The sequence below is a fragment of the Ictidomys tridecemlineatus genome, chromosome 8 (assembly GCF_052094955.1).
Source record: "Ictidomys tridecemlineatus isolate mIctTri1 chromosome 8, mIctTri1.hap1, whole genome shotgun sequence".
In the NCBI taxonomy this organism is placed as follows: Eukaryota; Metazoa; Chordata; class Mammalia; order Rodentia; family Sciuridae; genus Ictidomys; species Ictidomys tridecemlineatus.
This window is the reverse complement of record NC_135484.1, coordinates 86398331-86470419: the sequence shown is the minus strand read 5'-3', so window position 1 is coordinate 86470419 and position 72089 is coordinate 86398331. Positions and strand designations below refer to the sequence as shown.

The 72089-nt window shown below is 36.8% G+C and overlaps 1 protein-coding gene across 7 annotated transcripts; it reads left to right on the top strand.

Moving 5' to 3' along the window:
• Positions 1-34464: 34464 nt before the first annotated feature.
• Positions 34465-52614, top strand: Ogfrl1 (opioid growth factor receptor like 1). 7 transcript variants are annotated; one of them, XR_013425053.1, is made up of 8 exons: positions 34465-34809; positions 38842-38928; positions 39082-39160; positions 41604-41682; positions 41781-41847; positions 41961-42106; positions 46631-47418; positions 47809-52614. XR_013425053.1 is itself a non-coding variant. In XM_078019779.1 (8 exons), exons 1-8 carry the CDS (start codon positions 34576-34578, stop codon positions 47845-47847), a joined length of 1383 nt encoding a protein of 460 aa, XP_077875905.1. In that variant the 5' UTR covers positions 34465-34575; the 3' UTR covers positions 47848-52614. The 7 variants fall into 7 exon arrangements, 5 of the variants coding, with proteins under 5 accessions (XP_077875905.1, XP_077875904.1, XP_077875906.1 ...); XR_013425052.1 differs by having other exon boundaries at positions 39079-39160; XM_078019779.1 differs by having other exon boundaries at positions 46631-47282.
• The last annotated feature ends 19475 nt before the right edge of the window (positions 52615-72089 follow it).

Below are 72089 nucleotides of genomic sequence, written 5' to 3'. Positions count from 1 at the left end.
AAATGTAACATGACATTTTTCTATAACAGTCTTTAAAATTGTATCCTTTTCCCATATGTTAGGCATTTTCATAACAATGTGCCTTGGTATGGGCCTATTGTAGTTTTGTATAATTTGAGTACTGTTAGCTTCCTGTATTTAATTTTTATACTTCATTTTTAAGGTTTGGGAAATTTTCTGATATTATTTCATTGAAAAGTTTGTGTATTCCTTTGGTTTGTGTCTCCACACCTTCATCTATCATGAAAAATCTTATATTTGCTCTTTTCATGTTATCCCATATTTCTTGAAAGTTCTGTTCATGGTCTCTTAACATATTTTTCCCATGGCCAACTTTATTTTTAAGATTATATATTTTGTCTTGGTTGCCCTAAAGTCCATCTTCCAAGTGGTCTAGTCCATTAGTGATGCTTTTCGTTGAATTTTAAACTTGGTTTATTGATTCTTTGATTTTTTTCAGAATATCTGTTTATTAAATTAATCTTTAATAAATAATAAGCTTACTAAACTTCCTGTATTTTCTCTGTGATTTCACTCCTTACATCTTCCTTTACCTCACAGATCAGTTTAGTTATAAAGTTTTGAAATGCCTTCTCTGACATTTCTTCTACTGTCGTGTCAATGGATTCTGTTATTAAAGTATTTTGGTTCATTTGGTAGAGTCTGTTTCCTTCTTTTTTCATGTTGTTTGTGTGTCTACCCATCTAACAGTATGCATCTGAAGCAGTAGAGTTTCTGCCCTGTGGACTTGTAGTGTCCCTGAAAATTACCAATACCTCACTGGTTAGGGGGACATAAATAATAAAAACTAAGGCAAACAATTTACAGCATTTAGCCAAATAGTTCAATAAATAGTTCAACCAAATAGTTCCTGCTGTGATAAATTCTCACAATAACCAGAAATGATATGATCAGTTATTGTCCACAATATAAACAGTAAGTTTGCAAATGTTTTACAATTTCTAAGGTGAAAGGGAGAAAACAGAAGAGATGTAGGATGATGATTATGAGGGAGGAGGAGAGAAAATAGAAGTGAAAAATTAAATGAAGATTGAAAGAGAGAAAATAAATTTTGGATATTAGCAAAAGAGAAAGAGAATCAAAGGAAACAGATAAGTGTGAGACAAATATATTAAAAATATTAAAAAAATAAAAGAATACCAAACAAAACCAAAATAACTAATCAAGCATCCTAGCCCTCTAAAGATTGAGCCATTAAAAATACCTGCCTGCAAAAAAATGCTAGAAATGAGAAAAAAAGAGACAAATATGTACACGAATAAGTATTCATGAACCATTCAGCTCACAATTAAACAAAGAAAAGAAAAAGTTTTTGATGAAAAGTTAAAGAATTATTTCCTTTGGAGTTCAAAAAATTCAAATCTTCCCTTCTCAGCAGTGTTAGATGGGATGGGCGGGAGTGTCTGCTCCGCCCTCAGGGTGGGGTTGCTGAAGTGTGAGGGGAGATCCCGAAGGCAGAGCTCCTGGAGGCAGGGTTTAGGCCTAGGAAGGTTCCAGGTTCTTCCTTGAATGGTGAATTTTCTGAAGATTTAAAATCAGCACACCTTCAGGGCCCAGCAGTTGCCAGTCCATGCTGGGAGACTGCACCCAGGAATCTCCTCTGGGTTCTACTTGTGCAGAACAGGAGTCAATCTTTGTCCTCTCTGTCACCTGCAGACCCTGTGTTTGCTAGTCTCTTGGATTCAGTCTCCAAAGTCGGTCACTCCCCACTCCTGCCCTTTTGAATTCTCATCTGGTGCATCTCTCCCAGCTGATCCTGGGGGCCACTAGCCTCAAGGGGAAGGGCAGAGTGGGGTGGGGTTTTCCATGACCTGTATTCCCCTGGGTAAATCCCTCTCAGTGTCTGATTTTCTCCTGGTCACTTGGGCATGCTCTGTGTCATGCAGTGTGGGTTTGCCAGGCCTGTATTCTGGGCCCAGCAAGGTTTTGACAGGAATCAGCTCCCATGGCTGCTGGCCCCTGTGGTATGGTTAAAAAATGGCTCCTTCCTATATCCTCTGCTAGCTACCAGGAAAGATGTGGTCACTTTCTCACACAAGGATAGATGCAGCAAACCTTTCAGGTTAGCTCAGCAGTGTCTTTGATCTCTGATTTCTCCAAACCCAGATGTGCCACAGGCCTCCTAAAAATGTGGGTTCCTTTAATTCCCTTGTTCCTCCACTTTGCTCATGGGGGACCGCTGCAGTTGATGGTGGTGGCAGTGATGGTCGCACAAGGCATTTCTACCTTATTTTATTATATCTAAACTCCTGAGTCCTCAATCTGCTCTGAATATTGTGTATTAATTCCTAGTAAATTCCCCCGCCACCCCCCCCATCGCTTTTTTTTTAACCTCTTGCAGAAAAGCTGCCTGTCTCCTTTCTTGGTTTCCTGCCATAGAGCAGCCAGGAAAGTGACCTTCCCTATTCTGGTATCTTGACTCCCTTCTCAATTATAAACTTCCTTAACCAAAACCACTTGTAAAGTATAGTGAAGTTACCTCAAGGGAGGAGGATAAAGTTTACAACATTTCCTCTAATACTAAAAAGAACGTTAAAGACATTAAAAAAAAAAAACAAACCACAGTGATTCTAGAATTACCATGAATTTTAATGAGTCAACTGCACATGTAACTTTAAAATTTTCTAGGACATTATTTCAAAGTGATTAAAACATTTCATTCAATTAAGCAATTAATTCTTCTCTCTTATCAAGGGAAGGACTTCTGAAAAGATTTTATTTGTATTTTATAATTTCTTTTAATTATACTCACCACTCTAGTATACCATCACCACCCCCCCACTTAATGCCATATTAACTGAAAATCTATTAAAAAGAAAAATAAAAGAAAAAGGAAACGGTGTGTATAAAAGCCATCCATATTTGGGAATCCACAGTTTGACTCAGTTTCTACTCATTAGTCCCTAAAGTGAAAGTTTGTTGTGAATGTGCCCCATTCTGGCAATGTGCATGAAGTCCTCAGTCAAAACCTTTCTCATTAGAGAAAACTAGGAGGGAAATAATTCTCCTTATACAATAGCAGAGGAAACCCTTCTGACTTAAACCTTTTAAAATATGGCTGGACAACCAAGGATCAGGAGGAATGTCAAAAATACAGCCGCATTAGAGAGAATTTTAAAAACTTACTCGAAAAAGTAGACATAATGATCTGAGCTATAGACTGCTTAAATATAATGAGTTCAATCATTTTAACAGCGGAATAAAGTAAGTACTGTTTTATTCCACTTTACAGATTTAGGAATTAAGTCACAGTCTTCCTTGTCCCCACACCTTTGCTCAAAACCAGGCCCAGAACTGTGGATCAGGGAACAACATCTCCAGGGAATGAGACCTTTTCCCAAGACTCATTGCCAGCATATGCCCAGGTCTGCTTTGTCCAAGCAGCCTAGATTCTCTTCGAGGAAAGATGGCACCCTCATGTTGAGCACAGCACAGAAGGGCTGTTTTAGAACTTCAGGTGGCATTCGATCTTTCCAACCTCAAAACTAGAAGTGTGACAGCTGGTAATATTATGAAAGCAAAGTTCATGTATACATTAGAAATGATTAAGAATCAAGTTATCAAACCGTCATGTCTACAACTAAGAAGAAAACCCCTTCAAAATACATAATGATATAAAAAGATGTTAGCATATACTCCTGATTTTTTAAAGAACTCTAAGAAATGATGGAAGCCACTGAAAATTCAATATACACTTTAGAGGAAGAATAGAGGGTGATATGTGAAAAGCTTAATAAAGGTTCTCCTTTCCTCCCCCTCAAGAAAGACTGATAATGAGTCAAGAGTTGTATCTAGAAAAATTGACACATGGGTTTTGGAACACCTGGAAACAAGAGTTCAGAGAAATGCCAAGCCAAGCTCCTGTATACAGAGGACTACCAAGAAAATGGCAGTTTGAAAACTTCCTTCAGCAAACAGGATGGTGTCCAGAACTGGATAATTATGATCACCAGAACTTTGTAAAACTGAGAAGCAAACATAAAGAAGGCCAGTTCATATGGTAGAAGTTTTGGAACACTATCCTAGAAAAGCACAGGATAAAGTACAACAGTATGAGAATCAGAATCAAAACTTCTGACTCTAGAAGAAAGAGAAAAAATTAAAAACAACAAAAAGAAGAAAATTTTCAAGTTACAGACACATGTAACTATGCTCCATCATAATAAGCAGAAATATGACCAAAAGAAAAAATTAAAGAAAGAAAGACAAATGAGCAGTTTAGGCTTTGAAAAAAAAAACAGAAAAGGACATATAGTATTTTCTCCTTATCCAATGTTTCACTTTCCAGGGCTTCAGTTATGTGCAGTCAATTGTAGCCCAAAATTATTAAATGAAAAATCCCAGAAATAAGCAATTGAATAATGGAAATCTCAAGCCTACTCCATGCGACCCTGGATGTGAATCACCACTATTCATCATATCCACACTGTATGTTCTACCTTCTCATTAGTCCTCGATAACCATCTCAGTTATTAGGTCAACAGTATTGGTATCAGGGTGCTTGTGTTGATGCAACCTTTATTTTACTTAATAATATTTCAAAAGTGAAAAAGTAGTAGATGATAATTTGGCTTTGACCAAAAAAAAAAAAAAAAAAAGCTACAAAATGCTCCTTTGAGTGAAAAGGTGAATGTTCTTGACTGAATATGTAAAGAAAAAAGACCTAACTTACTTTAAAAACTTATTAAAATGAGATATTTTGAATAAGAGAAACTACCTTTATATAACTTTTATTGTAGCATATATTTATAACTATTTTATTTTATTATTAGTTGTTAAAATCTTACTATACTTGATTTATAAATTAAACTCTATCATATGTATTAGGAGGAAACATAGTATCTATGGAGTTCACTACTGTAAGCCAATGAAATATGTTTACATTTAAAAGTAAAGGAAGAGAAAGAAAAAGCATCAGAAAGAGCATGAATGTCAATTCAAAATGAAATTACCATCAGAAAATTATACCCAGAATAAAAAAGAACTGAATTTTTGAGGCCTGAAAAGGAGATAAAAACCGGAAAAGTAAATGAAAAACTGCTGTGGATGAAATTTCCAGGTTTCAACAAAGAAGTTTACATATACTGGAATTGAAAATTTGAGATAGATAGGCAAAGAAAGATGAAAGGCAGAATAATAAATGAGACTGGCAAAAAATCAAAAGACCAAAGACTACATTAGCAGACATGCCTCTAGGCTCTACCGAAGGTTGGTAGATGTGGGGATAGAAAGGATATTAGAATGATACTGGAAATCGAGCCAGGAAGTTCTGGGCCACTTCTGCACAACCCACCCAGGGCTGTTCTAACCTGAAGACAAAAACATAAACAGTAAGAAATAATAAACTTGGTATTTAGTTAATGAGAATGCAAGCATTTTCAATTATTCTGGGAGTCATAGTGACTAACCATGTTCTTTAAATATCACTAATATAGTCACATTGATTTTAATTGTATTGTTATTTGAACTGACATTTCCATGCTTGTTTTAGTATTTCCTGTTTGTACTAAGAGAGTTTTTAATGTATATGTTATTTCTTACTGATATAAAACCTATTTAAATTTAAAGGTTTGTTCTACATACCTTTAAAGATTTTTATAACTTAACATGAATGCATAACCAAGGATAAGGAGGAATGTGAATGATATAGATGAATTAAAGAGAATTTTAAAAACTGACTTGAAAAAGTAGATATAATGATCTGAGTCATAAACTGTTTACATATAATGAGTTCAATCATTATAACAGCCTAATAAACAATAATTTTGTCACATTATAAAAAACTGAGGCAGACTGATATTTTTAATAGCAGTTCAATGCACAATAGCTAAACTATGGAACCAACTTAGGTGTCCTCCAATAGATGAATGGATAAAGAGAATGTGATATATATATATATATATATATATATATATATATTCATTCAATGGAATATTACTCAGCTTTAAAGAAGAATGAAATTATGGCATTTGCCAGTAAATGGATGGAGTTGGAGAATATCATGCTAAGCAAAATAAGCCAATCCCCCAAACCAAGGATGAATGTTTTCTCTAATATTCAGATGCTAATTCACAATAAGAGGGGTGGGGCACTAGAAAAGAATTAAGTTAACTTAGATTAAGTAGAGGGAAGTAAAGGGAGGGATGGGGAGGGGATGTGGGGATAGGAAAGATAGTAGAATGATACAGCCATTATGTAACTGCATGACCAATGTGATTGTACAACATGTACACTCAGAAAAATGAGAAATTACATCCCATCTATGTGTGATATATCAAATTGAATAAATGCAGTCTACTGTCATGTATAACTAATTAAAACAAATTTAATTTTTTTTAACAATTGCAACTCATAGACCTTAGAGGTAAGTTAAAGTAACAAAAAACGTGGAGATTTTTCGGTTATAAATTTGGTAAATTTAAGAAATTAATATTATTATTACATTTTTTGTGTAATAACTAAATTGTATATGTGTGAAGCAAAAAAAGGAAGAGAGGGAAAAGAAAGGAAGGAAAGAGGGAAGGAGGGGTAAAGCAAAAAGCAAGCCTAAATTAAAATCAAAACAAGAAGGCGGGTGGAGAGGGAGAGAGAGATGAAGAAACAAGAAAAGAAGCTGTTAAAGTGGAAAAATATATTTTTATTCTACCTATGGCTGGAAATCCTGTAACCAAAAGACAGATTAGCAAGAGAAAGCATGCAATTTTATTTCCTATACATTTCATGAAAAAAGGAAGAACCAAACAAGCAGTTACGCAGAAGCCTTTCTATAGCAGGTTTGATGAAAAGCAGATGGTTGTGGAGAAACATGGTAGACAAACAGTACGAGGTGAGGGAGATGAACGGGGAACTTGGCCAGGCCTGTTTGCTTCAGTTCTTGTCTGTGTCGCTTCATCTTCAGAAGGAAGGATGCTTTTTTCCTCCAAGTACAGGGATAGCGTTTCTCACCACGTGAGGGTCTTATGACCTCCTCCAGGGACAGGTCAGAAAAAAATCCTTCCTTTATGGTCTGCTTCAAGGTAAAAAGGCAAGGGAAGATCAGAGGAAACTTCTCACTGTCCCCAACCCCCCCACACCACCACGTCCCCTTCCCTCCTCTCCACTCCCCTTCCTTCCTTTTTTTCCCTCAGGGTTGGGGATTAAACTCAGGGCCCCTCACATTCCAGGCAAGTGCTCAACCACTGAGTCACATCCCTAGCCCTTGATTCTATGGTTTTCTTAATTAGTACACTAAGATGTTATAGTTTTGTGTACTGTGTCCTAAACTCCATCAAACTAGGTCTCAGACAAGTTCCCCAAGGTCACAAAGCCACAGCAGAGCTGAGACTCAAATCTGGGATGCCTGGCTCCAGACACACCCTCTTAACTGTACCAACCACCTCCTGATAGAAGAAAACTTTGAAAATCTAATACTCCATGGGTGTCTGATAAAGTCTTATGGTCTAAATGAACAACAGGATGTTTAGGAGAGTAATAAACATAGACTAAGAAAGAGCTCTTAGAGAGCTCTGAAAATGTGAAGAACAATAGAAGAACCAGAAGACAATTTCCCAAAGCTGTCACGGAATTTGGTTTATCCACCTACACGGGTCTGCGGTGATGGCTGAACCTACGGGCGACAGGCACTGTTCCTATGGCTATGGAGTCAGGTTGCTGCTTCTGCTGCTGCTTCTTCAAAGAGGCCTGTGCTGGCAGCTGCCTCTGGTCCCTCGTGCCACTCAACCTGACAGCATCTTGCGCTCTGCCCCATAGCATCTTTTGCCTCTGACCCTGGGGATTCTTTATTGCTGCTGAGGACCTTCTTGCATCAATCAATATGCAGCCAACAGATGTACAGAAGTTACCCATGGAGTACTCTTTAACCTAAAGTATCTCCAAAAGGAAATGGGACTGGGCATTACAATACTCTTTTCCCTTCAGAAGAACTCTGGAGAGACACAGTTTTAAACTTCTTATCAATGCCCTGCGGGGCCTAGCTAATCATCTTTCCACGAAGATGTGACCTTCTCGGTAACTCTTTTTCTTCTTCTTTGCTTCCCTCTCCCTTTCTCTCACTCCCGTTTCTCTTTCATTATACAAACCTCCCTCCAATAGGCTTTTACCTCAGGTGATGTTTGCTGGAAACCAAGTCTTAGACAATTGCCTTCAGGTTGGAAGGGCTCACTGTGTATCCAGGAACCGAAAGGAAAAGGCCCAACCCTAGACAAAACAGCATTAAGTTTCAACCACTGAACAAAGAAAAGAGATTCAGTGAAGAAAAATAATATAGCATTTACAAAGGAGATATAGTCAGTCTGACATCAGTATCCCTGAGGCTAGATAGAAGCCAAGGGAACAAGACCTTCAAAGTTTATAATCAGCCAAACTCAGAACCAAGAGTGAAAGTAAAACAAAACAAAAATTCAGATGTATATAGAATCAGACCATTTACCTCACGCACATCATTTGAAAAGAAGTTTGCCCAGAGAGTGTATTCCAGGAAAACAAGGGCATATCCATGAAAAACAAAATTGCAGACAAAACCAGGAGACAGTGGTGTCAACCTGGAAGAAAAGCTCTAAGATAACAGGCATGCAGAAGCTAAAGACAAAGCTGAAGAGATTGGCCAGGAGATGGAGGTGTGGGGGTAAAAAGGGACTTCATGGAGGACTATGATGAAGAATCTGAAAATGACAAGAAAATGGTAAAAGCAAATGACAGGACTAAAGAAAGGAAACATTTTAGGTAAAACCTTATTAGAAATTTTGGGCAAAAGTATATAAGTATTTCATTTTTTAAAAATTATGAAATTACAATGTTGCATAACTTTAAGTAATCAGGGAGTATAAGAAAAGGTAAAAAAGGAAATCCATTTGATCTTGATGCTCAGAATCATCCAGCAGTGGAAAGGGGCCATGAATTTGAGGAGAAAGTGTTATTTCATCTCATTGTTTGTCCCATAGTGAGCAATATTTTCAATGTAATGGTAATATAATACTGTTTTATTTAATAAGAGTAATAGCAATGCTATTTTTTGTTTCAATCTTTAGTGTGACTTCTTTATGAAACAAAATATTTGGTTGTGGTAGGAAGGTAGAAATAATAATGAAGTACAAGTAGTTGACAACGTGTAGGAGGTATAAAGACAAGAAGATAGTCTTAGCATAAGAAACAGGAAATTTAGTTGAAAGTTGATGAAAAAATAGCGATTTAATTTTTATTATTTAAAGCTACAAAGATAACATAAAGTGATACAAATTGTAGATACTAGAGGGGAAATAGGGAATATGTGTCCCTCACCTTTCATGTTGTGAGGTCAGTGGACATTGCCTACGTCCACTATTGGAATTTGGTTAGGGTTAGGGTTAGGCTTAGATTCAGGCTTGGGGAGGAGTACAAGCACTTGAAGCTTATACTGAAGGAGATTAAGCACACTACTTAGAGTTATGGAAATAAACAATATGAATGAAGATAGCAGTGCTTACAAGAGGGTGCTTCTGGTGTGTGGGGCTCTGGGTAGAGAATACTTATGCAAGAAAGCACAGATCTTTTTTTTTCTTTTAAATAAACCTTCTGAGGTCTGATTTGTTTACTATGCATGCCTCACTTTTATAAACATTAATATAAAATCATCTTAAGTGTTATCAGCATGCAAATTAAAGAAAAAAGGATTGACTGAGCTACCTAGAAATAGAATGTAGTGATGCCTAGGAATAGGTTCAGAAGGAATATTAAAAGGTCCGTGTGGCAGAAAGGGCTCATAGAGGTACAAAAAGGGAAGCAGGAGAGCAAAACTGCAAGGTGTGATAAGGAACCTGGGGAAGAGGATGTGCTCAAGTGTATCAAACCCTGCTGCAAGAAGGAGAAAGCTGCCGAGGACCAGAAGCTATGAAAGCTTGCACTCCAGAGGCCAGTGGCCAGATCTACAGAAATCAACCCTTCCCCCTTCACAGTGGCAGAAGGCTGGGGCAGTGCCTGTTATTACAGTAAAGTGGACACATGGCATGATTTGTAGAAATTCCTGTCCAAAAGCTTCTAATTCCTCTGTGAAGGAAGAGGCCACTGTTGGAAAAAAAAAAAAAACAAACAAGTAGACTAGAACTAGTTTTATTGTGTGATTGTTTTTCACTACTAAGCAGGGAGGCAAGACAGGCAGAGAGCTGGATTCAGCCAAGATTGGAGTTTTGCCAGGTAGGTGCAAAAGTTAAGTAGGTATTTTCTAGAAACACAAGGGAAAGAAGGCAGAGGAAAGGCAGTTAGTAAAAGGTGAATTTGTCAAAAGCCAATTCTATAAATAATGAAAAGAATTTCAATTATGTAATGAGCAATCTTTTTTATTTTACTGCAAAATAGCACACAAAAGGGTTGTATGGTACAGTTCAGATAACTAACACAGCGCAAGTTGTATTTATTTTCAGGATTTATTAACTTAACTCAGGCTAGAGGAGAGCCCCAAATACCCCATACAAAAGCTGAAGCAATTGAGATTCCATAATGTAGGGATTCTCTCCCATCCAAACTCAGTCTGAGTAGAGAAGAGAGAAGCATCCTAGAGAAATAGGGTAGGCATAAAAGATGAGCCCACTTAGTGAAGAAGCTTCAGGTTTAGCTGCCAATTAGAATGGAAAACTTGGTTGCAAAGTGCTGTGGAACTACCCCATTGTGGTGGGAATGATACTTAAGAGCATGGATTATTCTGGGAAAAGCTTGAAATTCCTGGAAGCAGCCAACTGGACACTGTGCACACCTAGCCTCAGCTCTGCTCAGTTTTTCTGGGATGGGCATCTGGCAACTCAGCTCCCTTCCACAAAGATAGGTAGGACTAGGGCCAAGGTACTGGATCAAGAATAGGACCTTCCCAAGTAATGGTAAACTGTGGTCTGAGGTCACTATTTTTTTTTTTGCATTAACTCCAAAAGCTACTTTTGATTGAGGTCCTCCAAGAAGACCTAACAGTCGGAGTCTGTGGAATGAAAACAAAGAGCTGCCCATATGTTGGGGGATACAAGGAGTTTGGGCTGTATAATGGTGACCACTACTGCCATACACAGCATAAATAGACCTAACCAAAGTACGCTTAGCATTGGAAACTAATTCTGGCCTCTTTTCTTTGCTGCTGCTGCCAACAAGCTCAGGAACAGTACTTAAGGATGTAATGACTCATGCTTTGTGTGCTAGAGGTGGAGCGGAGATGAGAAGGGGAGAGGATCTGTGTGACTCTGGGCTGACAGAACCCCCAGAGGAGACTGTATCACAGCTTCAACTGTGTACTTGGTAGCTACTAGGATAATGGCTAGTAGGATAATGGCTTGGTTACGGACTGTGTCTTTGCTCCTTTGAACTGACAACCACAGAGATAGTTCTTCCTTTGTTTGCCCTTTATTAATTTGTTCACTTTAACATGTGTTTAGGATTTTTATGTGCCATGCACTGTGCTAGATACAAAAGATGCAATATTTAATAAAGACAAGGCCCTTATTCACGAAAGCCAGGGTTCTACTTACTTTTATCCGAATCCCACAGATAAAAGTAATCTGTATCTCCCTTGAGATTTTCCTCTTCTCTTTGAACCACTGTAATTTATCTAAATGTCATCTCTTTCTCTTATATTTTTGTCCAGAATTTTCAAAATGATCATGGTGAGTAGATTTGATATACAGACATTTTTTTTGTTTTTCCTTCAGAGAGAACCTTAAAAAAAAAAACAAACTAGAATTAATTATTACGTATAGAAAAACAAAAAAGTCCTCACATAAAAATGTAGATGTCTGACTTCTTTTAAAATATCAAAATATCTGCAACAGGGTGCACGTTCTCTTATCCATTTACACTCAGTAGAAGCTACCTGTTTCAGACCAAGCATGACCTTTCTAGTATACCTGTGTCAGTTAGCTTTTCATTGTTATCATAAATACTCAAGATGAATCAACTTGAAAAGAGGATAGCTTTGTTTGGACTCCCAGGTTTGGAGGTTTCAGTCCTTGGTCTGTTGGCCCATTGCTTTTGGACTTGTGGCAAGGGGGTACATTATGGTGAGGAAAGCATGATGAAGCAAGCTGATAGTCTGATGGCAGCCGGTAGCACATGAGATAGGAAGCAGCAAGGGTCTCAATATCTCCCAAGGGCATATCCCCAGAGACCAAAAAAATTCTCAGTAAGCTCCAACTTTAAATAATTTCACCACTTCCCAATAGTGCCACAGGTTAGGAGCCAAACTTTCAACACACAGGCCTTTGAAGACTGCATCCAAACCATGGAACACCTCAGTTCTCACCCAATGGCGTTGTCCATTTAGGATGATTTTATTGCCCCTGGAAGCCTTCAGACTGATTAGGAGAATAGGATTGCCAAGTAAATGTGAATCAGTAAGCACATGGACTACTCTTAAGTTGTGGTTGAGAATAAACATGAAGGGAGGAACACAAGAGAGAAAGTATAAGGAAGACTTTCCAAGATTTAGTGAAGAATCGGATACGGCCTGACAAGAATAGCAGTTATGACCCTGTGTGGTCAGAGGAGTGATGGTGTTTGTAGGAGGCATGGTTTGTAGCCAGTCAGTGCCTTTTACCAGGTGGAGCATACTTCCCCTAGATGCTTTGAGAGTTGCTGATAGTGGCTCATAGTGGCTCCCTTCTTCTGAAAATTACCATCCACTGAAAGAATGGGAGCAAAACCATGGGGGAGATGGTACAGAGGGAGACAGGCATCCACCCTCAGTGGTTAATTGACATGAAGTACCAAAGGCAATCCTTCTTGTCTCAGGATGGGGCCAACTCAGTGGCACAGTTTATGTTCCAGAGCTGCCGGTGGAAACAGGCTAAAGCCGAACTCCAGTGGGGACCACAGCCTTATTTAGTTTCTTCCCCTGCCCTTGCTTGCTGACCTTGTTCCTTTTATCCTGAGAGCTCTCTCAATAAATCATGCACAATGGTGTCTCAATAAATCACATGCTTCTTTGGGTATCTAGCTTTAGATAGTTTTATAACAGAATTAGGTAGTTTAAAACTTGAGCAATGGTTAGTGGAAGGGAGACAAGATCTGGGAGCTCCTCCGAGTAGGCTTCCTTTCATGATTATTATTTTATCTCTAGCTCAGCAGCACAGAGCCTGGTATACACAAAGTGTGCAGAAAATTGTATTTTCTTTGACAAATGAATTTGATTTGGAGACTATTGACTGTGAGGAAATAGCAAGACATGCAGTATGGAACATGGGTACTAGAAAACGGCTGAGAATTATGTCTTTCACAAGGAAGGGAACAATTCAAGGAAGAGGCAGTAATTAGTGTCAAGTGCAAATAAAATCTTGAGTCTTTTAATGTAAAGCAGCCAACATATGTCTTCACCTCAATTAGGTACAAAACTCTAATTACTTTCAATCAATGACTTATAATCTTTTTAGTAATGTTTAGGCAAAATTCCAATTAGTGAGTTTTGCTCACTGCTAGTAAGTGTGGTGAAAAAGAAGAACATTAGGTTGGAGAAGTGTTTATAGACTTCTATAATTCTCTTGCCAAATGATTAAATGATCTTCCTGTGGATCTCTTAGAATAAGGAAGTGTGCAAAATAAATTAATTAATTGATTTTTATTGTACCTACACAGAAGAGATTTATGTTTATCTCTCTTCATTAAATTGATTATATTTTCTAAAAAAATAGAAAGTGAATAAGCACACATAAGCATTCGAGTCTTCCAAAGGTTACTTATCTTTTCAAATACAGATCTTCATTATCCCAAGGAAAGTGGTTTTGAATGCTTTAAACCTTGGTTGTCTAATTTCATCCCATAAACTGTAATTATAGCTCTTTATAACATTGCTAAATAATTCCTCCTCCTACTGGATGTTTATACCTTTCAAATATTTATGGGCTGTCATCATTCCTTAGTCATCTCTTCACAAAGTTGCACATATTTTGCTCCTGTAATATTTTTCGTAAATCAGTTTCCTTAATACTAAGCTGCTTTTCTTAGTTCTCTATTCAATTTGTCTCCATCTTCTGATATAGTGCTAATCAAAGTAAATGAGATATTTCAGGCACAATTTATCCTAAGGTTGTTTGAAAGAGCTTAAAATTTCCTCTTACTGGTTAGAATCCCTCATTTATATGTAGCTCAGAATAGTGCTGAATTTATTGGTGTTTTTGGCATCTTACTTTGAAAATTCATAACTAATTTCCCATGTAATGGCATTCAAGAATCTCTATGCCATTACTGTTTCTTCAGCATCATGGAATATGTGGGAATTAAATGAGTTCCGAATATGTTTCTGTAATTTGTTTCTTTTAATGCAATATTTAAACTACATTTTCATATTTACATCCACCTATAAACTATTATTTCTCAGCATCCTTTCAATATTTGGAAACTTAAAAGTTACTATTTTTACTCTAGGGCGTTCAAAGAGATATTACTTCCTGCAAATTCATTTTTAGTCTTTCAACATAATTTCTAAGAAATTTTCAGTTGGTCAGGCTACATCATTATTATGACAAGTGGTTAAGATGATTCCTTTTTTATTATGTATTGAGCATCCCACTGATACCTTTATTATGTATAAACCCCAAGTGTCACAGATATTGCATACAAAGGTATGAAATGTTCAATGTTTTCTTCCTCAAATAAGATTGCTCAACAAGTATACCCTGTATTTATATACAACGTTTTAAAATATTTTCACATCCCTTCTTAATTAAAAAGCCTCATTGGGCTCACTGGTGACATAAAGGATAATAATGTAGGTTCTGACCTCTGAAGGTCCCACTCGATCTGACCCCACTCAACCACTCTAGGCTTGGCTATTTTCACTCAGCTCCACAATGTCTATGCTTCATTGCATGATTTTTTTTTTTTTTTGTTCTGTGAAGCTGTTTGAAGGATCCCCACAAAATTAATTGTTTCCTCCTTGCAGTTCTTACTGTTTAATTTGTACCTTTATAACAGCACTTGTTTCACTCCAAGATTTACTGTTATTTGTACATCACTGTCTCCCACTCATCATTACATGAGTTTGTTTTCCATCTGCCTAGTGCCTCACAAGAGTGATATTTAATTACTAACTGTTGAGCAGTGGCAAGTAAGGATTTTACATAGGATTTAGGGTGAGAGTCCAGTCAGAAACTAGGAGACTAATCCTGACACTGGATACATTGGCGGATCAAGCATGTGGCCTTACTTGGATTGTTTATTTGGGGTGGCTTTGAGTGAATTGAGAGAGATCATGAGGGGCAATCAAAAGAGGAAGAATCAAAAACAGGCCTAAAATGATAAAATGATGCACAAAGGTCACCCCATCAGTGATTCAAAATTAGAATCCTGGGCTCTTGTTTTCATTCATGCTACTGTTCCCATGATTCATTATTCCATTTTGCTCTGGGTGTTTCTCTTAGTATTCACTTCCTCATTCATATCAACATTGGACAGAGAGGATGACTGTTTTCACTTTGATGCAATCTGTTTGAAAGAAAGAAACACCTTTTCCCACCCTGATCCCATATCAATCAGTGTTCACTCAGGAAAACAGAAAACTACTCCAGGTATTTTAAACATAGGGGATTTCACACAAGGAATTGATTTCAAAAGCACTGGAAAGACTGAAGGATAAAAAAGGTGTACCGACCTTTAACCAGCAACTACCAGAAGTTCTTACCAGTGTTCACAGCAGATCCTACTAGAGGCAGAAGCTACACCAGTGCCCATCTTGCTGACAGAGTCTCTGCAGCAGTGAGAGCCTTGGAGGGTGCAGCTGGCTGGCTTCATTGCTGCTTTTATGCTTCTGGTGACTGGGGATGGTGTTGGAGCCAGAGAAAATCACTGAAGCCTGAGGCTGCCTACTGCTGTCAGAAGCATTTAGAATTTTTTTTTTAAAAAATGAATTTTTCCTTTTCTTTCATCTTTCCAATATCCTGCTATTGCCTCTTTGTGGGAGACTCCTTATTCAGAAGTCATTTGGTTGAGATATTTGGGAAATTTAATTTTTAGTGTTTCAGCCCCAGAGCCTGAAAGGATAGAAAAGAAGCTAAGAAAAAAAAATGGGCAAATGAATATCATATATTCTATACACCAAATCTTTGGTATAGTTCCAATTCTCTACTTTCTCCTGTATCCTAGGGGGAAAAATTATAGTAGGCAATGTTTAAATAAAATACTGAGTATAAATAAAAACACTTTAACATTTACAACTTGGAAAAAGTAGTTTAGCACATTTAAACTTTCTAGGTATTTAGATCAGCATTTTCTACCATGTAGCATGCATCCTGAAGAAATGACCCAAGGACAAGCGAGTTTGGGAAACTGACTTTATACCCTCCTCTTGGAATTTCACATTTCAGATTAGCATGTTAAAGGCTCTAAGAAATCCTTTAGTCTCAAATCACATTTGACATTGCTTGACTTAGCAGTCAGAGATAACACAGTGAACAAAATAGGCAGGGTTCCTGATACCTAGAGTTTGTCAGGGAGTGGCAGAGAATAAAATAAGCAGGGGAGTAAGAGGGGTGTGTGTGTGTGTGTGTGTGTGTGTGTGTGTGTGTGTGTGTGATTTGTGTATATGTTATGAATGAAATAGAGTTTAATGATAGAAAATACCCCAAAGAAAGAAGAACCTAATGAGATAGCTTTATGTCTGTCATGACAGACTTTTAGAAGAAATGTTATTTAAGCTGAGATCTTAAAAAAGCAGATGGACTTAGTTATTCACACAGTAGCCCATGAGTAAGTCCCCATTAGCAAACTGTTCCTGGGCCCAAATTAGATCCATGGAGAGTAAATATTTGTAATTTACAGTACATGTCTGTTAAATTTAAAAATAAAACATTAAAATTTTTTTCTAGTTGTTGATTTTTTACTATATTTCAAAAAAAGTATAATTCATGATACAGTTGCAAGAAGAAAAAGAGATTTAGTCCTTCAACCACAGACAGTTTGAAAAGCTCTGCTACAGTAGGAATAAACCACAGTGGCAAAAGCTCTTTAAAAGGAAAGAGGCAGCCAAGTTTGAAGAACAGACATGAAGCTTATGCCTGGGAATACAAGTTGTGTGCAGAGATTTGAGGACAAAAATACAAAGTGACTGAATTTTATTCTAAATAATGAAAAGCCATTGAAGAATTTGAAAAAGATACATTTATATGATTTAGATTTTTAAAATAATTATTCTTGCCAGTTAATGAAGAATGGGTTAAAGTAAATTAAAGAGTTAGTTCAGAACTTTTCAGAAGTTTGTTGGAGAAAGGATGATGGCTTGGACCCTGGCAGCGATGGGCAGGGGTGAGTTAACTGGGGGAGAAGTGGAAGACAGGTGTCATGTGTATCCTCGATGGATTGGAGAAAAATTGTGAGAGAGAAATAGGAAAAGGGATCAAGAAGATATCTGAGTCTTTCTGAGAGTTCAGAGGTGGACAGTGCATTGAATTAAGATTTCATAGGCATAGGGACTACTTGCTAAAGTCATAGCAAAAGGGAAAAAGTTGAAGACTCAATACTGAACCCTGAATACATTTGAACCTTGCAACACCTTGATAAGTCTAGCTTGAACATAACTGATTACCTTGAGGGTATGTTAATTTGACACATTCAGATTTGTGTCTAGATATCTCTAACATTAAATTCCATTCAGTAAATTTACTCAGTGCCTGTATTATGTAAGAGAGCTCAAAGAATGTTGTATAAGATAAAAGCCAAATAAGATATTTAAGAATTTGCTATCTGGAAGTGTCTGTAAGACATATAGAAAAGTACAAGACAAATTGGACAGATGCTATAAGAGAATTATAAAGCAAAATGGAAAATCTTCCAAAATCAATCTTGAAGTCTTCACAGAAGAGAAGGCATTGAGCTGGTCTTGTAGGAGGAGCATGGATTTGAATAACAAGAGTCATGTTTGTGTGTTGGCACCATGCATACACACATATTCATTTCCATATCTATATCATATAAAGCTCTAGAGGGAAAGGAAGACAACATGCAAGATCAGAAGAATAATTTCGAGAGAGAGAGAGAGAGAGAGAGAGAGAGAGAGAGAGAGACAGAGAGAGAGACAGAGACCATAAGAAAGAACCAACCACATTGAAATACAAGAAATGAAAACCAGTCACAGAGGTGAAGAATGCTTTCAATAGGCTTCTCAGAAGCTGTAACAAAAAAAAAAAAAAGTGAATTTGAACATCAGCCAGTAGCAATTACCCAAACTGAAAAACAGAGGGAAAAATTTCCAATCTCCCTAGGTATTTTCCCAAGAAAATTAAAAAAAAAATGTTCACACAAAAATCTGTGCCTGAAGACATATCATATGTCTAAAATAAAGCATAGATGTCTTTCAACCAGTGAACAGGAAAATAAAACATGATACATTTAACACTCAAATACTTTTTGTTATTAGAAAGGAATGGACTATTGATACTTGCAACCACATTGATGACTTCAAATATATTTGCCAAGTGAAAGTAGCCAGATCCAAAAGGCTACATATGTAAGTGTTATTACACTTATACAATTTTCTAGAAAAGGCTAACATTGAGACAGAAAACAAATGGGTGTTTGCCAAGGATTGGAGATGAAGGCAGTGGTTCTCTGCAAAGGAACAGCAGGAGGGCCCTTGGTGCTCCAAGACATGACTGTGGTGTCAAGATACAGGACTTTAACCATTTGTCAAAACACAAAAAATCATATGCAACAATGAATGAATTTTAGTCTCTGTAAACTAAATAAAGATATACTAGGATATGAAGTTACCAAGATGGAATATAGAATCTTTTGTTACTATCCTAGCCTATAAATAATTCCCCCATCCTATAACAGAACAGAACTAACCTAAGCAAAGTGAGTATTTGAAGTGAGTATTTTGATTGATATTTCTAAAGCTAAAGGCAAAAAATATTGTACAAATATACTATATTCTAGTTAGTGTGTTTCTCACCAAAGAATGAGTTGATAATTATGAATCTTCTTGTGTAAAATAAGACTGAATGAAGAAGCAAATCTTGTTCTGTTGATGACTTGGACAACCTGTCATATAACTTGTAATTGAGATGAGGTAAATAGATTGTACGCCTGGGAATGTATATTCCTGACTGTTAGAATTCTAGTTTGAGTTTGAATTAGGAGTTAGCTATGTTCCATTCTTTTCCTCAGCTGCAGTGTTGACCCTCAGTGCTCTCAGGCATCAAATTCCCACAGTGACATTGTGTTTCAGTTTGCTCAATGTCTACTCTACCCTAAACTTTAGGTTTTTCTTTTGCACTGTACCTCAAAAGGACTGTTGCTACACTCTTGGTCCTCTTTCCTGCAATATTCCATTGCTACTTTTTACTTATGATGAGGAGAAGTTCTGTGTTGTTGTTAAGCCTGAGTGTTAGGCAGGCACTGGGGCTGGTTATTGCGTTCTTCTCAGTCCTTCTGTCCTTCCCCCAGCTGCCCTTGTGGGTGCATCAGGTATTCTAGCTCTAACCCAAGGTTAGAGTGACCAAACATCCTAGTTTGTCAGGGACTTTCTCAGTTATAGCACTGAAAGTCCCATGTTATTCCTGGATACACTAAAACTAGGAGTCTAGGAGTACAAGGATTGTTTTCTATTCCTCAGGGGGAATGGGTTTCTCCATTGTCCTAGGGTGGTGTGTTTGTTGACTTCCCCATTCACAGACAAAGACTCTTGTTCCATAGGAGAGATGAAGGGAAAAGGTCCTCATGGGAGTTTCTTGACCTTTCAGCAGAAACCACTACTCTGCACCTCAGGCCTGCATGACTGGGGGGATGCTTTCTCAATAAGGTTCTCAGTGGAGTTTGTGGATAAGAGGCTGCAAGAGGGAGCAGACTCTTCTGTTTCTAAAGTTCCCAGGGGCTACACATTCTCCTACCAGCCCATGCTTAGCCTCTACTAGTTCCTTAATTATTTGATTAAGTTCTTTCTCTAGTGCTGTATTCACCCAGGTCAGCAAGTGGTCTTATCTTTCTTCTCCCTGCAGGAGCCTTTCACATTTTAGATTTGGGGCCAGTTGGTCATCCTGAAACCTCAGCCCTCCGATGGGTTCAAGAAAAGAAACTTGCAGTTAGTCTGGAAGTGTTTTTTGCATAAATGACAATGAAGGGACATTCTTTCAAGCTCTCTACATGTCTGAGCCAAACATTTGATTTTTAACATTTGTAGTAATAAAAAAAAAAGTCAGTTGTGTGTACACAGTGTAGGCACATGTGCATGCATGCGTGCGTGCGTGCGCGCGCGCGCACACACACACACACACACACACACACACACACACACACACACAATGAATATGTTCAGCTCATAGCCATCGTTGGTGAGTATACTCCTCATTGGCCTGTATTAGTTGGTTTTCCAAATTAGAATAGGCAATGGTAGTTTCCATGGACTCTCCTGAAGAAGTATCATTTCCATGGTTGGTTAGTTTGTTTTACATGCAATCCAGGAATATTGTGTGAAGTTTCTTTAGCTTCTAGAATGTCACCCATCATATTGACATTTCATCTCTCTGCACACTGGGCTTTCTCTTTTCTTCAAAGATTGGGTTTGTGTTGTTTACTTAGATTTGTTTTCATTGCAGATTAATTCAATAAATACATAGTGGGCATCTGAAGACAATTTATTGAATTAATAAATTTATGTATTTATTGAATTAATAGAGATATACAGTGTGTCTGGAGTTTTTATGGAAAGTCCTGAGAGCTTAAAAGTTTGGGGCTCAAAGATATCTTGTAAGTTGATGTCTTATTATTTTCAACTCTGTATAGGCTTTGTATTGGGAAGACTTGGATAAGAGACCTGTAGAAATTCTTCTATTCGCCTTCTCATCTGGCTCCTTTCCACAGTAGCATTTCCTCATATATGTTCGGATTCTCTTTATAATCTCAGCCTCATTAAATCATTAACATCACATTTTAAACTAACTGTGATAGTCATTATACTTACAATTGATTTATTAATTCACATCTATTTTAAAACTACCATGGTAATTAGTTTGTTTTATTACCAAGTATTAGACAATGATTATTTCTGTCTCATAATTATTATCTTTGACTCATAAATATTACACATGCCATTTTATGCCTTTTTGTATATACTTAAAAACTGTTTATTGAACTGTAGGAAGCTGCTATAATCTCTTACATGCAAGTTTATTTTGGGAACTTAAATTTTATTTCTATAGGTTAAAAGGGATTGTTAGGTCATATAGTACTTATATGCTTAACTTTATAATATCCTATCAAACTGTTCAAGAATGTCTTTAAAATTTTAGATTTTCACTAGCAATATATGACAGTTCTAGTTGCTCTGTATCTTTGTCAGAACTTGGTACTGTTTTTTATTTTATTTTATTTTTTTCTATTTTATAGGTGTGGAGTGATATCTTATTATAATTTTTATTTACACAAATGGTTGATGATAGAAAGAATCTCTTTTCATATGCCTATCTGACTTGTTATTCGACCATCTGTATATTGATTTTATTCTGATGAATTCCCTATTCAAATATTTTGCCCATTTAAAAACTGCATTGTTTGGTTTCATGTTATTGAATTTTGTGAGTTCGAATTTAACCTATAGAAATAAAGAGTTCTTTGGATATACTGCATACAAGTCCTTTTCTGTATATATGATTATGTAGCATTTTCTCTTAATCTATAACCTGGATTTTCATTTTCTCAATGGTATCCTTTGCAGAGCAAAAGTTTTAAATTTTGATTAAAAAACAACTTTTGACTTCAAAAATGTTATGGATCATGCTTTTGATTTTATGTGTAAAACCTCTTTGCCTAACCTAAGATGTCTGTGAGAAGACAAGTCCACTGAGAGCAGACACTGATCAGTTTGAACAAGAAATAAAGGCAGACCAGCAAAGCCAACCTCCTATCTTAACAAGTTGAGAAATATTATAGGCATTGATCAGGAAATGAGGGAATATTTTACATTAACTTTTATGGATGATTGGTCTGGCAATCATATACTATATGGATTGGAAGAAGGGGAGAGGACAGAATCATAATGAATAGCTGGGAGATTATAGAAGTAAGACTATAGAAGACTATGAAAAGGGCTATTGAATTTTGTAGTGCTAAGGGCATAAACTAGTATTGTGACAATATGCCATGAAACACAAAGGAACATGTGGATGCACAAACATTTTAAAGAAAATAATTTCCTGAATATTTAAAATTGATCACTATGAGAAATAAGTAAGAAGAATTAATCCAGAGCAATGCCGAGATTTTTAAGAGAATGATTAAGGGAATGGCAGGGAAGTTGAGAAAGGCCCTGATTCCAGAAGAAGGAAGAATATGAGTTTATATTAGGACCTCTTGAATAGGGTTATGAGTCATTCACCTTAGTATCTTAGCTCCTAAGTATAGCACCTGATATTCAAAACATATTCTTCAAATAAATCACAGTGAGATTTTGAGATAGCAGGAAATAATTAAAGAGGAATTATATAGCAATCAGTCAAAGATGTGAAAGTATAGTATGGTCATACACTTAGGAAACATAAGAAAATGTGCTTGATAAATGGTTTATCATATGTTGCAATATGGATAGTGACATTATGTGATAAAGTCAATGGATTGGCCCTAGTCAACAATCCATTGTCATAGCAATGTTGCTATGAATGAAGTGCAGTGCAGCCTTTCCAACAATCCCTGCACACTGATGTGCATTTCCTCAGAGGATGTATGTCCCTGATTCTCACCTATTAGGCCCCTATCTTTAATTTGGTAAGAAAAAGCAATCAATAAAGTTCAACCTGTGTAAAAATAAAATAAAGATCAGTTTCTAGGGCTGGGGTTGTAGCTCAGTGGTATAGTGTTTATCCAGCATGCATGAGGCACTGGGTTTGATTCTCAGCACCACATATAAATGAGTAAATAAAAAATAAAGGTCCATCAACAACTAAAAATATATTTGTAAAAAATCAATTTCTAGACTTCTTGTCAATAATACAATGCCCGTGAGAGGACAAAGCTGAAGCTACAGAAGGGTGTCCATCACCACAAAGATCTGATGTTTTGAGGTTGATATTATTGAGGTTGAAATTGATAATAACTGATGAATCCCCAAAGGGAGTCAGTACACAGAGAGAAAAGAACAGGTGGACAAGGAAACTCTAAGAAGACAAAGAAAAGAATCAGAGATGATATGAGAATTAGGATAGTGTGGACTCCTGAAAGTGGTGAGTAAAGGGTTTGAAAGTGAATTAGGTCACCCAAGTGGCAAATACAGCAAGAAGAATGGCATGTCATGGAGATTATGAAGCATATTCAATAACTTCTGGAAGTTTCAGAAGAGCAGTAGGGAAGCGGAATACAGACAGCACTGGAGAGAATGAATAAGTGAAAACACACAGATCACTTGTCCTTTGTATAAGTTTGGTGGTAAACAGGAGGTAAATATAGTGTATCAATTAGTGTATTAATCTGTGTGTGTGTGTGTGTGTGTGTGTGTGTGTGTGAGAGAGAGAGAGAGAGAGAGAGAGAGAGGAAGAGGTAGAACCAGTGAAGAAGCAGACATGGACAATGCTGGGAAAAAAAGAGAGAGAAGTGCTGAACCAAAGCCCCTCAGGACTTGGCTGGAAGACAACTGCAGAATTTTGGGCAGCATGAAGAGATTCTACTTCCTACCTCACTCTTCACCCTTATTCTCATTCTCTGGACTTGTAAACCAAAGAGCATAACTGTTAGAACATTTATATTTTTTCCAAAAGACTGCTAAAAAGGTCTGAGATATAAAATGTTTTAATAAGTAGTATTGATATTTCTGAATCAATTTCCTCTATTAAATTTCCAGTTTTGCTTCATCTTCCTTAAAACATTTTATCATCAATTAATATTTATTGAGAAACTACCTCCCACCTGTGCTTAGCATTATAAACAGTGTGGACTGACTGGGCTCTACCATAAATATTTAGAAATGATATTTTTACTTGTTCAAAGTAGAACCTAGAAAATGGTTTCTTGGGAGTTATCCTAATTAGATGTCCAAAACTCTCAAGTGAAAGTCCAGAAATCCATTACATTCTGAATGTAAATATAGAAGATGAAAGGAAGGAAAAGGATTTCCATTCAAATGGATTACTAGATGCAGTACTATATGAATTGAAGGGCTGGTCACAATGTTTCATGCAATTGCTTCTGCAAGGAAAATAGCAGGATGATTTAATATTCATTTTTAAATAAAAATACACTTATTTCTTAACAAATGCAGTTCACATACGTGGGATCAGACCAAGTTATGTCTGTAACTTCTCAATGATTCCTTAATGATCATACTTGAAGCACAAACCCAATTAAAAGTTCATGTCAATGACCTGTGAGAAACTGTTAAATTTTGTTTTTTGAAACACAAACCAAAAATCACTATTTACATTTTCATAACATCAAAGACAGCTAAAGATAACATGTTATTAAAATCAACAAGTAACTATCATATGTCATTGAAGTCTATGAACCACTAAGAGCTACCAGGGATAAGTAATTGGAAAAGTTATCTGTGCATTAGCACTCTGTTCAGTAATAAAATTTGGTGGCTGTAATAGATACCTGTTCACATGAACATATCCCTAGGTTAGGCATGTTTGTTCATTCATCTGGAAAGCACTTAAGGAGTGCCTACCACATCTCACCTATTATAAAAGACTCTGAGGAAGAAAGACATCAATGCCATTGCAATTTGCTAATCTTTATTACAGTTAATACTTGGGTAGTAATAGGATATCTTCAAGAACTGGGAATAAATTTTAACTCAGCATCCAAAGGATTCAGATTGAAATAAGAAGTTACCACAAAGAGAAATTGCAGCTTCAAGGCTTCCCAGGCAGCCTGGGCTCATACAAGAAGAAAATTGATAATCAGTATGCTATCATTAAAAACTGAAGTACTTAGATCTGGTTGCTATTTAGTTATGACCCACAAATCCCTGGTGTTCCTCCTCTCTCTAAACCAACTGAACATCCCACAATCTAGCAGCAGCAGAGCAGGGAGCCTCCAACAATCTACCTTTCTACTGGCATTCTACTAGGCTGAAGCACAAGATGTATGGTTTCTTATAGATTTGGATTATCCTGCCTGAATAATCCATTCAAGCAGTTCAATCATTGATAGAGCCTCAGAAAAGGTAGAGTCTAATGGGCATGATGTGGTGGAGGGTACAGTGCTATGATCCTCATTATTAAACAAAACAAAACAAACAAACAAACAAACAAACAAACCACGGAAGCTGTGGACTGTGGGGCCTTAAGCTCTTTAAACATATGCATCCCATAGCATTCCCTTATTCTGATTTCATGCTCACCAAAATGGGTGGGCAGACACTGAAGCACACCAGTCTTGTCAGTTACAGTTCTCATTGTGAATTAAGAAGTGGCATTGTGGTTTATGGGCCAGTCTCTTGAGGCATTCCCCAAGAGCTAGTTAGTATGTATGAATGAGCATTGTCAAGTCAGATCAACTCAGTAGCACTGGCAGTTAAAGGTTCTGAGTTTGTGTGACCCAGGGGAATCCCTCTACTTTGCCGAATTCACTATGGCAAATGCTACCTAGTAATAGATGGTAGGAGCCAGCCAGTCTGTCCAGTGACCCCCCTCAGCTTACACAGGCAGATCCTCGGCAATTCTGCAGTTTCCTACATTCATATGTCATGTCACCGTCTTTAAACTGGTATAACACTCGTGAGAGTTGTTACAATCTTTTCTAATTTCATTTTATTGTTAAAAATCAACTTCCTATAGGCAGGACCAGTCTAGGAGGTGGCAAGTAAGATGCCCATTGTGCAAATTCCACGAGGCATTCACTTGAGGAGATTTCAAGTTCCCTGAGCCTATTTCTAGTCAGCTTTCCTGTCTTGCCTGGATCTCCAGCTCCAGTGGAGAAGAGGAAATAAGCTGCAGGTGGTGAAACCAATAGAGCAGATGGAAATTGAGAAGGAGAACAAAGCTCTTGACCTTTTTTCTCCTTCCCTCTGCCACTAACATTTTTGAAAACATACATATGTTCTATACCAGCAAATCCTCTTTCCTCTTTCTTTTATTTTCTATTTTTACCATTCCATAAAAACAGGTCTCACCAAAATCACAATATACCAAATTTGATGGCCTCATTTTAACTTTCCTCCAATATGTTATCTTCTCAACTTATGATCTTCAGGGCAGGATTGTGTCGTGTTCATTGTATTTTTACAGCATCTACCACAAACCATGGTGACTGATGCTTAGAAAATACTAAATACATATTTATTGCAAGAAAGAATAACTCCTCTTATTGATGAAGGAAAGAGACTCATTGCCCTTTGTCATAGTATTTTGTTCATATACTCTTTTATTGTCATTTGTATTAACTCACGTATGTTCCCAAGGATTGAGAGCAACAACTATGTCTTTGTATCCCAGTCTATCAGAGGGCCTGGCATATTTAATAGGTACTCAGTAAATTTGTGGAATACATGTTAATGACTAGAATTGACTCAATGATGATGCTCCAGGTACTCAAATAATTTGCAATAAATCACCAAAAAAAATGTAGTGACTTAAAACAATAATCACTTATTTTCTCTCACACATCTATTGGTCAGGAATTGAGAAAGGGGTAAGCCAAATAGTGCTCACTATTGAAGTGTTGAAAAAAAATGTCTTTTATGTTCGTGCAATAAGAGGTGAGCTGGAGTGACAGGGATCTGATAGTTTGACGAGGATTGGAGGATTCCCAGGAGACTGGCAAGTTCTGCTGTCTGTTAGCTGAGGGCCTCTCTTCTTCCCCTTGTGGGAGGGAACTGCTTGAACATTCACTTCCATGGGACTACTTGAATGTCCTTACAACATGGCACTTGCTTCCCTTAGAGCAAGTGATTCAAGAGACCAAGGTGGAAGCGACAATGCCTTTTAGGACCTAGCCTCAGAAATCATGTGCCATACATTACCATATTTTGCTGGTCATACAATCTTTTCATTCACTGTGGGAGGAGGTTGAATTTCAGGAAATGAGAATCATTTGGGCTATCTTGGAAAACCAATTGTAAGAGAAATTAGCCATGGGAAAAAAAGTATAAAATTGAGACAATGCTACTCTGTATGCACCCTTCTATAGATAAATACAAACTATAATGGCTGGAAGAAGCAGTTGTTGCCTAACAGGATGGTCTCTTTCTTTGAGGTATATCACGTATACCTATACCTCTGCTCTCTCCTGATGGAATTGCTAAGTCTATAAGAATTACTTTTTAGGTCTCTAAAACAGAACACCCATCTTATAGATGGCCAGGCCAGTGTCTGAGGTTGGTTTAGGCCTAAGCAATCTGGATTCTTCTTTGGGCAGGAACATGACTTGGTTTCTCCTGTGAACTAAGGCTGAAATTAAGTCCTAGGGTAAAGTGTCAAATGTCTTTAGATCCTGGGCCGTGTCCCAAGGCTCAATGACACCAGGATTGCTGAGTCTGATGTGTTCTCATAGCAACGTTGCCTGGAGGAAACCCACTCCTTCAGGAGCTTGCAACAAGATGAAAAGAAAGGCAGAAACTCTGAGGTAGCCTGAGGAAACCCAGGAAAACCCCACCTTCTCAAACAGAAACCAACATTTCATGTAATTATTTGATTAAAGAAATTATGAGACATATGTCTCTTTTTATTTATGAAAAATAAACAATAACTTTGGAAGTGAGGTGAAAATTTTCCTTTTCCTTTTTTGTTTTGTTTTTGAGATCCTTCTTGTCTCATACTGCATATATGACTTTTTAAAGTCAAATTATGGTCTAAATGCTGCTGATTTGCTAAAGAAGGACTACCAACATTTTTTTGTTAATAATTTCAACTTTATGGCTCTATTTTTAGTCTACATTATGAATCTATTTGTTTAGTTATGCAAATGATGATTTATCACTTAGTTCTTATCAAATTAACTTCACCTTGCCCCCACTGATATTTTATTATGCACTAATTCAACACATAAATTCTATGACACTTTTTTTTGGTACCTTTGCTTTATTAATAACTTCAGTGTGATTGGTACTAAGAACTTCAAGCTGTGAAAATATTCAATAGGCTCTGAGTCTAGACTTGGTCTTTGAATTATAAACTAATTCTTAGGGATAATTTAATGTTTTAAAAATATTAAACTTTCCCTCTTAGCAACCCACCATACTGTATGGATCCTAGAAGAGATAATTTTTCACACTTAAAGATCTCTGAAATAAGATGCATCTTAGAATTAGTGTCTCTTGGATGCTGTGAGGGTGCTATTGTACATCATTGCTTTGGTGCAATACTCCAAGGGCCAGAGGGCTCCTAATACATGCATCCAGGGTAATCACCTACGCTTCTTATGTTTACTACTGAATTATTTTTTAAAAAAAAGCCTACAGAAACAATGAAATCAGGTAAAATTCATTAAAAGAGAGTGAAGAGTAGATTTTGAAGACACAAACAAGGATGAAAATCCTAAAGTTCTACCTCAGTTGCTCTGGCCTGTTTGGTCCCCAGCAGGCTACTCTTTGACCATTCTGGCTTCAGGGGTGAATTTTGTTTTTGCCGCAAGCTTTTGGTCCATACTGTACCCTTTGCTAGAAATCCCTTTCTCACTGATTTCTATTGTGCTAACTTCTTCTCTCCTGTTTGAATGTAATCTTCTTAGAGAAACCTCCCCAACTCTCTAGAGTAAAGCCAGAGCCCTGAGGTCTTGCTTTGCCTCTATTGATTGATTATTTTTGAATTTCCTAAACTGTTGTCTTCCCTACATACATTCTGAACCCTTTCGGTCAGGGTGTCTGCTTTGGGCACAGTGGCTACCTATGGTGAATGCTGGTGAAACAAATTAAGTGGAGTGGGGAGACTGAAACAAACCAATTAAAACAAAAACAAAAACCCAGAAGTAAACACTCATCATAGTATGTCACTTTGATAAATTAGATGTGGAATGTTTAGAATACCCCAGGGGTTCATCACAATCTTGGCAGCACTTTGGGTGCAAATGAGGCAATTGAATCCATTTGTTACCAAAATGTGATAGCAAAATATTTGATATTTTATATCAATAATTAAAAATACAGAAATATTTTTACCATTTGCAAGTTCTGTTTAGATGAAACTAAGATGTATGTGTATTTATTTCTGCATCTCATTCAAAGCAACCTTAAGAACTTTGGTTCCAGTATACAAAAGTTGAATTCCTGGTCATATTTTGGGGAATAAAGATAAAAGAAGTTTAAGAAAAAGGTAACAGATTCTAGAGATACTTTTGCAATTAAGCCTTGCAAAGATAGAAAGAATATTCAGAAAAAAAATTAGGACTACCAAATCACAACATCTGAAGAGAAAGAACATAGACTTTTGTAAAAGGGATTATGGTGCTGGTGATAGGGAATGTGGCAGGAGAGATTTTGAAAAAGTGGGAGGTAGGGAATCAACATCTCATAGTCATACAAGAAGAAAGGTTTAGAACATTTGCAGGGAGGAAGAAGCAGAAAACCCCAAAATATTTTGTCTTCATAAATTAAAACACATTAAGATACTCCTGTCTTACCTACGCATACCTATACCTCTGTTAAGATACTCCTGTCTTAGGAAATTTTCAGCAAGGCTGGCCTAGTCAGAGACTCCATGTAATGTTGTGCAGGCTGGGATATGTTCTGCATAAAGCTGTCAATTTAAATTGCTGTGAGGGGTCCAGCTCAACAAACCCTAGAATAAGGTGCGTGTTATTCTCAAGGGCGCAAAGACCCCAAAGTTGTTAGCAAAGACCCTGACTATGGTTATCGAAATAGACTGTATAATGGTTTGGTTATGAAGCATCCCCCAAAACTCATGTGTTAATGCTTCCTGTGCTAAAGCTCCTGTGTTAATGTTAATTCTTTTTGGTGTGACATGACTATATTATTAAAGTTGTAACTGAATTAGTGGATTAATCCATTTAGTGGATTAATAATAGTTTGAACAGATTCCTAGGTGATAACTGTAGACAGGCGGGATATATTTAGAGGAAGTGGGTTACTAGGGATGTGCCTTGGGGATTGTGTATTTTGCCCCATCTGCTTGTGAGCTCTCTCTTTGCTTCCCCCACTGCCATGAGCTGGGCAGCTTTCCTCTACTATGCTTTCCACCACAATGTTCTGCCTCATCTCTGACCCAGAGCAATGGAATCCACTAACCATGGTGTGACCCTCTGAAACAGTGAGTCCAAATAAACTTTTCCTCTTCTAAATTGTTCTGATATACTATTTTGGTCACACTGATGAAAACCTAACCAACACAGACTATTATAATACATTATTGTTTATTTAAGATGTTTCTTTGGAATGCTACCTTTATTATTTTTAATTTTTTATATTATTTTTCCCCAGAGGTTTTAGGTTCCAGGGAGTTAACTCCTGAAGTTGGATAAAATGGCCCTTGATCTGCCCTTTCCTTTTTTTTTTTTTTTTGAAAAACTCTCAAAGGAAATTAGATAACAACAAACCTTCTTTGTTAATGTCCCCCAAACACAATTCACTATAAAAAGGACAATGCAAGATATGCCAGATGCATTTGGGTTTCATCCAAAAAAAGTTTGGATGAAGTACAAGTCGAAGCACCAGTTCTTCCTTAAGCTGGCCTCTCCTTAAAAGCTTTCAAAACAAAGTTGACAACAGAGTTACAATGGAGCAGGGCTATAGTACCTGCATCATTTAAGAGAGAATTTCAATATAAGCAAGAAACTAAATAGTTGTCCTTTTGATAATAGTTTTTTTTCTCAATCCATATATATTTATATTATTGATTGAATCCAATGTTCTTCAAAGACACCTTGGATATATACTGATTAAAAGCAATATATATTGATACATGGATATGTCCCTGGTAACAAGACTAGGCGGTGAGTTTTTTATTTGACAAAAATACTTGCTATTTTGCCCAGCCTGAGCTTAAACTCCTGGGTACAAGTGATTCTCTTATCTCAGCCTTCCAAGTCCCTGGGACTACAGATGTAGGCCACTACTCCTAACAAAGTGATAAATTTTTTAATATGTTGCAAAGACACGTGTCTCTATTGTCAATTCAGGAATAATCTATACTCTTGAAAATACCAATAATGAAAAAGATTGGTTGTTCAGGAAAAGTAATTTCTGTGTGTAGAACCTAAGGATAAGAGACCTACAGAATTAACTTTATTAAATGTATAGTGTGGCTAAAATACAGGCAAGGTATTGCTCTAGCCTTTCTTTAAAAAATATAACATCAATTTGTAATTTCATTTTCAGTTATGTTCTTTAGAAAATATATTGCAGAAATTCACACAGGATCTATAGCCTCCCGCCCCGCCCCCCCCCCAAAAAAAACCTGATATATTTGCCAAAAGGTGTTAGAAATGGTAAGGATTTAGTTGCAGCATTTACTTATGTATTTATGTGCACAAATACATATAAGCTTACACAGATACTTCTTACTGTTCCATTATCTGAAACTGTATAATAAACTACCAGAAAATTCAGTGACCTAACAACAGCCACTTTGTAACATTTTACTGTTCTGTGGGTCAGGACTTTGAGAAGGGCTCTGCTGGCTGGTTCCTGTGTTCTATGTAGGGTCAATGGAGGTCACAGCCAAGGTATTCAGCTGATGGATAGATTGGCCTGGAGAATTCAATAAAAAATGACTAGACTCCATGAGGGGATGCTGCAAAGTAGGGCTCAGCTGGGACAGGTGACTAGAGGACACATGCACCCAGTAGCCTTTTTATTGTGGTAGTCTCAAGGTAGTTGAACTTACATGTCAGCTCAGGGATATCACAGTGAATATTAAAAAACAAAACAAACAACAACAACCACAACAACAAAAACCACTGGAAAATGTAGGTTCCTTATGGTTTAACTTTGAAAATCTCAGAATTTCACATTTTCCAGATTCTAATTTTCAAGCAAGTCCCTGAGGTCAGCCCCAATTCAAGAGTTAGAGATAAGACTATGTTATGGTTTGAATGTGAGGTGGTCCCCAAAAGCTCAAGTGGGAGACGATGTGAGAAAGTTCAGAGGAGAAATGATCTGGTCACGAGATCCTTAATCCCATCAGTGAACTAGTCCCTTGATGGGTTTAACTGGGTGGGAATTGCAGGTGGGTAGGGTTTGGCTGGAGGAGGTGGGCCATTGGGAGTGTGGCTTTGGGTTATATATTTTGGATCTAATGAATAGAGTCCTTTTCTTTGCCACTGATCATTATGTGAGCTGCTTCACTCTGCCAGTCTTCCCCATGATGTTCTGCCTCATCTCAAGCTCCAAGGAATGGAGCTTGCTGTCTATGGACTGGGACCTCTGAAACTAAACTTCTCCTTTACAATTGTTCTGGTCAGGTCTTTTAGTAGTAGTGGTGGAAAAAGCTGATTCAAACACGATCTTAACGAGAGAACAAAGAAAGTATGGTTGTCTTCAATCCACGTACACCTACGACCAACCGAGACAGCACCAGTAACTCCCTAAACTCTCTTTGTTACAGGCCCTGGAATGCTTTAGGCTGGGTGGATAGCATTTACTTTTACAGGGTGTTCTGGTCCTCTGCAGATGGAAGATGAATCAAATTCCCAACTTTTAGTGTTGGATTCATATGTTTTGCAGCTGTCACACATTTTCTTCACTAAGCTATTGTCAACCTAAATAACAATCAGAGAGAAATTGTCCAAAGAATAATGATATTTATTTGGGAATAGCAGAGCATTGCAATGGGAGTCTGATGCCATAGTGAGCTATGGGTATATTTAAGAAAGTTGAGCAAGGGGAAGTTATTAAAGGCAAAAAGGGAGGAAATTTACATAAGATAGAGTTAATTGGTCTTGGCAATGGGAGGAAGGAGTTGCTATTAGTTCATAGGGCGAAGTACTGTTTCTGGGAAAGTATTCTGCCAGGTTTATCTTGTTTGTATTGTTGCAGTCTTACAGAACTTTAAACTTTGTTACAAAAATCTGTTATAGTGAGAGAGACGTGTAAAGCACTTAGTTTCTGTAGAACTCTCCTGTGAGCCTTAGAAAGCCCTTGAGAAAGTATTTATCTCAATCAAGCAAGGACTCTGCACCTTCATTGCTTCCTGGCTCTAATTTTGTCTGGGTCTGATGAAAGCAATTTCAGTATACATCATCAACTTTCATACCATATGACCAAAAAGCCTTTTCATGTGTCATGTGTCTACTTATTAGTTTTAGAGCTTTTCCCAGTAAATAAGACTATAAAAGGTCAGAACTGGAAGTCACTTGGGAGATAGAAATCTGGTCCCATTTCATAGATGAAGGACTGTCATTGTGATGCTTAAAGAGAGCAATCCTGACTTAACTGGGTGATGGATGACCTATTCCTGATCTTCTTCCCTTAGAAATAGCCCATCTCCCTTGATTTGGCATCCTGTTCTCCATGAAGCATTTAAAAAGAAACCATCCATTCCAAGTACAACTGTCCAATCGTATTTATGTACAATTTCTGGTCCAATTCAACAATGTTTACTGACTGCCTACCAAGATTGACTGTAGTCCAAGGCACTGGGCTATAGTTGAACCAGTACTTTAGAGACACACACAGAAGGCTCTGACTCCTAGAGGCTTTCCTTTCCCTACTAATTAGAAAATCAGGGTACAAATTCTATTATAGTCATTTTTCTCTGGATGACTTATTTGATGATGTTGTTTATCTTTAATATTTCTTAATGTGGTTCCCACTCCTCCTTTCTTTTATAGAACAGAGCACTGAGCTAAAGATTCTTCCCTTTTAATCAGCCTATTTGTTCTAAGGAGGCATTTTATCTACACAAAGCATGGATTTGGAGGAGGTGTTGGGGTAACACTATCAGAGATCAATGTGCTGGTCCATTATTGCTCTTTTTGTTTCAAAAGACGTTTGCTTTTTAGATGAGGTGACATCCTTATTTAGATCACAGGGATTCTAGGTGACTGCTCTAAGGGCAGTCATAGTTGCTTGGTCTTCCTGTTTATGTGGTGCCCAGTCACCATTAGCTTTTTGTCTTCTTCTGCTGCAGCTCACTTATCTTCCTCTTGGCCCAGAGGGAGAGGAGGTGGGGGGTATGGACAGGACCCACCAGCTGACAGTGACACCCCCTTGACATAACTTCCAGCCCTTGACTCTCAGAACCCAGAGGGATCACTCTCCTGCTCAGCTAGGAGGTGGTTCCCTCCATGGTGGTTCCTGGCCCCAGGTGGGGAAAGGGAGCCCCAGACCCCTAAGCGCTCCAGGCAACGCCAAAGGCCAAACGGTGACAGGCCTTCCAGAGCGGGGAGTGGAAGTGAGGCGCTTCACCCAGGATCAGGAAAGACGGCCGGGCCTGGGAGTGGCAGTGCGCTCCCCCGGCTCTGGGCCGACACTGGCTCCCGCCGGTGGGGAGGAGAAGGAACCAGATGGGCGGGTTCGAGCGTGTGCGGCGGCGGTCCTGGGGCCGCCGGCTCCTCCCCGCGAGTGTGCCTGTCTGCTGCTCTCCGCGCTGAGGCAGTGCGGCGGCGGGCGCGCCGAGGCTGCCGCCCAGCGCCCTGGCCGCGGCCATGCCCGGGCCCTAGTGTGCCTGCCGCAGCCCGCGCCGCGCGCCCAGCAGCCCCGCGCCCAGCAGCCCGGCGCCCGCCGCCGCCTCTTCAATGGGCAACCTGCTCGGCGGGGTCAGCTTCCGCGAGCCCACCACCGTGGAGGACTGCGACTCCACCTGGCAGACGGACTCGGAGCCGGAGCCGGAGGAGCCAGGGCCGGGCGGCGGCGGCGAGGGCCCGGGGCAGGAACCCGAGGAGCCCGCGCAGCCTCCGGAGCGAGCTGGGGGGCGGCCCCGCGCCAGCCCTGCGCCGGACGAGGACGCCGAGGCGGCGGGCGCCGAGCAGGTACGCGGCCCCCGGTGGCCTCGGGCCGGGCTTGAGCGCCGGTGAGAGGAGCGAGCGCCGAGCACCCCCTCGTGCCGAGGGCAGGGGTGCTGGGCGGCTGCTGGTCTTCTGCGCGCCGACCCCTCCGCGCCCGCGGCTGTCTAGAGGCTCGGCTGACCCGAGAGGCCTGCAGCGGCGTGGAGCACTGGGGTCGCCCGCTGCTGGCCTGGGCCCTGACTCTGGGTACGACAGGGAAGTCCCTCAGGGCTTAAACCCAACTTGAATGGGTTTTCTTTGCCTCTGCAGCACAGCGAGGTAATGCGAAGGTGGGGTGGGAGGAACCTGGCTAAAAATAGAGGATTGTGAAAACTCGACTAGTGCGTGTTATTGGTTAAAAAAAAAATGTATTACGAATAAAATGGGACTGCAATTGCCAAGCAGCTGGCAGTGTCTCCTACCGTGGGGTCTACAGCCATTAAAAGTACTGCGGAAGCCTCTCATCCGAAGTTAAACTTCGTAGTTCTTATCCCAAGTAAGGCCTTTCACCAAGTTCAGGACATTCTTCAAAAGTGTTATTTCGCCTAGAAGACTTGTTGATCCAACAATGCTTAAACCATTCGACTAATACAGTTTGGACGAGAGGTTAGTAAAGAAGTAAATGGCATCTTTAACTTCTGGATTCAAAAAATAATCAGAAACTTGAAAAAGGAGGAACTACATTTTCTTCACCCTATGAAGAAGTGTGCCTCGTGTTTGAGGTTTGTGGTTCTGTATTAGGCCTTCTATCAGTTATGGGGCAGCAGCAAGAGTGTGAAAACACCAATGTGACCTCCTGGTTTTAGGGGAACCACCACCTACTTATTACTGTGAGTGCTGCCTCATCCATCTTGATGATGATTCTGCATAGGCAGGGAGAAACCTACCTATGTTTTCTTAGTGGAGGATCTGGCCAAACATGCTAATTAAATGAGCTGCAATCTCAGGGTGAAATTTTTCTTTTAGTTTTCATTTTAGAGAAAACTGAAGTTTACAGAGAATGAAACTGCCCAAGATCATATAGGAAGAGAAATACACAAACCCAAGTACATCTGTTACCACAGTCAGAATCTTGGACTTGTTGGAATCCTGAGTATACCTCTCCTCTGCCTGTTGTGCTCTGGTTGGCTCCTCTGTCATTTACATTGCTAATTTAACCTTAGGGAAATATTAGATGCTGTTCTGGTGTTTTCTCCTTCTATTTGCTTCCCAATTAACTTCTATAGAACTTCTTCAGAAATTTGGGATATCAATCCAGTTAACCAGGTCAATCTGTATGAAACAATGTAATTGAAGTTTCAAACAAGTAATTGCAACCACAATAAACAGTAGACCACATGCACCCTTTCATTCCCATTTAATGGTTAATTCTCATTGGTGTCACCATATAACTTCTAAAAAAAAAAAAAATACATCCGAATTCAACCTTTTGACTGTCCACCCCATTTGTTCCCCACTAACAGTCAATTCATTTGCAAGTACTATTGGAGCTACCTGTAAAGTACATTACAGACTGACTACTTCTCACCACTTGCACTATTGTCATCCTAGTCCCAGTGAATATTGGACAAATGATGATACCATTAACTAAGGTGAAAAAGTTCAAGGAGAAAGCAGCTCTGGAGGGTAAATCAAGGTTTTTCTTGAGTTTAATATCATTTTAGATATCCAAGTAGAACAGTTGAGTAGTTAATTTTATTTATGAGTAGAGCATTTAAGATCAGAGATAAAGTCCAAGAATATAAGAGGTCATCCAGGAGTGGGGAAGAATGAGAATTAAGTCCTGGTTACTCCTGTGTTCAGAGATATAAAGAGAAGGAACCCCAAAAGGAAGTAGACAAAGGGGATAAGTGAGACCAGAAGTAAACTAAGAGTGTGGTATCCTGAAAACCAAGTAAATAACAGTGTTTCAGGAAGGATGGAGGCCTTCATGGCTCTGTGCTGTTGGGAGGGTACCAGAGATGAGCATTGAGAATTGGTTTGGTAAGATGGAGATTTGTCGGCAAAGTTCCCAAGAACTATTTTGAAGGGATGCTGAGGATAAAGCCTGATTGGGGTGGACAATGGTGAAAGAGAAAAGGAGGAAAGAGGAGTAGGAGTGATTATTTGATGATTTACTATAAAATTAGAAATAAGGATCTATAATTGATGGTGGCCTTGGAAGGTGTTGTGTGTTTATTCCAAGATTAAAGATATACAGTATGTTTGTTTGCCGAGAAGACTGATCCAGAGAAGAGGGAAATTTTGATGATCCAGGTAAGAGGAACTATATGTTAAGGAGCAAGACGTTGCTTGAGCAGGAGAGGGGGTCAGGACAGAGTCCAAAAGAAATAGGGGCTGAAGGTGCAGTGACAGATACTGCCAAACTGATACACTTAGAGGTTGGAGGGTGTAGTCATTCTCATGATTATCCTGGGGAGCAGATAAGGCATGAGTCATTATCTCCATTTCATAGATGATAAAACTAGATTCAACCAAGTGATTTACTTAAGTCCTCACAAATACTAAGTAGCAGAATTAAGACTCACCTTAGTCTGACTCCAAGTCTTGGGCTATTAATCTTATACTAATTTTTCCATATATCCTTCACTTGTAGTGCAACTGAAGTTGATTCAGACCTAATTAGTTGGGCTTGGAACCTGCCTCATTCTTGCACTGTCACTGGGCCCTGGGTCTTGTTCAATTTCCCCTAACCTCAGTTACCTTGTTTCTAAGATGGAAACACTAATAATTGTCAGCCAGGTGTGTTGCAAGAATCAAATTAAATAATATACATGTAAGTACTTTATAAATGAAAAAGTGTTTTCTATACAAGTGTAACATGATGATTCATATGGTTGTAGCTCAGGCTAAACAGATTCAGAAACTTGCTAGGCAGAGCTATTTTGAAACGTGTGGCAAGGGCCAGACTTTAAACTTTCCCTTGTTTATGTAACATGATGGAGTAACTAATGTAAAATATCAGAGGATCTGGTATTAAAGCATCTCTGTACTTGTAGTAAGAGTGAGGATCACACCACTTCAAAGATGTGTGAAAATTGCTTAGAGGATGTCAGTCTGTCAACACAGAGGGGGGCAGGGACAATGAGAAAAGAGTTTGGAGCAAAGCTCATAATGAGTATTCTTTTCTAAAAATTGTAGTCTTCATCATTTTTGTCGTTCTCATTGTCTCTCAGCATGAACTGGACACAAAACATACTTTATAACAATATATATAGTTAGAGAATGCAAATTCATGATATTGACCTGCATCTTTACATTAAAAATGGGGGGTAGGAACTTCATGGGAATAAGAATTTAGCTTAGGATGTAAATATTATGAGTGAGCTACCACATGTAAATTACTTCAATCTGATGTTCATTCCATTTGAGAACATTTTATTGTTTTGAGTGTATATATTTTAAATTTGCTGATTTATGTCACCTCACATTATCATTGAATGAACAGATGATTACCCATGCTTTTGTGTACTTGTTATGGTGCTATAAAGGATGGAGTTTAGAAAGCTATTTAGTTTGTTTTAAAATCATCCTTTCATAAATATTGCTTGACTTCTGTGCACAGCTAAATGTTGCAAATTTAATGACAATTTTTCTTTGTAAAATTGATTTATCATTCTAACTTTTTTTTAGTATTATCTAAAGTATTGTAAAATAAGCTTTGTCATAGGATCATTTGGGTAACAGCTGGTAAAATACATGTTTTGAATTCATTTGAGTTCTATTTCTGATGGATATCGATCCATAACATTTGTCCTCCAAAGGCATTTGGTGAATAGTCTTTAATTTAGTAATATGCCATAGGGCAAAAATTTTTGGTACAAGTAAGGAAAACAGAATAGTAGCAAATATTGCTACTATTACTAAAAGACAATTATAATCTTTTTATTGTTCTGGGCAAGTTGAAAATTTTCAGACTTTCTTTATGGGTGTTCATTATTTCAAATTTGTTCTGGAAATTTTGTAGTGAAATTTTCTTGCATCAATATGTAAATAGAGTTTCAATTTTTATTTTAGGGTGGTGATTCCTCTGAAGCAACTGCCAAACCAAAGAGAAGTTTTTATGCTGCAAGGGATTTGTACAAATACCGACATCAGTACCCAGTAAGAGTGTAGGATGTTTTTCTTTTAAATGTAAAATATTTCCCTTCTGTTTTCCTAATTTTATGGTGCCAATGAGAAAAACATCAGAAGGGTCCTTGTGCCTTTTTTTGTATTTCCATGTACTAGAGATTGATTTATTTTTTCCTTTAGCAGAACTTCAAAGATATCCGATATCAAAATGACTTGAGCAATCTTCGTTTCTATAAGAATAAAATTCCATTTAAGCCAGATGGTGAGTAATCTGCTACTTTGGTAAAAAGCAAACTTTAAATAATAGCAAACACCTGGGTATTCTTTGTTTATTCCATGGTTAGTACATTTTTATTGCATCTGTAAACTGACTTTACCATTCAGTCAAATGTGTCTCCAAAGTCCTAGGCTTTAGGATTGTGGACACACTTGGTAAATTCTGGAGGAGTAGCTATTTGTTAGTGATACCTTCCCACAATTTGTATATCATCACTATTATCTGAAAGGTACTAGGGGCAATGTTTTGTGAACAGAAAAGGAGAGATTTATAGAACCATAAAGTTTTAGACTACTAAGGATTTTAGAGGAGCTCAAATTCAGCTTTCTCATCTTAAAAATGAGGTTAGAGGGAGTTCAGTGATTGACTTGCTGGGTCACTCAGCTAATTGTCGTGTTAGGTCTAGGTTCTAGGGTCCACTGTTCTTTCCAGTATGCCATACCCTTAAATTATTTAGAATGTGAGTGAAAATGCTGTCTGTATTTGGAATTATCTTTCCTGTCAGTTTCAGAGCTGTGGGTCAGGAAGATACAGCTATCCCAGTTTAGTGTTCCAGGATCCTGTGACAGGGAGTGAGGATGTGGTAGATCTCCATCTACTTCTGCCAAAAAAATTTGTCTCCTTCACAACTCTACAGTTGCCCTTGTAGGATCTTTTTCAAACCCTTAGGGAGAGGATGCAGCTGCTATGATAATTTGACCACAAAATTGCATATTTCATTGAAGCACCACACTGTGGTTCATGATGGGCAGCCTCATTTTATCCAGGTCAAACCAGGGAAGCTGAAGCCAACTTCTCTCTTTAGAGTCCCTTTCTGTTTGAGATGACTATACAGTTCTGGTTCTTGCTCCTTGTTCTTCTTGGAAACTGAGCCAAATCCACATCAAAGTGAGTCAGGAAATGAGGATCATGGATTGTAAGACTTTCAAGGTGGCAAGATATTGCATTCTTTGGTAAACTGGTAGGAAAAAGATCCTACTTTTCCTCCTTGAACTGGAGGAAAGAGATCTAAAGGCTGGATTGGGTATTAAGAGGAGGGAGTCCCGATTTGTGTACTGAGAAATGTATAAATTGGGAGTCAAGTGGCCACATCTGCTGTTTTTGAACTTTCTGGTGTTCTAAAAGCCTGCTTGAATTTGAAGGAAAACCTCTGGATAAAAATGCACTTTCTGATTACTAATGATATAAATATGCTGCTTTTATTTTAGTCAATGGAAAAATATTAACTAAATTATTAGTTTTGTTAGGACTTGGTGTAAGAAAACCTTTTGAAGAAATGCACATAGTTTGTTGATTTGTCTGTAATTTGAATGTCATAAAACTCAGCTAAAGAAATGCCTTTAAGTGTTAGAAATATTGAACATAAATTTATGACAGTATTTAACTCTATTTTTACATTTCTAGTGGTGAATTTATTTTTGAGTTAATAATTTAAAGCTCTGGCAACTTCAAGCAACACATAAATTTTTTTGTATTTTATCACAAAATTTATTTTGAAACCTTAGATAATGGGGGTCAAAAATGTTAGCTAAGGTCACATTAAACCTTATTCTAGTGTATTACACAAATGTGTCAATTCACACACTTTGCTCTCTTGCGTGTACACACAAATGCACACTTGCCAGTAAGCATAATTTGCTGTGGTATATTTTACTTATTAAGTGGGAACAGAGGTCATTGGAGGGGAAAACAATGACAAAGGCAAATGGTTTTAGCATTTTACCAAGTACGGAAATGGTGATATCTGGAGGAAAGAAGGAAGTGAGCTATGTTTAGATTATGCTTCTATTTTCATAAGATTGACTAAATGGCTACATAGTCAATTGTAAGGACCTTGATAGACTTGAGTATCAGGACGATTTTACCATAGTAAGTTCTTGTAGGGGAACACTGGGACATGGTAAAAGAGCATACTCTCCAGAAATAGAAAGACCTATGTTCTACTCCCTAGATTTATTTTTTCACTAGTATGTGAGCAGCAAATTGCACAATTTCCTTAGTAAAACAGGAGAATATGGAGAATTTTTTCTTACAGGGCAGGTAGTAAATATTTGTAGATTAGCAAGTCTCTGTTGCCAGCTACTCAACTTTGCTATTATAGTATAAAAGCAACCATAGATAATACATAAATTAATCTTTGTAGCTGTGTTCTGATAAAACCTTATAAAATAGCTGGCAGGCCAGGGTTTGCCAACCTCTACTGTAGAGTACATTGCCCAATAGAATGTTCTGTGATTTGACTACTATTAATTTTTTTGTGCTTATAACTGAGTATATGGATAGGATATTCTTCTTTAAAAAACATTATTCTTGTATACTATTTTTAAATTTTAAAAAGTTTTAATATAAAATTCAGGTAATTCAAATCTTAAAATGCCTTCACAGTGTTTTAATCCTCTCTTTCATTTTCTGAATATTTACCGTTTAGGTGTTTACATTGAAGAAGTTTTAAATAAATGGAAAGGAGATTATGAAAAGCTGGAGCACAACCACACTTACATTCAATGGTCAGTTACATTTTATCTATCTTGAACCATTTCCTATTTAATTATGTATGCTTTACAGACAATGTTGATAGAAAAAATTTTATTTTTTTAAAAAATAGGCTTTTTCCTCTGAGAGAACAAGGCTTGAACTTTTATGCTAAAGAACTAACTACATATGAAATTGAGGTAATGCAGACTCATTTCATTTTATGTAAAGTGGCCAAATAATAGTGTCATTTTATTTTCCTGGTAGCTACTAAGTCATGTCAGCTGACCCTTTTTTCCATTTTTCTTATTAGGAATTCAAAAAAACAAAAGAAGCAATTAGAAGATTCCTCCTGGCTTATAAAATGATGCTAGAATTTTTTGGAATAAAACTGATTGATAAAAATGGAAATGTTGCTCGGGCTGTTAACTGGCAGGAAAGATTTCAGCATCTGAATGAGTAAGTAAAGCCCTTGTGATAAATAAATGGTATTTTCCTGTAGTCAAAGTTCTCTGTGGAACATAGGAATAGCTAGCAGTTGGGCGAATAATTTATGTTCAGAATTGACTCTGAAATGCATTTTATTCCTTGTTCAATATTCTAAAATAAAACAATAATGAAAAAGAACTAAATTCCAAGTAGAAACACAGCAGTTTAGCTTCAGAGCTGTTTCTTGCTGAAGTTCCCACGTGTGGCCAAATGAGCTTCTTACCCTCTTCCTACCACAGTATTTGGAATTTATGGCTATTGTTTACATGCAGCCTTTTGTTTTCCTTCTACTGGGCTTCTTGGGTCACAGTCAGTTTCTAACACCTTCAAGCTTGATGCTTCTTAGATTAAATTCATGATTTAAGCCTATGATGTATAACAATCATATTATAGGAATGAGATGTACCTGTGCCTTTTACTAAAACAGAGGAAATATTATAGTTATCTTTACTATTTAGGTAAAATCAAAAACACATGTTTTAGCTACTCACCCCCAAAACCTACAAGAAAAATTTAACATAGCTTATTTGGATATGTTCTGCTATTTTATTTTGCTTGGATATTTATAACTTTCATCAATACTTATAACTAAAAGCTTATTTTTAAAAATATTTTCTTCATACGCACACTGGCTTTTTTTTTTTCTTTTAATTATAGAGTGACTTATAAGAGCTGGACTATAAAACCAACAGTTTTAAAGCACTTTTTAGCACATTATAATTAGCTAACTGGGCAAGTAATAAGAGGGAAAAAAAAAGAGAACAAACTTAAGTAATTCTTTGGTCAGTTCAATGTGAATTTTGGCATCAGTTATGTAAATTATTTGTCTTCTAGGACTTTCGTCTTGCTTTGGTAAAATGGGTATAAAAAAGTTGAGCCTTCTTTTTCCTTTTTAGTTATTATCAGCACTATTAAAATGGTAACTTGTAAGAAAATACTGAGGATATGTGCATAACGATTATGATCCTGATTAGCCACCCCTTAACTCATAACTCAAGTTAAGTTTTGGTGTGTGTGTGTGTGTGTGTGTGTGATATCTCTACCTGAGCAGTGCAGGTAAGTATCTCTGGACAAAGTTTCTAAGCACTTAGGTCATGCTGTCAAAGAAAGCTGTATGCTAGTAGCCTATTGTTAGGAAGGATGGTTGAAGTAAGACTTTAGAAAGAGTCGGATAGGGCCACATTTTTTGTGTACTCACATCTAGCATTTCAAAGTCTCTTTTTCTCAACTTGGTTTTGATCAGAATAGCACTTTTGTTTAGTAAATTTCTTGTTGAATGAATAAATCATGAACAAAATGTGGTTTTCAGACTCAAATCCTCCTTGGGTTTTATTGTCAGATCCTCTGATTTATAGCTATAAACAGGGCCCTTTCTGAAGGCTTTAGCTGAAAGATCTCCTGGCTTGAGTCAGGGAGGGGAGTCTGAATTAACAATCCTTCTCACTCTGCTCCGTCTAGCTACCTTTCCTCTACTGTGCACTGTCTTTCTTTGCCTTTCCAGTTCTGGATTAACTGTCTTAGAATCTGCCAGAAAACATTTCCTCTCTAGTTTAGTTGCCAAAAATTTTTTCGACTAGATTTGAACAAATCATGTGGGATGATATGAAAATGTCTATTCCATCTTCTTCTTCTGTTGAGTCCTTTTTCTCATTTATTCTTAAATGTCACAGTGTATATGTGTTTTAATCTGTATGGCATCTTAAGTTTTCTAGAATAGGCAAAGAATTCAGTATACTTATAGTAGCTAAGCAAAGGAAAATTATTGAATCAAAAGAAATACAATAACATGGAGTAAACAAGTGACCATTTTAAAAGATGTGAAATATTTCCAGTCATGAGAGTATAGAGATATAGACCAACCACTAAGATGTAATTATGATTTTATTTGTAATCAGCTGAGATTATTGAGCCATAGTGGGGACATATGTTAGGCCCAGAAATCCCTTCTAACTTTCCTATTTTCTGGTTCTTGCTTTTTGTGTGTTCTCTCTTCACCTATCTAGTTTCCTGACCATGCCCGACTGTTTATTGCCTTTACATCTGTTGAAGCCCAGTTGCTTTTCTATGTGTTGTACATCCTCAAGACTGCTTGTAACACTAGTGGCTTTTAGCCACTCTCCTCTCATTCATTGTGACACGTCAAATCATACTGAAACACCCAATTGTTCTGTTTTGTAATTTTATTTCCAATTCCTGATCATCATTTTCTTCAACCCAAGTTTTTATCCTTTTATACTGTAAATATTTTAACTGGAGAATATGTAGATAAAGATAAATGTACAGATATTTTAACTTGACCATTCATTGAAGATTAATTGTATGAAATCGAGCTGGTTGCAAATACATATTCATTTTGTCACATAGCATCTCTTGTAAACATTCTTCCACCTTTCCATACATCAATTTTTCACAGACATATGAAGCAGATGTTCCTCAAGAGTTTTGTCACTAAGTTGTTCAAATACACAAACTCCATACAAATGTTAACAATTAAGTCAATTCTACTGTTGGTGACACATTGTCTTAACTTCACCCAGATTGTACTGTCTCCTAACACTCTTATTTCCTAACTATGAAAAAATACAAATTCATAAAACTAAAACATATCTGTGTTATTTTTTGCCCTTTGGGCTTCAAAGAGTTGGATGTAAAGATACTACTTAGTATAACAATACTTAGTATAATACTTGGAAAACATCCAGAAGGATAGAGATGTTAAAAATTATTGTTACACTTGTCTTTTCCAGTATATGGTTAGCCTGAATCATTAAGATTTTGTTTTGTCCACATTCTTTCATTAAAAATATAAGGCCATGGAAAAACCCCTTTCCATACCTAAAATAATTTGTCAATATCCTTCTTCACCATTCTCAAATAATTTCCTAGTTATTCCTAAGTAAAGACTCTGAGTACTTTTGGAAGCTAGGACAGAACTTTGTAAAAAGTAAAGTGACTGAGCTATAAAACAGGTTTCAGAAAGTAAGAAATTTAAGTGCTGGTTCTGGTTGAGTGGGAATATTGGATAATACCTACCTGAGCTGTTGATGACAGACACAATTAATACGTGTAGCTGAAGACTTCTTTAGGCTTTGGTAAGGCAAGGATTGAGCTGAATGAGTTTGTGGAAGTAGAGTATGAATAGTGAAAAAAAAAACTCTGGGAAAGCATTAATCCAATAATGGCCTTAGTTTTGAGATATAGAGGAAAGATATTGGTGTAATTTGAGGAAAGATTGCATCTTTGGAATCAAGGCCCACAGAAATGAGATTTAAATTTTTCTGATAGTGTAAGAGGAGGTGAGAGTGACCAGGATGGAAGAGAATTAGGTTATTAATTTGGAACAGATACAAATTTGGTGGTTCACAATAACAAATCTTTAGAGATAATGATAAGAATAATCATGTTAAACAGTATCTGATATTTGTTAAGTTTTTCATGCCTTATATATCTATAAATTCACTTGATTTTTACAAAAGTCCAGTAAGTTGTGAGATGTTTGTCCCATTTTGCAGATGAAGATACTAAGAGAGTCGTCATGATTTCATATAGCTGCTAAGTGACAGAGCCAGAGTATGACTGACTCTGAGGCCCATGCTCTCAACTGTTAAATGATGCTCTGTTAAATAAGTCATTTTTGCATCCTTTGTCAGAATTGTTCTAGCCAGGTAGAATGGTTTTTGCTGCTTTCCTTGTGAATTTGGCTTACATGATGGATTTTGCTATTTAGTGGACACTATTAATAACACCATTCAGCTATTAGTTAATGTTTTTATGTTCAACCCTAGCTACCTTTGATGAGTACTATACATCATTGGTAGTGTTGCAGATACAGAAGTTACCCCTTATCCACAAGGTATAGGTTCCAAGCACCCAGTGGATGCCTGAAACCATGGAAGGTGTAGAATCCTATGTATACTATGGTTTATTCTTATACATACATGCCTTTGATATATTTTAGTTTGTAAATTAGGCATGGTAAGGGATTAATAACAACAACTAATAAATAAACGGAATAGTTTTAATGATATACTATAAAAATATTATGTGAACATGGTCTTTCTTGCTTTCTCAAAATATTTTATTGTACTGTACTCACCATTCATATAATGATATAGTACTATGCTATGGCTGGTTGTGGTAGCTCCTATAAATGCTCTTTTAAACCACTTGTCCTCAGTCCTTGGTGAATTTAATAAATAAACAATTTAATACTAGGGGGCATAAATTTAAACCTAAATATTTTTCCAATACAAAGAACTAAAAGGGCAGACTTTGTTTTATACATTTGAGTTTCACATAGATTGAGATTACATTGAGGTGTAAAGTTTCCATAAACTCTTATTCTTTTTATCAATATTTAAGAAAATCATTACAAGGCATATTTCCTTGTCTTACACTTCCATAAAAATATGTTTTCCCAATAGTTTGTATTCTCCTGCTTTCTTCCCCTTAGTCTTTACCATCCACCTCATTTTATTCAATCCTGTCTTCCAGGTCCCAGCACAACTATTTAAGAATCACCCGTATTCTCAAAAGCCTTGGTGAGCTTGGATATGAAAGTTTTAAATCTCCTCTTGTAAAATTTATTCTTCATGAAGCTCTTGTGGAAAACACTATTCCCAATATTAAGCAGAGTGCTCTGGAGTATTTTGTTTATACAATTAGAGATCGAAGAGAAAGGAGAAAGCTCCTGCGGTTTGCCCAGAAACATTACACACCTTCAGAGAATTTTATCTGGGGACCACCTAAAAAAGAACAATCAGAGGGAAGCAAAGCTCAGAAAATGCCGGCCCCTCCTGCCTCTAGTCATAACAGTCAAACACAGTCTATGCACAAAAAATCCAAGGACTCCAAAACTTCCTCTTCAGCTGTTCATTTAAATAGCAAAACAGCTGAAGAAAAAAAAGTGGCACCAAAAGAGTCTGGGGAAGAGACAGACAGGCCCAGCCCAGAGCCCAGCAACGAAGCTGCCAAACCAGAAAACACAGAGGACAGTGATCCTGGAAATTCAAATGCTCAACCTGAGAAAACAGTTACTGCTCCAACAGAAAGAAAGGAGAGTTCATCTCCTTCTGAAAAAGAAGAAGAGGGCGAAAATCATAACAAAGACTGTGAAAATCCTGGAAATCCCAGTTGTCATGATGAGGTACTATTACAGTGAATTATCAGAAAATCAAAAGCCAGTTTAGGTTAAGGGAGGAAAAAGCTACTGTCTAATTTATTCTAAAGAACAGAGATGATGTCATGTTTCCACTGTTAGCCACCTGTTTGTGTTTTCTCTTGTAAGCATTTTGTTGTTATTTGTTTATTTTGGATGACAATGAATTGGATATTTAATGAGAGGATTTAAGACCAGATCTAATAAATGAATATATTCTGTAATGGTTTTAGGATGTGAGTTTTCAAATTCTGTATATAACAATTACTTTAAACTTATTTTCAAGGTGTCTAGAAATAATCATGTAGTATTTGATATGCACATCAAATGTGTTCTTTCGAGACTACAGATTCCATTAAAAAAAATCAAGACAACATTTTCATTGAATCTCCATACTTTTACCTGATTTTTAGATTAATTTTTGAAGTAGGAAGAAAAAGTTTAGTTTTTCCAGATATATTCAGAAAATATTTTGGATTCTTTGATCCTAATGCTTCAATGTGTTTATTTTTAGATTCTGATAAGTGAAATGGAAGTCCTGGGGGAGCTCTGACCTCCCCAGCTAATCTGTCAGTCCTGCTGCTGTCTTCTTTCTCCCTCTCTCCTCGCTCGCCGTTGAGCCGCCATCTTTGTCAGCTATCAAGTGTATTTATAGTATACATTAGGATAATCATCTTCTTGACATCTAAATGGAACAGAGGGCAACTTTTAATTGTATGATTTCAGAGTTTTCTTTAAAATAATAATAAAAATATTTTCTGTATTAAGTGCTTAAAAACAAATTTTGGTGCAAAAGTCCAAAAAAGAACTTTACTTAAATGGATGTTCCACATAAATTTGGTGGTTGATTCTGGATGCAGATGACTGAAGAATTAAAAAAGGAAAAAAGGAAATTATTCATTTTTAAAAGGCATGCCTCTTGCACTATCAATAGGCATATCTCTTAACTCATTAATATATCTCAGTGATATGTGGGTTATTAAATTACTATGTTGTTTATTCTACAGTGTATCTTTTAATATATACATATATAGTTTTGCATCTTTAATTTATCAAACTTTCAAATCGAGAACAGTTTGAAATTTCATATACTCAGTTCTAGTAAGAACTTAATTTATTACTAATAATTACTGAAAACAATTTTATTTCCAATAATATTATACTAATTACTATTAAAATCAGAAAATAATCAGAAACACTGTGATGAAAACTTCAAAACATATACACAAATATGGAAAAAGCAATGAATATATAAACATTTTCATATTATATCACTTAGAAATAAATTGATTTTTTAAAAAAAATCTCTTTCACTTTTAAGAAAAGTTCTATTTACTTTAATCCCCTGGAGGATTTTTTTATATGGCCTATTTCATATCCCATCATATCGTCTTCTGTTATATTTATTAATCCACACTTTAAGCAGTGGATTTCTAGAAAATAATCACACTGATAGTATGTCTTTAGAAATATGATTTTATTGCTTTGAAATTTATGCAAAAACACCCCACTTGCTTAATCTTGATTTTTTTCATGAAAGTCTTAGTAGCACTCATGTTTTATTTTATGTTTCAATATGTAGAATATAGAATACCTTATCATTTTTAGTTCCTATAACATGTCAAATTGAAGTACTAAGAATTTGAGGTAACAGTTTAAGTTTGTTTTTTCCATTTTTTTTTTTTTTTACACGCAGGAAATACATGGATCCTCTGACACGGTGCTTGTCATAGCAATGTCCCTGTAGATCTTAATAAACAGTTCCACAGAGTTTAGTGGATAAGAGTGAATTGTCAAATTAGGCTGAATTATAGGAATAATATTAATTTAATTCAAAATATCTTACTAGTTGTGTATAGACAGTGTATAGACACTTTCAGACTGCTTTTTAAATGCTTAGTATTAAACATGTGACCAGATTAGTATCTGGTATCTATTAATACTTTTAATATTTTAATTTAACTTCTAATATTTTTAACAGTTACAGATACTAATCTGGTCACATATGTTTAATATTAAATGTTAGTAACTGTTAATAGATAAGTAACTGTTAATATTTTAACAGTTACCATTACCAGATACTAAAATAAATGAATATAATCTGAACTACTTAGAAATTACAGTATATTAAAGCCCTCAGAAGAAAAACATTTCATTTAACAGTTTAGTTTTTAAAATATTATTCTTTATGAGGGATTTTGTTACATTGTGCTACTTTATTTGAGAATACTTAGTTTCAAGGGGAGAACTTCCTGGCTTCCATCCAAAATAGTGGCCTTTTTCCATCATGTGTTTTTTAAATGTATATTCATATGTGACTATAGTTTCCTACATTTAATCTGTAAATAACTAATGAGAGAATTATTAAGTGGAGAATAAGTAGGGATGACATTCTTTTTGCAGATAAAAATTAAATGTCTAGAACTTTTTATATTAAGAATACTTTGTATATTTAATGGTTTTTTAAAATAAGATCTATAGATATGTGTTTATGTGTGTTATGAAACTGCCCCCTGGGGTTTAACTTCTGTTTTGTATTTTTAAAAACTACCATGTGCTTGCAGAAATTTACAGAGAAGCTGTTATAGAAAATTCAGTGAAGCATGGCCAAATAACTAGAAACATTATTGTGTATTTGCAAATATAGTCTTTATTGTTGTACTACAGGCTGCAAGGATAGTTAATATTGGCTATTAATAAAATAGTAACTTGAATTTCATGGCAAATAGATGTTATATTGCTTGTTTAGTCTAGTATATTTCTAATATTTTGTGCTTTCATATATCAAAGGAGATAAAATATGTGAAATTATTTTGAAATACTGTAAAGTGATATATAAGATATATTTCTGTACAGTAGAGAAGTTTCTAACATTAAGATTATTGCACCATTATACATTATCATGCTCAATCTCATAAAAAATTCAAAAGAATCATAAAAGAAATGAAGATATATCTGCTTTCTCTAAATCAAGTCAGTTGTCACTTTAAAAATTATATTGTATAGTTTTGTTTTAGATTTTGAGAGTACTTTTTTTCCCAGCTTCAAAGAGAAAATAAAATTTACAACTCAGGAGTTCTTAGGGAAGTTCTGGTATTTTTTGCTAAGTATTAAAAATATAAAAATGGTATAAAACCTGTTATAGTCATTATGTTTCATATTTTGTCATATAAAATTACCTATTCTGCTTCTAGCTTTTATATTTAATTTGAGTGAAAGTATGATGAAAAAGGAAAAACAGTATAATATACCTCTGAGTTAGTCTTTAAAACATCATTTTGGTAAAATAAAACATATCAAATTGTCAAAATCTGGTCAGATTGATGAATAAGAGAATATTTGATTAATTGTTTTAATGCTAAATGTCCCAAGTCAATAGAGTTATGGCTGAGTTTATAATCCACTGAGTAACTAAGTCAAACATTTATTTTTTAAGAAACTGTATTAGAGGCTCTTCTAAAATCTCTGTTATGTAAACCAGGAACAGAAAGATGTTGCTTAATTTAATTTAATGACATCTACAAGTCTTTAATGTCCTTTGAGGTAAGTAGATCCCTTGTTTCAGGAATATTTTCAGGATTTCTATTTTGTTTTCCATTAGAAAATTCCACTTTCTCTTTGGGGCATGTGCGTTCAATATAAGGCAGGAATTAGACATGTTAGGGTCATTTAAATGCAGGTGCAGTTGTAGCGAAAGATGATCTGAGGAAACGTTGGCTTAGGAATTGTGTCTGTCCCCTGACTTCTTTCAGTATTGAGTTCTGTGTGGCTCATTACAGGAACAGATTTGTGTGGGCAATCTCTAGGGTGACAGTGAGTCCTGCCCTGCCTTCTGCCTTGTTCTAGTTATCCAACCCACCCAGCAGATTGTGTTCAGGGACAGACTGTAGAAATCTCTTACTACTGAAATTAATAATCATATAGTTATGAATGCCTGGAGGTGTCCAGATGTGCCTTAATGAATGTAAATGGTTTTCATTCCGATGTTTACACTTTTACTCCATTGTAAAATCTTGTCATAAGGAACTATTCAAACCATGTATATCACATCAGTTATTTTAATGAAATTTACTTTGGTGCTTTATCATTTTGGAGAAACTGTCATTTGGAATAAGAGCATAAGTTCATTAAAAAAGTGTACTCACCACAGTATGTGTGATATTTGACAAGAGTTTCGAGGAAGAAAGATTAACCTGTATTGTTTCATGTGTTCATGCTTTTTCTTTGCTACATGCTGTAATTTTCACTTTAACCATTCCTTAGTTACTACACAAGTAATATTTACCTGTGTTTTACTTCTTTCTTGTTCTTAGATTCAGATGGATGCAGAAAATGGTGTTATATAAGAGAAGTCATTAAAACTTTAATCTCAGATGTTTGTAGGAATATAAAATTTGAAAAACTTATGCTAGAATCTCATACATTTTTTAAAGCCCTGTTCTTTTTTTTTTCTTCCTAGATTAGAGAAAGTGTTCTGTGTCATCAACTTTTTCTATTTTGTTGTGAAGTTTTTTGTTTTAGTTATTTGTGGGAAATAACTTCTTAATATGTTGTTTTCCTGGATCAAAGTCTTCATGTTGGAGACTCTTATTAATTTTTTTGTATTATGGCCCAAACCTTGGCTAGAGGTGAAGGTCAGAGAGGGAGAGGTGATTAAGACCCCAGTGGATACTTTGGGGAATGGAGCCTGCACTGGGTTTTACCCTCTTCATTGACCTGCTGGGTCCTCAGGGCATCTTCTGGATCATGAGCATGTTGAGCCCTATGATTTCTGACCTCTGGGGAGGATAGGCTGCTTTGCACTCCACACACAATTTTAATGGGTATCAGTTTTGACAAAATATCTGCTGTAATTTATTTGCCACCACTTTGTAGTTGTTTACAAAATTGTGAGTAATTAGGATCTGCTATATAAATTGTGACTCTTTATAATTATCTTAGGAAGCATTAAAATTCCAACCCTCCAAGCACGCCCCCCCCCATCCTTTAATAAAAATTTGGTTTGCTCTTTCAGAGTAACATACAAAAACTTTTAATAAAATGATTAAAAGAAAAGGTATTCATGCTCACATGTTATGCTAAAAGGTTTTTTTTGTAAATCAGTACACCTTAAGAAAAATATTTAAATTATGATGTTTATCATATTTTCATTTTTTAATTTTTAAAGGAGTTTGTGTAGCAGTTTCTATTCATTAAGGAGATAGTTACATATAAGTTTAGGTCCAAGAAATGTTCAACTTTTGCACTCATTGGTCAATTGTTTTGTTTTCTTCTGTGCTAACAGATTTAGTTTCATGTGTAAAAAAAAAAAAAAAAGAAACTAATGAAACAAAAAATTAGAAACAGTAATAAGAAACCACAGAAATAAAGACCACAAATTATAAATTTGTACAAGTGTCAGTATTATTGGAATTAAGTGAGGAATGGTCTAAAGAGGCTCAGTGATGGGATTCGCTCTGAGAATCATCTCTGAACTATTTGTGCCAAGGAGATCAGGGAGTGATGTGAAAATAGATCCTGTCAGTATACTCACTTAAACCACAAATTTTGCCTACTCCATGTTGGAATCTTCCCTTAGACTGATGAAAGTAAGCAATGATCAGATACCAAGTTTAATTCCTTTGTCTATGTGTACCAACAGTCAGTGGTTTTACCAACTAGAAGTTCAATTGAGGGACAGGCTGCAGAGCAGGAGAAGGACTCCGTGATAGGTGGGTTGTTAAAGTACTGTTTCCCACATGGTCAAGAGCTGCCAGCACAGTGATCGTGGGGCATTACCATTCAGAGAAGCAAGTGAGAGCAAAACCTTAGGTCCTCTGATAACTTCCCACCCCCGCTTTTTCTTAAAAAGGCCTTTTACCTGTTTCCCAAGTAGGATATTGTCTTATCTTTTGTATTATCTAAGACTGATCAGTCTGGCTAAGTGTAGTCACTATTTAAAGTTGGAAACTATCGTGTCCTTTGTATTTTGAATATTTAGGAAAACGGATATGATTCTTACAAAGAAGTGTTTTACTTGTCACATAAGCTCTGATTATCCAGTGGCCACTGGGCCTTCTCTGTGCTCTGTATTCAACTGCAGTGTGAACTACAGAATGCTATGCATGTTTGTTAGTACCAATACCATGTGTATGTGGTAGAAGTTGTAACCAGTTTCTGGAACTGTATGGTACTATAAAATACTTATTTTATAATTCTGTAACTGTATGGCAGTGTTATGCCAAAAATGTATAATGAACAATAGTTTCTGTTGCTTACTGCTGTATTTTAAAATATTGTTTCTAAAATAATATATTTAGAATTCCTTTAGAGTAATTATTTTTAATAACTATTGCCAAATATACATTCTGTAAAGCTAATAAAAGCCAATTCATCTTAGGTAACATTTTAGCATTGTTCTAGAGTCCATTATGTTGATTTTGCATGATTAAAATATTTTTAGAGCTGGAAAAAAAATGACTTGCTCTTTTCCTGTGATTAAACATATTTTTATGATTAACATAGAAGGTTGACATGATTTCCTTTATCCTCTGAAATAAATATTTTATTGCAAAGGGTGAAATCTTATTTACATATGAAGTTATTTGTATTATAAGATTTTTATAAGACAGAAAAACGTATAAATACTCAGGTGTTAATTGTTTTCTTTTTTACCTTTTCCATGCAGATTTTTTAAGGTATATTTTATATAGATTAATGACAGTGAGTAACTAATGGAGATGGCTTTTTTTTCTTCATTAAGCAGGCTAATGTTTTAGGAAGTCAAGTTTTTGATTAAGAAAAATGCAGTTATGAGCTCAAAGAGGAAAGGTTGCTCTGGGAATCTCAGGACAATGGGGACAGAAATGAGGAAAAGCAGGACATTTTGGTTCAACTACATTGTCCTATCCAGGCAGGAAAATAGAAGATGAGAGAGCTAAGGGTGAATTGTCCAAAGAGAATAAGTTCACATTGGGCATAATTGAGAAACTGATAGAAAAAAGGTAGCCATAGTGGTGATTGAGCAAGGTTTTAACTGAAAACTTTTGGATGAATTGCTTAGTAGAAAAAGGAACACACAAAAACAATTATTGTCATGGAGGAAGAATGGAAACATTCTGGTAGCAGAAGATAGAAGGGTTTTCTTTTCTGCTCATAGTGAGTATCTGAAGGCAATTTAAAATCTGGAGAAAATGGAATTTCTCAGAATAGTGAGAAATGCAGGACTGAGCTTGCATTTCTACAAGAATGTAAAATTTAATAAGGGAGAGAATGTGGGGAAAAAAAATTTACAACATTTTCCTTATTTTAAGGCTCAAGTGCATGCAAAGCAGGCTTGCTGGTGTTGCAGGAGTGGAAGGACATCCCAACCTGGATGAAAGTGTGGATGGACAGTTGGTTCCTGTGAGTGAATTTAGGTTTTGGTAGTGGTGGCTGAGTCGTCAGCCTATTAAAGGAAACACACATGAGGATTACCTTGCCTTTGGGATTATCCCCATGAATATGTAGGATTAATTGGAACAGCATTTTAAAGTAGGATACTAAAGAGATAGATTAGAGAGCCAGCATGGATTTGACTTGACTTAGCGAGACCAAGTTTATTGATTTGTCTCTATTAGTATCTTTCTATTTTTTATAACCCTGTTGCAGATTAAACACTACCCAGAAATATACAAATATTCTGTTTCCAAGTGGCATATGGTATATTTTTACTGAGATTGAAGTAGCTGATTTAATCTACTCTCAGCTTTGGAAAAGGAAGAGGCTAGAGAAAGAGTAAACAGGAAAAATGGTAGGCAAGGTGAGTCAAATGAGATCTGACAGCAATCCTTGCACAATGAGATTGTTTGACATCTTTAAGTGGATGATTCAATGTTGTAAGAAAGTTCAAGAAAAAAACCGGAGCTGGGGGTGGGGTGTGAAGTAAGGGCAAAGACATTTTGTTTAATGGGGATAGAACAGACTTTGAAGCCAGATGGACTTGGGTACACATGGCAACATCATCACTTTTAACAGACTGTGTGGCTTTGGGCAGGCCATGTAAATTCTCTGAGTCTCTGGGCTCTCATTGGTAATAAAATCCACTTTGAGAGTTCTTGGAAAGATTAGAGAAGGTGTGAAACCCCAGGGACATATTTCAGACACTTGCTGGTATTCTAGAAAATAATGCGATGTTTTGTCATAAGAGGAATTGTAGAACATTTATATTAATGGAAACCAATCAAATCTATGTTGATCAGATTTATAGATTGAAGCAAGTGTAGTAAGTTTCACTTGTAATTTTAATGTAATTTTTTTACCAAAAAAGCTATCAGTTATAGAATTGAGACATACTGATATTGATAAAAAAATTTCCATCACTTGTGAATGTAATGTACTAAACAGCCATTCATTACTTTCCTTCTCTATGTGTTTTTATATATATATACATACATATATAATATATATTTTTTAATGATTCCTTGTCTACTAAGAGAATAGCTGGAATATAAGACAGAGGTTCAGTCTTTTAACCAATCAGGAGACCTATTTATTTCAGGACAGTATCAGTTGGACTCTTACTGAAGGCAACAAACTTTAATTTTTAAATTAAAGCCACTTAAAAATTAACACTATTTAAAAATGTGTGTGACTGATTCTTTGAACACAGGGCCTGATTGCCATTGTTTTCTTATAATCAGAGCCAGACAGATGACATGCTAAATAAATATTCAACTTTCACATTTCTAAACTGCAGGTATTTTCATTGCATGACATTAAAATGGGGTCATTTCAGATCTTAGATGATTGTCTTTGGCAGCTCTTTATCCCTCAGAATGCCACATATGTACTATGAATGAAATATGAAATAAACTTTGACTTGAGTAGAAAGTAAATATTTTTAATTTCTTTAGAAAATAAAAATCTAGATTTAATTCAAGCATTTTCCCTAATTTTATCTGTTTCAATGTCCAGACACAGGAAGAGAAATTACAGATTTTTATAGTTAGGAGAATGTGGATCTTAATTGGACAGATATGAAGCTGAGGTGCGGGGAGGTGTCATGAACTCCACCCCTCAAAGGCTGCTGGTTGCAAGAACCTGAGGTGGAACTTGGCCAACCATTGGGGCTTTCTACTCAGTGGACCTACTGTGTACTGTGTGTGGCCCCTTTAATCAGAATGGATTCAAGAGCATCAATCCAGGCAGTAGGTTGGCATATGCTGTTGTAGAAATCCAAGACCAGAGTCCTGTTCATGAAAGAGGCTTTTTCAACACTTGGCACATGATTACCAGATTCCGAGATGTGTTCAATTGTTCTCACTTGGGAAAGAAACTTTGGGCTTGGAAATAATATTTGAGCACAATCATCTCTGACAGAGTGCCTCACTGTACACAGCAGCCCTTTTAGAGCTTGTTTTGGGTAAAATGGAGTCTATACTGTGCTGCCCTAATCTGTCATTTCCTAATCTCATTAAATGGCATTGTCTGATCGCCACACTGGAGACCAGGATGTTTTCCTGGCTTTATTCATCAACTTACCCAATTTGAAAACAAATTCCACTGATTTGTCTCCAATCCACTGCTTCCTCCTCACCTTCACTGCCTCCATAGACTTTGTCAATTGCAGATGATTCTGGATCCGTCCCTCTGCCCCCAAAGGAGAATGGGACCTTCAAAAATTCCATAGCATAACTGGATATCTATGGTTCTAGTATAAAGTCTATCATAAACACTCAATAAATAGTCCTTGAAGTTAAAAAAATGTTTAGCAATAATATCTATCAACAGATATATATAAGAGTGAGGGCAGCTATTTCTGATCTATTGCTGAAAGAAGATATCTTCCTCAAGACAAACAGTCTTAAAAATGAAATGTTTATATGGCAGTACAAAGATTTATATTGGAACCTTTCATAAGTACTTAGTGTTTGTTTTGCAAACTTAGATCATAGCCCTTCCTGGTTTCTTGTGTCATGTAGCAACAAATATCATTAGTTGGCTCTAAACTCAACAAACAGAGCTTCAAAGTCAAGATTTAAAAAAGGGAATGGGGGCATGTGGTTTCACATTTGCTGTTTGGCTTGAAATTTTGAAATTTTAAATAATGTAAAAATCATATTCAGTAGATCTACAAAGTACCTCCTGTTTCAGCGACTGCCTGAATGCTACATACAGAAATAAACAAGTGTGAGCATGAGATGGAAGTCTCTCTGTAGGAAAATCACCTGGAATATATATCAGAATAAAGGCAATTCTCTTGACATTTCAGAGCAAGCCTGATTTTTTTTTTTAAACAATTTAGACAATTCTGATTGACAGTAAAGGCTATTCTTTTTTTGGTACTGGGAATTGAGCTCAGGGGCCGGCCACCACTGAGCCACATCCCCAGCCCTATTTTGTATTTTATTTTATTTAGAGACAGGGTCTCACTGAGTTCCTTAGTGCCTTGCCATTACTCAGGCTAGCTTTGAACTTGCAATCCACCTGCCTCTGCTTTCCAAGCTGCTGGGATTACAGGAGTGCACCACCGTGCCCAGCAGTAAAGGCTACTCTTGAAGGAATAGCTTTTTTTCCTTCATGTTTAATGCTTCTTTAATTTAATCCTTTCTTTTTTATGCATGTTGACAACCAAGTTGAAACTAAAAACTCACTTTAAATAACCTCAAACAAAAGTCCTAAGGAAGTTTTAGTGTGTGGAAGTAAATGTTCACTCAAATTCCTTTAGCCTTCATAAGTTTCCTTTATAAGCCACCCTAAGAAAGGCTCTTTTTATAGATAGATTTAGAAAACAATTGAGCTTAACTTGACTTTGTGAAAAGGGTGGTTCCTCATTTTCTTTGTCCTTCTTTAGCTTATGACAATGAAATAGAAGTATAGAGTTCAGTGAGGCACAAAACTCAGATACTTAGCCGGCTTGTGCCTGTAATCCCAGAGGCTCTGGAGGCTGAGATAGGAGAATCTCCAGTTCAAAGCCAGCCTCAGTAATGGTAAAGTACTAAGCAACTCAGTGAGACCCTATCTCTAAACAAAACACAAATTAGGGCTGGGGATGTGGCTTAGTGGCCAAGTGCTCCTGAGTTCAATCCCAGGTTCCCAAAACAATAACAACAACAAACCCTCAGATATCTAAAGGAAATGTAGCACCCGTTTCCTAATAGTTCTTCTAATTTTCATGAGCCCCACCCTGCTGATTGTTAAGGACATCTTAAACTTAACAACAGTAAGTTTTTGTATGACTTCATATTTGTGTTTCTTTTAGTTTAGACATCCAGACTATTCAAAATTTGATTCAGAGCCAGCATAACAACTTTTTTGGAAATAACCTGTATCTTTCAATAAATTATTAGTCACTTAGATTTTATACTGACTTCTCTTTTCTTGACCAAGATGGCTTTTAGAGGGGCATTCAGGAGATTTCATTGACTATTTAGGGCAGCAGAGAAAAGGTAAAAAGATCTATGTCCTCTGGATATTCTCTGGTTGCAATGTGGAGTGGCTGGGCTTGGCTGCTCCCTGGACTGATGTTATGGTTTGGATCTTTAATGCCCCTGGAGAGCTTCTGTGTTAGGCAAGGCAGGCATGTTCAGATGTAAAAAGATTAGATTACAGAGCTATAAACTCATCATTGGATTAATTTATTTGATGGATTAATAATTTGGACTAATGGGTGGTAATTATAGACATAGCTGGAGGAGCAGTCACTGGGGGTGTGGCCTTGGATCAAATGTGTCCCTAGCCACTTCATCTCTCTCTCTCTCTGCTTCTGGTTGCCAAGAGCTGAGAAGATTTCCTTTGGTGTATCCTTCCACCATAATGTTGTGCCTCACTTCAGACCCAGAGCAATGGAGCCCGCCAACCATGGATTAAACCTCTGAAACCATGGGCCCCAATAAATTTTTCCTAGTCTAAGTTGTTCTTGTAAGGTCTTTTGGTCAAAGTGATGAAGAGCTGGGTGACACAATTGGTAACCACTAAAGCTTGACTGGTCTCATCTGACTATTTGGGCTTAGATCTAATGGTGTCCCTGGTGGAGCTTATAGCCTTAAGTTTTGAGGTTCCTACTAACAAAAGCCATGTCAACTAGACTCTAAGCCCCTATAGAGCCACGTGCCTGATAGGAGGCATCTGTTTAAGGAAGAGAGATTTGGCTCTGAATTGAATCTCATCATCTTAATATGACTTTGTGATCTTCAGAAAGCTACTAGCACTATGGGTTCAATTGTTTGTAAAAGTGGAAATAATAATACTCACTTTGCAGGGTCTTGAAAGTAATAGAATTACAATATTTATTTCTGAACTAGAGTAAAAAATATAACTACTATTACTGCTAGTATTTCTTTAATATTGGTGGTTTTATGAGTGTTCTCTTAAAGCTCAAAATCAAAATGAGGAGAGGAAGGAGGTAAGGGAGATATGGAAGAAAGAAAAGATACTGAGCCAGGTTTTTATGTAATATTTTATATAGAGTTTGTTTAGTTTAAGAGTTTGTTTTCTGATTAGAGAATATCCAATCCTTCTTTATCTAATTTAATAGATATGAGAAAAATTAAGATCACAAATAGAAGAAGCATTACATAAGTTAACATGGCATTATATTTATTTATAATTTAATTATTTCAAGAATTTTGGATAATCTACTTTTCAGGTTAAGGAAAACCTATAAAATACCCATGAGGGGATTTGGCAAGAGAAATAAAATGATGTTTAAGGCTTCAGAAAGCTAGTTTTCTCTTTATCATCAACATTTTTGTTTGGAAAGCAAAAAGATCAGTGAGGTAGTTAGATTTCCCAGAAGTGTTTTTAAGACAATTTTGTCTATCTAGGTAAAACTCTGCTGATAAAACATTTCTACCTACTTTGAATGTTCAGGCTTCCTACAAACACTCCATAATTGCAAAAATGCTACTGCTGATTCAAACTAAAGTATGGGAATTCTGATAAAAGAAATATCCAGCCCTAGGAAAATCATAGTACCCATTAATGTGATAAATCAGATAATTTTTAAGTGGAAACTATATGTGCACTGGGTAATCTATAAAAAGAGCTGCTTTCTGCCTTAAAGACCTAATTATCTTGATAAGTAGCTCCATAACTGACAGCAGGGAGATCTGTTCACTTATACAATTTCCCCTGTGTGTGTATGTACTGACAAGTCTTGTAAGATGGGGTTGAGTGAGATTTCCTATAGTAATTTCTTTTCCTAGTTATGGCAGGAAATTATATTCTAATTGGAAATGCTTGTAGTTGGGAAGTATCCTTCCCCACTACAACCCCTCTTACACTATCAGAAATGAAGAAATTGTTATTCTGAGAATTAAGCTAATAAAACTGACAAATAATGGGTAAGATTACTTTCTTTAATAGTCAATTTCTAAGACAGCCACCTAAAATAGGTAAGGATAATTTTAACAAAATATTTGCGAGATCTGTACATTGAAAGCTACAAATTATTGTTAAAAGAAATTTAATAGACAAAATAAAAATATAGAATATTCTTGGATTAGAAAACTTGTATTGTTAAGGTACCAATTCTCCCCAGATTTATATATTCAATGCAAGCTTTTTTAAAAAAAATATTTTTTAGTTATAGTTGGACACAATACCTTTATTTAATTTATTTATTTTTATGTGATGCTGAGGATTGGACCCAGCGCCTCGAACATGCTAGGTGAGTGTTCTACCACTGAACCACAATCCCAGCCCCTCAAAATAATTCTTTTTTTTTTAAGAGAGAGAGAGAGAGAGAGAGAGAGAGAGAGAGAGAGAGAGAGAGAGAGAGAGAGAGAGAGTTTTTTAATATTTATTTCCTTTAGTTTTTGGTGGACACAACATCTTTGCTTGTATGTGGTGCTGAGAATCGAACCCCGGGCCTGACGCATGCCAGGCAAGCGCGCTACCGCTTGAGCCACATCCCAAGCCCCAAAATAATTCTTAAAATGAAGAATAAATTTGGAGGACTTCCATCTCCTGATTTCAAGCTTTTCTTTAAAGCTATATAATCAAGTTAGTGTGATCTTGGATATAGTAATAACTCCATGGAATGGAATAAAGAGTTCAGAAATAGACCATCACCTACAGAGTCAGTTGATTTTTGACACAGATACCAAGGTAATTTATTTGGTAAAAGGATAATGTTTTCAGTAGATAATGCTAGAACACCTGGATACTCAAATGGGGAAAAAATGAGAATTGACTCTTATTCATACTTTTCCAAAAGTAAACTCTAAGTGAATTATAAACCAAAGTAAAGGCTGAATATATAAAACTTCTAGAAGAAAAAAATTTCAAGATTTGGGGGAAAGCATAGATTTTGTAGATATGACATAATGGTAACCAAAAAATTTGACAAATGTATTTTATTAAAATTGAAAAGTTATGCTTTTCCAAAAATATCACTATCAAATGAAAAAACAAGCCATAGACTGGAAGAAAATATTTATAGTATATACATACTTGACAAAGAACTTATATCCAAAATGAGTAATTTATTCTCACAATTCAAAAATAAAACATGATAGAAAAAAATTGGATGAAAGATTTGAATAGGCACTTCACACACATACATACATACATAGACACAGTATAGCTACAGTGGGTAATCTGTAAGATTTCTGCTTTCTAATATATAGGTATAGGCACACAGAGACACATACATACACACACTGAGGCCAATAGAATATGAAAAAATTAGACAGGAATATATTGTCTATCATCATATCCTCAGGAAAGGGCAAATTAAAAATATACCAAGGTATTATTGTAAACTTCTATAATGGCTACAATTTTAAAAGACTGACAATATCAAGTATTGGAAAAACATTGGGGCAACTGGAACTCACACACACTTCTGTTGGGAATGTAAAATATTGTAACTACTTTGGAAAACAGTTTTGTCAGCTTATAAAATTAAACATACTTCCATATCACTGATGCTTAAGTCATATGGAAATACATGAAAAGCTATATCCCAAAGAAATGAAAGCCTATGTCCTCAAAAACACTGGTACACTAATGTTCACAGAAGCTTTCTACATAATGGCTCCAAACTGAAAACAACTCAAATATGCATTTAGAGATAAATGGATGAAAAAGTTGTGGCATTTTCATAACACTCACTTTTGTATAAAATAGAATAAACTACTTGCATTTGCAATAATGTTGATAAATCTCAAAAACATCCCGAGGAAAAGAAGCCAGTCACAAAAGAATATCTGTTGTATGATTGCATTTTGGGGAAACTCTAGAACCAGAAAATCAACCTATTGGGACAGAAGTCAGGTCAGCAGTTGCCTGAGAAGGGCTGGAATTGATTGCCAAGAATTAAGGAGGAATTGGGTTGGGATAAGGTGTGTGGGAGGGATGCTGACAGAAGTATTTTAGTGCTTAATTATAGAGATTGCATGGTATATACATCATCAAAGCTCATCTAACTGTTCACTTAAAATATGTGCATTCTATTATATGCAAAATGTAGTTCAATAAAGTAAAAGAAGAAGGAGGGGGAGGAAAAAACACTATTGCCCCAGTCAAAAAACATTTTAAAAATAGAATCTAAATGGTCCATCTAACTTGGAATAAATATGAAGGCCCTAGAGAGGATATTAATTCCCTCCCCAGACCTCTCTTCTCTTACTAAGACAAACCTGCTCCTATATCATCCTCATTTAAGTTTTATTGCCTTTCTTAGCTTACAAAACAGTTAAAAATCCCATAAACATCAAATTAAGCATTAAATACATTTTTAGTCGGTTCTTTTTCTGTTCATATAAATCTGAACAATTCTTTTTCTCTGTCATCTTAAGTGTTTTATTTTCTGCTTCATCGTTTTTTTGATTATAGCATCTCTAAAATAACCAATTGTATCATGTTCAGCCCAGGGAAAATAAGTCATTCAATTTGTTCCTTATTAACTATCTCTTCCACATCTGTTTTATTCTCATAGCTCCCTGAATAGTTTCTAACCAGTCTCCCTATGTCCAGTCCAGTTGATACCACTGGTTACCGATTCCCTTGAACAAGTTCTGCTCCCTCAAATGTTGAAGTATAACACTGGCAAGGCAGGCATAGAGTAGAAATTTAAGAAATTTTATTTAAAGACTAGTAAAATGGACTTCTCTTGGGAGGAAGAAGAGGACGGAAAGGGCGGAATCCCTGGGATGAGGAAGTTTCCTTTGTTCTCCTGCTTTCATCTCCCTTATGTTGTTCATTCCGCCCCCACCCCACCCCTGCATTCTGCATTTGTGACTGGGAAATGTCCGTGGGATGGCCAGGAGGTGACAAGGTGGACTGAAAGGGTCAAGGTGGAGTGCTGGACAGGAAGGGAGTTGTAGCCCAGGCGCATTAACTAGCAGCTCCCTGTCTGTTCAAGGGGTGCTTCATTGACAGCCTTCTGGGAGGGGTGGTATAGGCAGGTAATCTGGGTAATCAAAGCGCTGTGGATGCATTAATATTCCAATCTCCCAAGCATTGTCTCCAGCCTCCCAGAACCAAATCGGCCTCCATTTTCTCAATCCAATCCAAATATCCCTCTACACTGACTGCCTTTTATTCTTGCTTCACAGTACCATGTGATTATTACCACATGAGTAATCCTTCTAATGCCTTTCCTATATCAAATTACCCATTTCAAAACCTTCAGTTTTAGTTTTCAGGCCTGATTCCATTTTTTTTTTCTTAACCAGTCTCCCACTGTTCTGTGAATGATGCATGTTCTAGCTGAAATGGACCACTAGTCATACCTTGAGTGTCTCCTTTCTACTTTCCATCTGCTTCCTTCTTTACATTGCAGTTCTTTACATGCACCTCCTCCTCCATCGATCTCAACAGATGGGATCCATGTACCTAAGCATTTCTTGCAGTAGCTCCTATGTTAGATTATAACTTGTAGGGCTGGGCCCCAGTCTATGACATCTTTGTTTCTCCCTTGAATAATAGCAGGGAAATATGCAATTTGATAAAAATATGTGGAGGCAATTATGCAAGTTCATGTGGTTGAGAAGCAGAAGAGTGAGGACTAGATCCTTGAATACCTCATTATTCATTCTATTGCATTGTATACCGCAAGGGTTGGGAAAATCTCCTGCTGGATTTTGAATTGCCTCCAGGAGAAGGATTAGGAGAGCATATGACTCTAGACATTTAAAATGGAATCAAAGAAGGTAGTAAAACTTGCTTCAGGGAATCATCCTAGAAGAAAGATTAGCTTAGATTCCTTTTTAACTTCTAATCGCATATAGTCGTAGAACAAATGGACTGTAAAGTCCCCTTTGGAAATTGTGACTATTCATTAGATCTTTTATATACATACTTTTTTCCTTTTTAAATTAAGCCTTATTGGAGGCTTCAGGGATATTTTTGTATATGGTCAATCTTTTGAAAATGGGTCTCAAATACTTTGAGTATGACCAGCTTGCTATTTCATTGTATGGTCCCATAAAAGCAGAATCTATCTTTGGGGTGGCTCGACAGCCACTATAGCTCTTATACTTGCTCTTTTCTTACACCAAATTATATCTCAATATTCTCTTTGACAGGCATTACTATAAGTATATTGTCTTGGTTGTAGCAAAAATACATTTCTTGTGTGGACAAAAATGTGAACTTTTGCCTATGACTTGATGTACATTTAGACATATGTTAAAAGGATCAAAGTTGAGGCAGATGGACTGAATAAATGCAGCATGTAATTAGCTCTTAGCTGTCCAAAGCCTATTCTCCCGGTTCATTTGATGAAGCTATAGCTTCACCTGGTTGTTCAGCCTGGGATGCATTTCACAGCCTCTTACAACTACACAAAGACTTGTGACCATGTTGTTGCAGTAGAGGTGAGACAGTGCCTTGTGCTACCCCTGGACTTGGGCCCTGTAATGTTGACCATGTGCTCTTTTCCTTTCACAGGTGGGAACTTAAATATAGATATAGTCCACCTCCACTGATCAACAAGGCCAATGCCCTAGAGCAAGCATGGTCAAACTTCTCTACAGGGACAAATAGTAAATATTTTCAGATTTATGGCCACTCAGTTCCTGCCAAGTGTTGTGAAAACAGCTAAAGATGATATAAAAATAAATAGGTTTGGCTGTGTTCTAATAAAATGTTATTTACAAAAAAAAAAGAGGTGGTAGTCTGGATTTGCCCAGGGGCCTATAATTTTTTTTCTTTTCTTTTTTAATTCCTGTGCTGTGAAAAAAATTATGGAATGAAACTCAGTACCTAAATGTCTACCTGAGGCAGAGCTTCCATTGACTACACCAAGCTTACAAGAGAGATAAACTTCATCTTTTTTGAGTCACTAAGCCTTGGGGCCTCTTTTGGCAGTTTGTCCTCTCCCCTACTTAGTGCTTAGGAGCAGGTGGTATTACCAGCTCATTGGATTCAGCTTCACATTTCAGAGCAGAAAGTTCTACTCAGATTCCAACCATTTGAGAGTAAATCTTCACCGAGTCTTCTCCCCAGGAGACTCTCAGACTTCAGCCATTTAAGTAGGGAAAATGTTTGTTTTCTCAGTAGCCATCTGTCTATCTGGCCGATTGTTCTACCCATTCTTGAAACAGGTATCCCCCACTCAGCCAGGGGACTAGAATAGCATCTTGATGTAACATGTGAAGAAGGTAAAATTTGGGCAGGGGGAGGTCTTTTGTCCCTTCATTATCCAAAGCCTTTTCTCCCCTTCTCAAATGTCTCTTCTATGTCCTAGTCTTGGAATATTGTTTCTTCTTAGCTATAAATTAAATTGATGCCTCATAGAATTTAATATGTCATCTCCCCTCCCCAGTTTTAACTTTGCTTTACTTTTCTGATTATTATATGACCTTTACAGAAAATTTGGACAATATGGAAAATCTGACAAGTAGGCACTCCCAATACAATCATGATTGCTACTTCTGGTGTATTTTACATCCAATTTGGCTTATATTTGGGCATAAGTAAATTCTTCAAAATCGAAAGGGATGAGATTCAGGAACTAAAAAATGATAGTCAGCTCAGTTATTTATTTGTGCCTGAAGATGAGTGTGTGTGTTGGGGAGGGGGTTCAATGCAAGCATTAATATTTCAGTTGACTCTTAAAACATAAGATTCTTGAAACATAGAGAATAAAGAAAAAGCATCCTATGATAAAAACATGGAGGCACTGAAGTGTATGTGTATATGAATAATTCAACGGTTGACTGTGGTCTTGAGGAATCTATTAAAATGTGCTCCAGTTGCCTTTATTATGCACTGAGGATAGTTAATATTTGTCTTTTATCATTTGTGAAAAGAGAATATGTTATGATAATCCATTTTCAAGTACTTTGAATTTTTCAGAGTAGTACTGAAAGTCTATAGCTTCATTGAAGGATCAGAATTTTGTCATTTTTACTATTTATTGTGATTTTATTTGATAAAATAAGATGCAATAATTCAATTTTTCTAGTTCTTTCTATGAAAAGGTTATCATGTGTTTCTAATTAATATTTGTTTTAGTTTCTGGATTTTTATTCACAAGGAAAAGTAATGGGAAAATAATACTTATCCTAGGTTATATGAGATGACATGAATTTTTCTTAGGTGCTTTTGATTGTTTTGACTTTAGTCCTCTCAATTACATACAAAATTATTTTTCACTTCAATCATTATTAATTTGGCTGTCCCCAAATCAGGCTATACATTATTCAAGTACTACTTTCTAATGTCAATAAAACAAATTACTACTGTATATTCAAAAAATAAACATCTCAGTTGCAGACACTTGCAAATAGATCAGAATGTCTATTAATATAATATCAGCAATATTTCATATATTTCTGCTTCTCATGTAAAAAATGGCATCTAAAAAAGCAGTGGATCAAAGATAAAATATTCACAAGTTATCTGCTTATGTACTCACATGGAAATGTCAGAACTTTACTCACTATAACCTTGGATAACTCATGTTTTATATGATAAGCATTATAACCCCTTGTTAGGTGCCATGTCAATAAAATTGGACAGGATTGCATTCAAAGTTAAGAGTGTAGGTTCATGTGGACCAAATAAAAATCTACTTATATAGATCTGCCCAGGAGTAATTTGATTGTCATTTTGCAAGTTGTGTTTTATAGCTTGGCTACTCAAAAATAGCCTTTTAAAAAGAGAACTATAATTCAGATATGACAGGTATAGCAAATAAACTCAAGTGTATAAGAAATGTTCCAGTTTTCTTGTCTTTAAATCAAATTAGACAGACACTGACTCCCTCCCACCTCACTAGGCTTCTGGGGAACCCAATTTTCATAAGAATTGGTGGTGGATGATTCTCCCATGATCCTATTATTCAGAAAATCAAGTGTGTGTGGGATTAGGAAAAAAAAGGCCTCTAGTTGCTGGGTCATTGAGGTCTCAGATGACTTATCAGTTAAACTTCAAAATCAGTGATTCCTTAAAGTTGCATGATTCTCTGCTCCATAGCAAGAGGCTTTTTGCTAAGGCTTTTTGCTAACAGCTTTGGTGTCTTCTCTCTGGTGCACCAGGGAGCCATCTATCCAAAGTTTTATTACATTTTTGCAGGGAACCCTTACACAGTGTTGTGCTTTATTCTCTGCCTGAAGTGCTGGATGTTGGGGGGGGGTGGTGTCCAGTGAGGAGCTGGGAGTCAATCTGCACCCTTCTCATCAGGCCCTGTGCCCTGGCATGTTAAAATACCATCTAATCAAGCCATATGCCTGCTGGGTCACAACTGCCTAGAGGAGGTGCCTTTTCAACTAGTGCAGAGGCTTCATATACAGATTAGTTGTATTCAGTTGCTTCTGGCACTGCCGCAGAGCAAAGCACACATAGTATCCCTTGCAGAGGCCTCAGATCTCTTGTGCTTCTCCCATGACAGGAGAAGCGAATCTCTCATCTCAGCCACACTGCTTCTCAAAGATGTCATTCCTCTGGCTTCTTCCAGAATGCCCAGCAGGATCTTATGAAATAGTGCATAGGTCTTCCACTCCAGGTTGTTTGATCTCTGCCTGTCCTAAACACCTGTGGAAAGAAAGTGCCAGTGCCTAGTGCCCAGCTTGGAATGGGAGACCTGTGAAAACTAAGAATGTGGCACAAACACGGATATCTCAAAATCCCCCACCACACATGTATTAAAGGGAAGGATTCAGTTATGATGTGCAGGATTTGTCCTGACTTCTGCCTCCCAAACCAGACCATCATCTCGGACTTGAAGAATGCTATCCAGGATGAGGAATGAGGGGGAATCCAGAAGTCAACAGTTGAACATAAAGAATCAAAAACAGGAAAAGAGGAACATAGGAGAGGAGCCTCAGAATGGAAGAGAAGTAAACAGAGACGGGAATCCTGGGGAGAAAGTGGGGTACCTGCCTTAAAAATGAAATAATAAAGAGCTGCTGTGAGGGTTTGTCTGGGAAGTCCTGTTGTGTGGGGGATGTCAGAATTGCCACACCCCGCCAACCCCATCTCCTCAAGAGGACTTCAGTGAAATCCTAGTTGGCTTTTCCAGGATTATTGTTATTATCATTATTATTACTTGGTGATATTTGTTCCTTTTTAGACTTTGTCACTCTGTGGAAATTGTCCTCCAAGGTGACCCAGAGTGGCTGTGCTGCTTTCTTATTCTGCATCATGAGAGAGTACGCTGTGATTTTCAGACTTTGTGCAACAGAGAGAAGGGAGGGGTTTAAGAAATTGGATTTAGAAGTAAATCAGATGAGCTGATGCACAATTATGGGAAAGGCTGAAATTAAAACTCTAGAAAATGGCAAGTATTGCTTAGGATATGAAGGAACTGGAATGTTCATTCATTCACGGTGAGCTGTACTTTGGTATAACCACTTTGGGAAAATATTTGACAGTACAGCTACATGGAACATACATATGCCCTGTAACTCAGTAATCACCTCCTAGGTGAATGCTCAATCAGAGTATGTACATATGTGCATCAAAAGGCATAAACTATTCATCAAAGTTTCAAACTGCCCAACAGCAGGATTCATAATTAAATTATAGTGTAATCAAGAATGGAATTCTGTATAGTAATTATCATGCACCATCTACACCTATACATGGCAAGAGAGCTGATTCTCCCAAACAGAATGCTGAGTGGAGGAAGTTAGACACGGAGTTCAGGCTCTATGATCCTGCCCACATCAAGCACAGACATAGCTCAAACATACCAGTGGGGTTAGAGGCTGGGATGGACATCACCGTGGTGGAGGGGCTGGTGTGTAGAGAACAAAGGGGGTCTTGTGGATGTTGATAGTGTTTTATTTCTTCATCTGGATGGTATTTTACATGGATGTGTTTAGTTTGCGTGTACTTTCTGTGTGTACTTCTTGGCATATGTAGCATGCTTTAGTAAAAAGTAAAACCTAAAGCATGTTTAAATTTTTGTCACACTTTTTATACTGCCTTTCCATATAAAACCACGCTTCTTTTGTGAAAATACTGAGTAGCATTGGAAATGAACACTAAGTTATTGTGTACCCATCAAACCCTGATTCTAAGAACCAAAAAATATCATTAATCAAGGAACTTGGGAACTGGAATTATCTGTCCATAAAGATACCAACATCAGAGATCATTTAACATTTTTGTTTCTCCTACAGCAAAGCAAAGATTAAAAGCAAAGCTTAAATAGTATTATATTACAAATGACAAGTTTAGTGCCTGGACCTATCTTTAGTTATAAGGGATGTAATTATGTGGTCCAAGTAGCGAGGCATGCATTTATCAGGACAATCTGTCTGGTTGAGCCCGAATGATCTTGCCGTTCTGTACCTGAGGGCCTGGGTTGGATGGCATTCTCCCAAGTCTTGTGGTCCCAGGGGTGGTTTGTTGAAATGAGATTACTTTTAAGGATACCAAATGAACAGCTAGTGTTGGTTAACATCTTTTGAGTATTTGCTTTGTGCCAGGCCCTTTATTAAGTAGAGTTAACTGAGGAGAGAGGAGAAGCTGGTACAAATTACTAGGCTCTAGTGGTCTGAAAGAAGGCCCAGAGCATGTTGATACTACATATCAATGCAAATCAGAAGGATTCTTTAGAAGATTCTGATGAATAGGTGTTTGTATTACTTTTCCTTGGTTTTCAACCTTTGAAGTAGGTAGTATTATATTTTAGAGAAAGCAAAGTCATAGAAGGATTAATTAATTTCTTCAATATCACACAGTTAAAAAGGGACCTAGCCAGAATTTGAACCCAGATAGACAAACTCCAAATGCTGAGGCATCAGTAATTAGACCATGCTGTCTGAGTAGTGATGGCTTGGTTATGGTTTATGTGTTACCACGTTGAACGAGGACAAAGGCAAGCCTCAGTGCAAGGGTAAAAGGATCTAGATGTTGGAGGTGGATTAAGACCATGAATAATGTCTAGACTGAGGAGCCTCGGACCTCTAGTAAATGTTCTACTGGAAGCTTTTTAAAATAACCCAAGTTCATTTAAAAGTCTAGCGTAGTTTCTTATAAACCAAAAGTCTCCATCCTAATCAACTAGATACATCTGAATGCTAAGTAATTACTTTAAGCTATTTTACCTTATTTGAAGAGTTTTTAATCAGTATTCTGAGAAAATATACTTAAATTTTTCATAAAATTCCTTTATGCCCTTTTTAATAATGTGAATGTATTCTTTCCCTCATCAACAAACACTTAAAATATATTTCTTTCATATTAGTGGCACTTTATGTGCCTGTTAAGTACCATGTGGAAATAATCAAGTCCCATTATGAACCCAAAGCAAATTCAACATCAATTTCAAAGCAATGTACCCACTGAGTGTCTGCATCTGTGCACTTTTTGACTTACAGTGTAACTTTTTACAAACCTTTTACTTTTGAGTCCACTTCTCTGACATAAGTTACTTGGTTTGCCAGGATCTGGACTACACTGAGTTTAGAGCCCTGGGCAACAGCACTCACTACACCAGGTGGCCAGCCATGGGTGACATTCGAAGTCATCAGAGGCTTATTGCTTTCTGGCTGCTGATGAACTTTCTCTCCTTCCTTCTAGGACTTTCATTGAGTTTTTCAGAGCACTCAGGTTCAGGATGGGGAATTGTTTTAGTAATATACAGAACTAATGCAGATTCTCCAAGCACCTCATTCTCTATCAGACCCTTGGCTAGGAATATCTCGTTCCCTTGATCGTGTAAGTTGAGATTGGCTTCCTGGCAACATCCAACTTATTTTCTCCTCTCATCCCTGGCCTTGAGTTCAGGTCAAGGCAATGCAGAGCCCTGACAAAGGAGACACTAATGAAAAGAAACAGAAATCCTCCTTTGGGGATGGAACACCTGAGTGATGACTGAACTGGCTTAAAAATCACTTGAGAAACAAGTTTCTTGGGATGAACCCAACTAGTATGTATAACCATAAAGTTCTAAAATAAAAGTAAGTAAATTAAAACGTCAGTATGTCATAATACTTTTAGAAGAATAAAAATACATTGAATAATAAATGATGTGTTAAATAATAATAAAAAAATGACCTGAGAAGACAAGTATTGAAGAAAAGATATCAAAGATTTAAATGTAGGGCACCTCAGAACAGATCAACCAGACACCTTCTTGAAAAAAGGACACAGTAGCATCAGCTCATGTTTTTAGTGCAACTAACTTGCAAACTATGCCTACCTGAAGGGGAGAGCTTGATGCCCCAGGCACTGGCCTCTAGCCTGCTGTGTTAGCTCAGGGCCCTCCCTCTTCAAGTTAAGTTTGAAAGGCACTGTGGTCACTTGCAAAGCTCTTTACTTTATTTTCAGTGTGTCCCTCTTTGATTTCCACAGTCTGCATCCTCTGAGCAGCTCATTGTCTGCTGATGTGCTCTCTCTGACTATACTGTAGACACCCCATCGGCTTCA

What these genes read in the sequence shown, in the direction of transcription:
- Ogfrl1 (XM_078019778.1), top strand. Translation starts at nt 34,576, where the DNA reads ATGGGCAACCTGCTCGGCGGGGTCAGCTTCCGCGAGCCCACCACCGTG. An exon ending in AATTCCATTTAAGCCAGATG is followed by an intron (nt 39,161 to 41,603) that starts GTGAGTAATCTG and finishes TTTACCGTTTAG; the next exon opens with GTGTTTACATTGAAGAAGTT. An exon ending in ATCCCAGTTGTCATGATGAG is followed by an intron (nt 47,283 to 47,808) that starts GTACTATTACAG and finishes GTTTATTTTTAG; the next exon opens with ATTCTGATAAGTGAAATGGA.